At 46.2% G+C, this 72,089-nt stretch overlaps 1 protein-coding gene and 1 long non-coding RNA gene across 2 annotated transcripts; both read right to left on the reverse strand.

Moving 5' to 3' along the window:
- Nucleotides 1–4,932: 4,932 nt before the first annotated feature.
- Nucleotides 4,933–10,140, reverse strand: LOC134403540 (uncharacterized). Its single transcript, XR_010025816.1, has 4 exons — nt 10,086–10,140; nt 7,537–7,590; nt 5,779–5,841; nt 4,933–4,987 (listed from the first exon to the last, which is right to left on the reverse strand). It is a non-coding gene; the product is annotated as an uncharacterized LOC134403540 (long non-coding RNA).
- Nucleotides 10,141–15,105: 4,965 nt separating this feature from the next.
- Nucleotides 15,106–59,869, reverse strand: LOC134403961 (collagen alpha-1(VII) chain-like). The gene is made up of 11 exons (XM_063134506.1): nt 59,863–59,869; nt 55,302–55,373; nt 53,648–53,683; nt 52,562–52,621; nt 40,395–40,439; nt 38,598–38,633; nt 35,432–35,467; nt 28,764–28,820; nt 26,120–26,191; nt 22,332–22,403; nt 15,106–15,153 (listed from the first exon to the last, which is right to left on the reverse strand). Exons 3-11 carry the CDS (start codon nt 53,678–53,680, stop codon nt 15,106–15,108), a joined length of 459 nt encoding a protein of 152 aa, XP_062990576.1. The 5' UTR covers nt 53,681–53,683; nt 55,302–55,373; nt 59,863–59,869.
- Nucleotides 59,870–72,089: the final 12,220 nt, after the last annotated feature.

Raw genomic sequence — 72,089 nt, forward strand, 5'->3', positions numbered from 1 at the left:
TGTGTGGTTTTATCCTGGTCATGCTTTTTATATTGTATTTTGTATTTGTGTTATTATTATTATTATTATTATTATTATTAATAATAATTTATATAGCACCATCAATGTACATGGTGCTGTACAGAGTAAAACAGTAAATAGCAAGACCCTGCTGCATAGGCTTACATTCTAATAAAATCATAATAAAACAATAAGGAGGGGAAGAGAATGCACCAAACAGGCACAGGGGAGAGTAAAACTAGCAGTATAAAGTCAGAACAAAATCAAGTTTTAAAAGCTTTAGGAAAAAGAAAAGTTTTTAGCTGAGCTTTAAAAGCTGCGATTGAACTTGTAGTTCTCAAATGTTCTGGAAGAGCGTTCCAGGCGTAAGGGGCAGCGGAAGAAAATGGACGAAGCCGAGCAAGGGAAGTAGAGACCCTTGGGCAGGCGAGAAACATGGCATCAGAGGAGCGAAGAGCACGAGCGGGGCAATAGTGTGAGATGAGAGAGGAAAGATAGGAAGGAGCTAGACAGTGAAAAGCTTTGTAGGTCAAGAGAAGTTTATATTGGATTCTGGAGTGAATTGGAAGCCAGTGAAGAGATTTCAGAAGTGGAGTAACATGGTCAGAGCGGCGAGCCAAGAAGATGATCTTAGTAGGGTGACCATATGAAAAGGAGGACAGGGCTCCTGTATCTTTAAGAGGAATGTAGAAAAAGGAATTGCAGCAGGTGTCAATTGAAGAAGGTGAAATTCTCTCTTCATCACAACAGTTAAAGCTGCAGAAGCCCTGCCCTCTCTTGTATCTGGCCACTCTACTATAGCTAGTGTAGCTTTAACTGTTGTGATGAAGAGGGAAGTTCACCCTCTTCAATTGACACCAGCTGAAATTCCCTTTTCTACATTCCTGTTAAAGATACAGGAGCCCTGTCCTCCTTTTCATATGGTCACCATAATCTTAGCAGCAGAGTGGTGAACAGAAACCAACGGACTGATGTGAGAAGAAGGAAGGCCAGTGAGAAGAAGGTTGCAGTAGTCCAAACAATTTTTTAATTGTTAAAAAATAACCATTTTTAAATTGTTGGTTGTTTTATTATGCTCTTCATGGTTTTAATTTTTGTGAACCGCCCAGAGAGCTTCGGCTATTGGGCGGTATAGAAATGAAATAAAAATAAATAAATAAATAAATAGCTCCTGAAGCTTTAACCGTAGCGATGAAGAGGGGATTTTACCAGGTGCTGCATGCATACAAATAACGCCTGCTGAAATTCCCTTTTCTAGACAACTGTTAAAGATACAGGAGCACTGTTTATTATTTGGGGGGGGGAGTGAATGGGAGTAGATAGTGTAGATTAGTGGGTAGAGCAGGCAGTGTTACATCTGAAACTGTTCTGAATCAAAGAAGTAATTGGACAAATGAAACCACAAGCTTTGCAAACTACATAAACTTACTGTTAAATAAAAATTCTTCTGGTTCATTAACTGGATTGGATTCTTGAAGTACCTGAGGCAAGGTACAGTGTTCTATGGTGGCAGCGGTGAAGGACAAGGGGGAATAGAGAGTGCCGGGCTGGTGGCTGTGAGGCCAGAAAAGGGTCAGTGAGTCACAGAGCCAGTGGGCAGCATTCTGACGACTTGTTCCCTGGTTGGGATCCTTTGAATATTGGAAGGGATAAAGGAAGCTCAAAAGGGGTCGTCACACTGGCCTTTTTGAAGGAGGACAAAATGGCTGATGGAAAAGCTTTTGGTAGCTCAGTAATGGTGGCCAGCGGCCTCATCACGTCCTGAGACAACTTTGGACACTTGGGAAAAGTTGACCTCCATTCTCCAGAGTTCTGTTTGCCTACAGTTCTGTTTGCTTTCCTCAACCTGGTGCCCTCCAGATGTTTTGGTCTACAACTCCTAGCATTCCTGACCATTAGCCATGTTGGCTGGGGATGATGGGAATTAATGTCCAAAATATCTGGTGGGCACCAGGTTGGGGAAGGCTGGAAGAAAGGGAGTCCTGAGTACATTCCGTTTCCCCTTTGTTGGTAAAAACGGATTCTGGAGCCATATCTTTCAGGTGTTTCTAAATATATGATAAAATACAAGGGAGAAATCTCGTAATGGATATGATTTTCGTAGCCTCTGAAGGCAAAGCAAAAGGGTCGACTTGTTCCACTCCTCTGTATTATTTCATGCAATGGCGGGCAACATGTCGCCATCCAGATGTTTTGGCCATTTGACGCCCGTCAGCCCTAACCAGCATAGGCAATTGTAGACCCACACATCTGGAGGGTCAAAAATCACCCACCCGTGATTTAATGGCAGAAGTTACTGAGTCCCTACAGCAAAACAGTTTGCGTTGCATTCTGAAATTTCCGCATTTTCTGGGATCAACGTCCAGCTGGAACAATAACCGGGGGCAGCTCAAAAACCTCACGGCTGGCTCCACTTCTCTTCTTGCACGACACAGTTAAATGGAAACTCCCTTTTTTCATTTTGCTGGTGGAAGGACCCATTTCCTGAGGACTCCACGGCCTATTTAGGCAGGGGAGCTGTTGCGAGCACAGCAGCTATTACGTTCAAAGCGGGCAGGTTCGGTGAGCACAGGCCCTGGTGGAAAATGTCCTTCCCACACAGGGCAACTAGAAGGGAGACAGTGAGAGAGGAAGGAAAGAGGGCCAAAGCACAGGAGAAGGTCCAGGCGGTCCGGGAGTCTCTCCCGATTTTTTATTTGAAGTCGGCTGTGCGGAGGGCAGAGCTCTGAAAGCACTCAGAGCAGGGGGGCTGGATACGGGTTATAACCCTCCCCTGCAGAATTTCCTGAACGCATGTTACCCCTGAAGAAGCGGCCTATGGAAAGGAGGACAGGGCTCCTGTAGCTTTAACACTCGCATAGAAAAGGGAATTTCAGCAGGTGTCCTTTTTAAGCCTGCATCACCTGGTGAAATCCCCTCTTCATCCCAACAGTTAAAGCTGCAGGTGCCCTGCCCTCTTTTGTATCTGCTCAATCTAGCTATATTAGAGCTATATGAGAGTGACCAAATGCAAACAAGGGCAGGGCTCCTGCAGCTTTAACTGTTGGGATGAAGAGGGGATTTCACCAGGTGCTGCAGGCATACAATGACACCTGCTGAAATTCCCTTTTCTACGCAACTGTTAAAGATACAGGGGCCCAGTCCTCCTTTATAGATGGCCACCCTAGCTATCACTGGCATGCTAATTCCTGGGCTCCATTAGGTTACAAGCACTAGCCTTTAATTGTAGCATACACTGAGGGTCAAACTACACGTTAAATCAATTACGTAGTCTGTAGCTTCCCTCTTTGATTTTTACTCCGCTGTAAGTGCACATGGCCCTGATTGGATTGGGAACAAAATGCACCAAGAGGGAAGGATTAAACTTTTACCTTCATTTTTCCTCTCCCCAATTCCCCCAGGGGGGCTAAAAGAAGGGGCATTTATGAATCCTTCCCCCCACCTTTAAACTGCCATGGGGTGGATTCTGTGAAGCGAATGTTGGGTGGGGGAGGTGGAATCCTGCCCCCACCCCCACCCCCAGTACACTGTGCTTCCAATCCTACCCCGGAGTGCACACACTTGCAGTAGATTAAAAAAATACAGAGTGTGTGCAGCTCCCTGTTATGGAATTAATGTAACGTGTAATTTGAGCGTGAATGAATGGTTTCCGTAGGACCTGTTGCAGAGATCCCTCTTCCGTTTCCTTTCCAGCCACACGCAGTAAACTTACTTTCCGTAGGCCCTGCAGAGTGAAAACTGCGTACAGGTGACAAAAGGTAGAAATTGTGCCATTTTACTTTCTCTTGCTATTTGGCATTTAAATTACCCTAACCTTATGTCTCCGCACACGGCACTTCAGAAATTGGGTTGGGTTCTTTCTGCCGGCTGCATAATACACAAGTAGCAAATATGATTTCATTTCATTTCATCTCCGCGGCGGTGAGTAATGCCATTATTTTTTATAAATGACCAATCTCTCTTTCGTCCGATTTGCAGAGTCGCTATTTCGTTCTGCAAAGCTGTGATGGAAGCACCTTTCAGGGCCTGACGAGACGTGATGTGATTCACTTCGTTTGGCCTTGCCGTGCAGTCGGTGTTAGGAACCACGAACCAGTAAGGGGGTGGATGGGTGGGTTAAGCTGGATTGGGACCATGGTGTGAGTAGAGGGAGCTTTAACTAGGGTGACCCTATGAAAAGGAGGACCGGGCTCCTGTATCTTTAACAGTTGCATAGAAAAGGGAATTTCAGCAGGTGTCAATTGTACATATGGAGAACCTGGTGAAATTTCCTCTTCATCACCCCAGTTAAAGCTGCCCTCTTTTAAATCTGGTCAAAGTACAGCTGCAGTATAGCTCCTGCAGCTTTAACTGTTGTGATGAAGAGGAAATTTCACCAGGTGCTGCGTGCATACAAATGACACCTGCTGAAATTCCCTTTTCTATGCAACTGTTATAAAGATACAGGAGCCCGGTCCTCCTTTTCATAGGGTCACCCTAGCTTTAACCCTTTGCTCCACTTGGAACTGGGCCTCCTTGGACCTGCTATTTGAAATGGGAGAAAAGATCCTATTGTGGCCAGTCGTAGCTTCCCACCCAAACATGAGGCACAGGAATCCAATGTGTCCTTTTATTTCCCCATAAAATGCTAAAGTTAACACTAGGGTGACCATATGGAAAATCTCTCTCTTATTTTCATGAGGTTTTTTGATTCCTTAGGGAAGGAGAGCAGGGTGGGGTGGGGTGGCTTCCAACACAAGCGAGGATTAAACCTATTATTGCAGAACAAAGCCCAAATGAGAGGGCCCTCAAAAGGAGGAAGATGACATTTCGCATGCGAAAAGGATACCTGTATTTCAGCCTTGGTTCATAATATTGTTAACTGCGACTGATTGATGTTGGAGCACTAAATAACCTTTCACAACATGATTTTGAGCGCACTAACCTTTTCTCCTTTCTGCCCCCAAATTCCCTTGAGCCCATCAGTGCCGGAGTCTCCACGTTCACCCTGATCGAAGCCCAAAGATCACAGTCAGCTTTATGAAATAAACTCAAGTAAACAAACTAACACAGTAACAACGGTGCAATAACTTCAGGTTACATATCAATATTCTGGGGCTGTGCACTGCTTCGGGCACGAACCCCGAATCTGAGCCGAGGCGGGCTGATTCGGTCTGCCTCAGCCCGAATCCAGATTGGGACCAGAACGAGCTGAAGCTGTCTGAAGCACTTTTCAGAAATGGCTCTTTACAGGTACCGTATTTTGAGACAGACCTAGGAAACACCAGAGCTGTTTCTCAAATTCCCAAGTGTGCCCAGAGGTCCCAAAAGTTTGAGGACCCCTGGAGTAGATGACCTTTGAGGTCCTTTCCAACTCTATGTTTCCATGAGCAACCTGGGATGTCAATATATAAAGTATAAGCTCTGAATCATAATTAAGAGCATCGCTTCTGATTAAAGTTTCCCCCAGGAGATGCACAACACAAATTCAAGTGCAGTATCGTAAATGGTGCGGGCACATTTAAAGGGCCACATTTCTCTGCAATGAATGCTAGATGGGGAAGTAGAAAAACAATTTTTCCTGATTGCTGATTCTATGTTTTGCATAGGAGAAATTCGGTGAGCTAAAAGTACATGCACAATTCACAACGGATTGTGCCGCATATGTATTCCAGGGCCATTTAAAACACGAGCACATTTTTGTATCGAGGTTAAAAAAGCAATCGGGCCAAAGACTGAGAAACTAGTGTGCATAAACACTATTTATGGCTGGAAAATGGAAAGAGCTTTGAACCTCACCTTTGGACCTAGAAGCCCATCTGCCCCAGCTGTTCCTGGTCTTCCAGTACCGCCAATCTCCCCCTGTACGTGGAATGGGTTGCAGAAAAACAGTCAGTCTCTTAGCACACAGGATGGTACTTGCCTCAGCATAAATTTGGACTCCATGCTGTTTAAACGTTTTTGCTTTGGCTCAATCTTTTCTTCAGTTTTGCTTTATATGTCAATGTTTGGGCAGCCAAAATATACTGAAATCTGAAAATGTTTTAGTTGCCATTTGGTAACTGTATTAGGGTGACCCTATGGAAAGGAGGACAGGGCTCCTGTATCTTTAACAGTTGCATAGAAAAGGGAATTTCAGCAGGTGTCCTTTGTATAGATGGAGAACCTGGTGAAATTCCGTCTTCATCACAACAGTCAAAGCTGCAGGAGCCCTGCCCTCTTTTGTATCTGGTCACCCTAAGCTGTATCCTCTTTCTGGAGCCATTGTTAGTTTGAGGCTGGAAGAGGTTGGTAAGGAAACATGGTAAAGATATCTCCATTTGATTATAGATGCTAAAATATGTTATCCACATTTCAAAGCCAAGTGAAATGATCACACTTTCCCTGACTAATGTGCGGATCAGAATAGAGTTTATTTTTCTGATTTCACACTCCTACGAACTTTGCAAAGTGGTTCCCAGATTTAAAAAAAAAACATACGCAAATGCAGAGGAGAAATGTGCATTTTGGGATAAAACTTTGAGAGAAAATACATTTAGAAATGAGTATTTAAATACATATTTAGATATGAATTTTCAAGTGGTTTTAAAATTACAAATTAATGCAGAAACAGGATGGATCAGAATTATAAATGAACACATGCAAAACCTATGGACTGGAAATCAACTGAGCAAATGTCAGGGATATAATAGGATATGTGTTTGAACAGATAAATAGGTCCATAAACTCTCTGCTCATCCATTGGGAAGGAAATTGAGCTTTTCGTTTAAGAGCTATTTACATACGTACATTTTTTTCATGGATGCAAAACTCATTATTATTATCTCTATTTTCTTGCTCGTGGCAGTTTTACTAAATGGACCTGACAGGCTTTGCCAAGTCATGGTGTCTTTTACAGATTCAGGAATTTCTGGATAATTGAGCATGTTTTAAGTGCTTTTTGGATCTTGGTGTGGATGTATTTTGGTAGGCCCAGTTTCTGAAGGTTTTGGTAGGCCCAGTTTCTGAAGGTTTTCTGTATAGTTTTTTTGATGTGATGCTGGTGACTGACGTGACTAACGGAATAGAATCATAGAATCGTAGAGTTGGAAGGGGCCTATAAGGCCATCGAGTCCAACCCCCTGCTCAATGCAGGAATCCACCCTAAAGCATACCTGACAGATGGTTGTCCAGCTGCCTCTTGAATTCGACCTTAATTGTGACCTTTTCCTGTTGCCATAGTTCTTTAACTTCCATGGCCAGTGGTGCATATTTTTCTCTTCTTTTGTACAACCTTTGCCATTAGGTATTGCTATGTCAATGAGGTAAGTGTGTTTTCTTTTTTGCCTATAACTATTATGTCTGGTTGGTTGCAAGGTATTGTCTTGCCCATATGAATTGTTCTGTCCCAGTATATTTTATGATCTGTTGTTGCAGCTGTATTATTATTATCATCATCATCATCATCATCATCATCATTATTATTATTATTATTATTATTATTATTATTTTCACATCTATACCGCCCAATAGCTGAAGCTCTTTTTAAATCAGGAGTGGCAAACTCATCTTACTTACCTTGATCCCACCTGTACCCAGAGGGCCTGTCCTCCCTGGCAAACCACGTAAACCCTGAAAACAAATTGCAACCAGACAGCAAAGATGAGAACAAATCCCTGCTCCCTATCTTTCAGTCTCTAGCCGACCTTACAAGATCGTCATGAGCATGCAATGAGGGACGGTGGAACCATATACTGTCGAGGAAATTAAGCTGGGTGGTTCTTTTACTTAATGCCCACAGGTATAAGAAAATAGATCTATAACACACTAGCTCTATACATCATAAAGTTCATAGTTTCCTGCTTAATTAAAACCTATTTTTAATGTTGCACTTGCTGTCACAATTCAGCTGATGCTGAAACCACATGTCACAAAACAGTTAGACAGTTAAACAGATAGTAAGACGTATTTTTTAAGGCAAGCTAACCACAACTAGGAAACAGATGGAGATGTATTTCTTGTAACTATTGCAATACCCATTATTGTATTCTAGTCAGAGAAGTACTTGAACTCTGTATATGCCTAAATGCTTTGCTTCTCATTAGTTATTGTATTGCAGAGCTGTATTATGATTGGTGAGAAAGTTCTGCTATTGTATCTGAGGAGACCTGACCCTATAAATATGTTAACCTTTCCTGAAATTGTTGGGTAGTTCTTCAGGTTTTCTGAGTTCTGTCACCCTGCAGCGCTGCTTGTAATAAACCTTCTAAAGAGAAAAATTGTGTCTTGAGAGTCTGTGACCACCACTCAATGAACCACAGAGACCCGTGGTTTCGGGTTCCACCACAATTTGGCGACGAGGACCTGCCCCATAGCTCTTTGGGAAGAATGGGCTAAACAAGAATGAAAACAAACAAACAGGTCACCAAATGAGATCTGATGTTGGACCACTGGTGGTGCTAAGCCTGCATTCCTATGTCCACTCACTTCTGAGTAAGCATGTACAGGACCAGGTGGTGCAATAGCAGCAATACAGGAAGCTGCCTCAGACTGAGTCGGACCCTTGGTTCATCTAGTCCAGTATTGTCGACACTGACTGGCAGCTATGGCTCTGCAGGGTTTCAGGAGGATTTTTTTCCAGCCCTACCTGGAGATGCCAGGGATTGAAACTGGGACCTTCTGCAGGGGGTTGCCATGGTTTTGGTGGTGGTGGTGAGTTGCCATGAATCGTTGGATTGTCTGAACCCAGGCAGCAGGGATTGTTTGAGGGTTAAATAACTCTACAGCAGACCATGGGTTATTTGAGGGTTGTTTAATCTTCAATCAATCTCTGCCACCTGGGTTTCGACAAGCCGTGGCTGTGGCTTGAATAGGCAATTGGTGCCTGCATGTGCTGGACCTCATCATGGCTTAAGAACATAAGAACTTAAGAAGAGCCCAGATGCTGGATCAGACCAAAGGTCATAGAATCATAGAATCATAGAATAACAGAGTTGGAAGGGGCCTACAAGGCCATCGAGTCCAACCCCCTGCTCAATGCAGGAATCCACCCTAAAGCATCCCAGACAGATGGTTGTCCAGCTGCCTCTTGAAGGCCTCTAGTGTGGGAGAGCCCACAACCTCCCTCGGTAACTGATTCCATTGTCGTACTGCTCTAACAGTCAGGAAGTTTTTCCTGATGTCCAGCTGGAATCTGGCTTCCTTTAACTTGAGCCCGTTATTCCATGTCCTGCACTCTGGGAGGATCGAGAAGAGATCCTGGCCCTCCTCTGTGTGACGACCTTTTAAGTATCTGAAGAGTGCTATCATGTCTCCCCTCAATCTAGTCCAGCTAGTCCAGCATTCTGTTCGCACAGTTGCCAGCCAGCTGTCAACAGGAGGCGCACAAGCAGGACACGAGAGCAACAGCCCATGTTCCCCAGCAAGTGAGGCATATATACTAGGCTTACTGCCTCCGATACTGGATAAATAAGCCAGGGCGGGCTGTGGTGATTGTGCAAAACAGGTCTGCATGTGGCAGCTGGCAAAACCGTAAGGGCAGACCCTGGAGATGGAGAAGAGGAAGAGGGAATCTACACGTCGTACTGAAGGTGCTTGCGTGCGCCTCCAGTGCGCCGTGTAGACGGAGAAAGAAGAGACGGAGGAAGAGGCGGCGGCGGCGGCGGCTGGGGAATCGGCCGCGTCCTTGCCGCTGCCGCCGCCGCCGCCGCCTCCCCGCCGGCCTCCTGCTGCCGGGGTAAGAGTCACCCGGGTCGGAGAGCTCGGCGGAAGCCGAGCTCTCCGACCCGGGTGGCTCTTACCCTGGCAGCAGGAGGCCGGCGGGGAGGCGGCGGCGGCAGCAAGGACGCGGCCGGTTCCCCAGCCTCCTCCTCCTCCGCCTCTTCCTCCGCCTCTTCTTTCTCCGTCTACACCATCGTTTTGACGGCGCACTGGAGGCGCATGCAAGCGCCTTCAGTACGACGTGTAGATTCCCTCGAAGAAGTAACAGGGTTTGACAATGAGGAGAGGACAGGGATACGTGATAAATGACTGCACAGCTGCAAATAGGGCTAGTTAGGGTGACAAGCTGAGCCCCCAAAGGCCACTGTGCTGAGCATGATCCTTTTCTAGAGGCCTTCTCACAGTACCTTTGAACCTTTCCGTCCGATGTCACCAGTCACACCAGGATCGCCTTTCCCCCCCTGAAGGGAAAGCATAAACATAGTTTGTACATCCCGTAGACAATGCAGTGCAGCATTGAAAGGCAAATCTCCGAATGTGACAGCTTTAGGATTCGAACGCAGCCTCCGCCCCGTGCAAAGGAGCCGACGTTTACGTCTGTGCGTGCGGACGGGGATGAACTTTTCTGCTACCGCCCAAACGCTGTCACTGCCGGGACCGAAAAAGGAGCGCCACAAAAGAATTTCCACATTATAGATCTGCTTCATCCAGATGCAAAACGGGCTGGCAACCAGTTTGATTGGTAACTGGCAAATAGAGGGAGAAAACGTGGAGGCAGTGACAGACTTTGTATTTCTGGGCGCAAAGATTACTGCAGACGCTGACTGCAGCCAGGAAATCAGAAGACGTTGACTTCTTGGGAGGAGAGCAATGACAAATCTTGATCAAATAGTTAAGAGCAGAGACACCACACTGACAACAAAGGTCCGCATAGTTAAAGCAATGGTATTCCCCGTAGTAACCTATGGCTGCGAGAGCTGGACCATAAGGAAGGCTGAGCGAAGGAAGATAGATGCTTTTGAACTGTGGTGTTGGAGGAAAATTCTGAGAGTGCCTTGGACTGCAAGAAGATCCAACCAGTCCATACTCCAGGAAATAAAGCCAGACTGCTCACTTGAGGGAATGATACTAAAGGCAAAACTGAAGTACTTTGGCCACATAATGAGAAGACAGGACACCCTGGAGAAGAGGCTGATGCTAGGGAAAGTGGAAGGCAAAAGGAAGAGGGGCCGACCAAGGGCAAGATGGATGGATGATATTCTGGAGGTGACAGACTTGACCTTGAGGGAGCTAGGGGTGGCGACGGCCGACAGAAAGCTCTGGCATGGGCTGGTCCATGAAGTCACGAAGAGTCGGAAACGACTGAACGAATAAACAACAAAACACACATTTCAAACTGTCCGTCATCCAGCCAGGATGGTCCATGCTTAAAAAAATACTCACCGGTTCCCCTTTCTGGCCCTGCAAGCCCCTGTCTCCTTTTGCTCCTTTCATGCCATTCCTTCCATCAAGACCTGCTGTTCCCTGTAACGAAAGAATTCAGTTCCTTCCTGCTGTGCATCTGAAGAAGTATGAATGGCTCTTAAGCCAAGACGGAGATCCCAAATCATTCTTGCAACATTCTGTCACACCCTCGACCAGGGGGCACAAATCTTCAGGCCACCATCCCAGCTGGGTTCCATAACCGGCCCTTCGGGGGTTCCTCAGATGCCAATGCCCCGTTTCCCTGGCTTCTCCTCCTTTCCCATGCCTGTTTGGTGACTTCTCAGCTCTTGCATGGTTGAAAGGCATCACCCAAGGCTTAGTTCCTGGCAGCTAGAGCTTTAAGGCACAATAGGGTGGGGCAGTCTGGACTTCTGTCCTCACCTGCTTGGCCTTCAGCCCTGCCAAACATCCAAGAGCCACTCCAAAACTGAATTCTGCACTCAGGCTGAAAGCGTTTTACACCCCTGCCCTGGACCGACCAGCATAAGGACATCAGAAGAGCCCAGATGGATCAGAGCAAAGGTCCATCTAGTCCAGGATTCTGTACACCTAGGGGCCAACCAGAAGCCCATGGGAAATGCACAAGCAGGACACGAGCAGGGCAACAGTCTCCCACCCATGTTCCCCAGCAACTGGAGCGCATAGGCACAAGGCCTCTGACACTGGAGGTAGCGTATAGCCGTTGTTAGCCTTCTCCTCCAGGAATTTATGCAACCCCCCCCCTCTTTTAAAGCCACTCAAATGAGTGCTCATCACTACATCTTGCGGTAGCAAATTCCATGGATCAGCTGAGGAGCGGGTTCAACCTTCATCTCCATCCGTTCAGTATGAATAATAGGGGATGAATATTGTGCCAAGGAGGGTGTGTGTCTTGGGAGTGGGCCATGGCCCAGACTGGGCAGCTCCGCAGGCCGCAGGTTCCCCGTCCTTGCTTTACAACGTCCAAATAACACAATGAGTACATCAGGTCAGGCTGATAGTTATAGCCAAACTAGATATGACACTGGAGACATGTGAATTATCTCGAGGTGGATATCTGATATTTTACACTGGAACGGGGACAGCGGGGTGTGGGTGGGGGCTCTGACATTGCTAGTAGGGTGACCCTATGGAAAGGAGGACTGGGCTCCTGTATCTTTAACAGTTTATTTATTTAAGCATTTTTATGCCGCCCTTCAGCCAAAAAAGGCTCTCACGGCGGCTTACAAAAGTATTTCTTGACAGTCCCTGCCCACAGGCTTACAATCTAAAAGACATGACACAAAAGGAAAGGGGATTGAGGGGGAGGAAAGGAAAGCAAATTCAGGCACTACAATCTTAGTAGCAAAGTTTCAAAACAGTTGTATTGAAAAGCAAATTTCAGCAAGTATCATTTTTAGGCATGTAGCATCTGGTGAGATTCCCTCTTCATTTAACGCTGTCTAGTGTGACCAGATACAAAAGAGGGCAAGGCTCTTGCAGATTTAACTGTCATGGTGAAGAGGGAATTTCACCAAGTGCTGCATGCATAAAAATGACACCTGCTGAAATTTGCTTTTCAATACAACTGTTAAAGATACAGAAGCCCTGTCCCTCTTTCCATATGGTCACCCTACTTTTGGGTGGGGGGCTTCCTAGTAAGTGATCGTGTTCAGACAACGTACTAAGCCATGGTGGTTAAGCCTTTCAAGCTTAGTGTGGCCCTGTTCAAAAGACACCTTAAACCACAGCATTAACCATGGTTTTCACCGTGGTTAAAGCCATAGTTTAAGTAGGGTGACCATATGAAAAGGAGGACCGGGCTCCTGTATCTTTAACAGTTGTATTGAAAAGCAAATTTCAGCAGGTGTCATTTGTATATATGGGGAACCTGGTGAAATTTCCTCTTCATCACACCAGTTAAAGCTGCCCTCTTTTAAATCTGGTCACTCTAGTATAGCTCCTGCAGCTTTAACTCTTGTGATGAAAGAGGGAATTTCACCAGGTTCTCCATATCTACAAATGAAACCTGCTGAAATCCCCTTTTCTAAGCAACTGTTAAAGATACAGGAGCCCTGCCCTCCTTTTCATATGGTCACCCTAGTTTAAGGTGTCTTTCGAGCAGGGCCTGTGCCATGTGAACCATTCCTAACTACGGTGGCTACATAACCACGGTTTAAACATGCTCGCTAACCATTTGCTGCCAAAGGGTTGGCAGCCTAACCCTGGCTTAGCGTGTCGTCTGAACGGGCCCGACGCTGCTTCACGATTTTGGCTGAATATGTATCTGGTGGAGAGTGTAGGGTTTGAAGGGGGCAGATGTCTATAAGTCAAGGGCTGAATTCAATTTGGGAGAAGCTCCCCGGGCCTGCATCCTAGCAGCAGGCAAGGCTGAAGACAGAAGGGGCAGAGAAAGCAAGGGCTGGGCCCCAAATACCCCAAACACCAGCATCTTTTACGAGAGGCCTTTCAACCTTTCAGGATGGGTTGAGATTGCTCAATGTCCAGCAAATCACCCAAAGATCAATGGCTGTGGAGGTTACAGAGTAGAGTGACCATATGAAAAGGAGGACCAGGCTCCTGTACCTTTAAATTTGCATAGAAAAGGGAATTTCAGCAGGTGTCATTTTGTATATGTAGAGAACCTGGTGAAGTCCTCTCTTCATCACAACAGTGAAAAGACTAGAGTGACCACATTCAAAAGAGGGCAGGGCTCCTGCAGCTTGAACTGTTGTGATGAAGAGGGAATTTCACCAGGCGGTAAAGCAGCAGTTTCTGCAGCCGAAACTCTCCCCATGGCCTGAGTTCGATCCCAGCGGAAGCTGGTTTTAGGCAGCCGGCTCGGGTCGACTCAGCCTTCCATCCTTCTGAGGTCGGTAAAATGAGTACCCAGTTAGCTGGGGGGAAGGTAATCACGGCCGGGGAAGGCAACGGCAAACCACCCCACTATAAGGCTTGCCAAGAAAACTTCAGCGAAAGCTGGCGTCCCTCCAAGAGTCAGTAATGACTCAGTGCTTGCACGAGAGTTTCCTTTCCTTTTCCTTTCTTTCTCCACATATACAGAAATTTTCTCCCCCGCATGAAAGTTTTTTGAGGATGAGTATCCTATAATTGACGGTTTAACCTGATATGGGTGAGTGATTTTTAGGCTGAATTAGAAATGAGTGCTTGGATTTTATAATTATAGAGATATTTAGACTAAATGTGATGATTATATAAATAATATTATCTTATCTCTGTAGCGTTTGTTCCGAGGACGCTTGAGCAGCGAAAACGGGAAGTTTTTTGCAAAATCCTGTCAACAACTTACAACGCTGGAAAGAATAAAATATAATAAGAACAAACCTTATTTATAATATATCCGTGAACATATGTTTATGTACTGATGTATTGCCAAATGTGTTTAATAGACTAAAGCGTGTTAGTGTGTCTTTGTTGGGCTATATTATAGACTTGTATTGTCTTATAGTAGGAATAGCATTCCAATTAATGGTTTATTGTATTATAGTACCCAACACCACTATTGTCTAACGACTATGGGATACATCAGCTTTTTTGTAATTTTTGTATAATAATAAATGGGTTTCTTGTTAATCATCCTTCTCCACTAGTGGTTCGAGTAGTTGTGTGTGTTCTAGCACCTTATATATATATATATTACTCCTTTTCATATGGTCACCCTAAACTAGAGGAAAGGGGACATGGTTCCCTGGGGGCACCACAGGTCCTGGATTATAGAAGCTCCGAAAAATACACGTACAGATCCATTAATAGGGTATCGACCCTGGCATTGGAGGAACCTATCGGATTCCCCATTCCAAACTGACCCCCGCCCCCTGCCCACAATAATGGGAGTCGCTGAAGTGAATGTCAAGATAATAGGGCTGGAATTTGGTGATGCTGAAATCCGACCAAGGACACAGTTCTTACATCTAAAAATCCCCTTTCCCCATTTGCCTTCCTTCTTCAGCATTAACAGTTCTATTACATCTGCTGCGTGGCCTGGCCTTGCATCTGCTTCGGAGGTAATGACTGAAAAAGATTTTTACGCAGAAAGAATGAGGTGGCAGGTGCATGAGTTGTTCCGTTGAAGGGAGATTGCGCCATGAATCAACAACACTTAATGGCTCACATCAATTTTCAGCTATTTGTTGAATGAGGATGTATAAGTCATGGTATTCGTTATTTTTTCCCCTCCAAACCAAGTAGCATATTTTTATTTCAAATCTGGATCACAAGTATCAGTTCAAGAACAGAGCAATCTTGCAGGTCAGCCTCTCCCAACTCTGGGATCCCTAGATCTGCTGGATTGCCACGCTTTGCCACTGTTCAGATGACCCGCGAAGCCATGGTGGTGAAGCGTATTGAGCGAAACATTATGGCTCAGCAATACTACAAACAAGAAGGACCTTGGAATTGTTGTAGATCACAAGCTGAATATTTATTTATTTATTTATTTATTTATTTATTTCACTTATATACAGCCGGGGCTCTCTGGGCGGTTTACAGAAATTCTAAAATTAAGATAAAAACGAGTATATAAAATTTAAAATTCTAAAACACAGAACATACACACATAAAGCATTAAAAACCGTTAAAAAAACCTAAACATGTGGGTGATTAATATGAGCCAACAGTGTGATGTGGCTGCGAAAACCGCCCAGAGAGTAAATCTGTAAACAGCCCAGAGAGACCTGGCTATGGGAGCGGTATATAAGTGTAATAAATAAATACATAAATAAATAAAGCAAATGCTATTTTGGGTTGCATTAATAGAAGTATAGCTTCCAAATCACGTAAGGTACTGGTTCCTCTCTATTCAGCCCTGGTTAGGCCTCATCTAGAGTATTGCGTCCAGTTCTGGGCTCCACGATTCAAGAAGGACGCAGACAAGCTGGAGCGTGTTCAGAGGAGGGCAACCAGGATGATCAGGTGTCTGGAAACAAAGCCCTATGAAGAGAGACTGAAAGAACTGGGCCTGTTTAGCCTGGAGAAGAGAAGGCTGAGTGGGAGACATGATAGCACTCTTCAAATACTTAAAAAGTTGTCACAAAGAGGAGGGCCAGGATCTCTTCTCGATCCTCCCAGAGTGTAGGACACGGAATAACGGGCTCAAGTTACAGAAGCCAGATTCCAGCTGGACATCAGGAAAAACGTCCTGACTGTTAGAGCAGTATGACAATGGAACCAGTTACCCAGGGAGGTTGTGGGCTCTCCCTCACTAGGGGCCTTCAAGAGGCAGCTGGACAACCATCTGTCAGGTATGCTTTAGGGTGGATTCCTGCATTGAGCGGGGGGTTGGACTCAATGTCCTTATAGGCCTCTTCCAACTCTACTATTCTATGCCATGTGAACCATGGCTTAGCATGTCGCGTGAACCATTCCTAGCCATGGTGACTACATAACCACAGTTTAAACATGTTCACTAACCACTCGCTGCAAAACCATGTCTTAGCGGATTGTCTGAACAGGCCCCTTGTTTTACAATGGAGTTTTCCAATTAAAAAAAATGTATATAGAAATGCAGATATTGGTGATGGTGGTGGAATAATCCTCAAAAATATATTATAATAGGAAAATTGCTTACATAAAATGTGTACGTCAGGCAAAGATGCAGAGAAAAATATACATATCAGGGAAAATGTGCACCAAAATGCGGATTAATTTTCATGGCCACTTTAATAAAGACATCAAACTGAATCGAAGGTAAGACTGGAGAAATTCTCAAAGTTTGAGGCAAACTGAACGTAAGATTGGAAAAATGGCAATGGGAGACAAAACGAATTGGGGAGATTCATCGATCCCTTGTCTGAGGTGGGTGGCGGGGAGGGGGGGTTCATCGCTTGCTGTCTTTTAACTGGAGGTGATTTATTAGCCAATTATAGCTACTTTAACTACACTCTATAACTACACTCTATAAGAACTGGGAGCTTTTTGAAATCTTTTCAAGAAATTGAGAGCATTATCTGACGGCTTGAATACGTGAAAATGATACGGTGGTAAGCCTTGAGAGGCTTTAGTATATTTTTGTATAATCAACTTAGGTTTTTTGATAGTTTATAATTATAATTACAAGTTTAACTATTTCTTCTTTAGATAAACCTTGGAGGGCTCCACTCTAAATGTATAGCCGCGGCTCCTTTTGTGAACCAGTTGGTAAGGCCAATATACTCTGTTTTTTGGCACTGTGTGTAGTAAATGACAACGAATTTGATTGATTACAAATGTTGAGTAAGGTGTTTTTGTATCATTCTACAGCGTCCTACTGACGAAGAATTCTCGAAACAGAACTTGTACCGGACTACTGTTTATTAGACGCTTTATGAAATTATTTATTAGATGCATATTTATGAGATCATTGATTCTTGTCACGAATGTTTAATGGATGCCAACTTTTTTTAGGCTTCATTATGAATGTTTGATGAACATCTTGTAAATGTTATCTATATGCCTGTCTTTTGTACATTTGGGATATCTTTTGAATTATTTGTCTATAAAACTTTCTTAGTACCTTTGTGGTTGAGTGTTATCACTCCTATTGTACTATTTTAACTGGAGATGCCATGGGTTGAAACTGGAATTTCTGCATACAAAGCAGCTGCTCTGCTCTTGAACTAGGACACGCGTGCACACTCAGCACAACCCAGTTCTATTTTATATATTTTATTGCTATAAGCCGTCATGGGAGGGCTTCTACTTTGAAAGGCAGCCAAGAAATGTTTTAAATAAGTAAACAAATTTGGTTTGCTGTTCTGCACACTAGTGACAGCCTAGAACAGCAACCTCCCAACTTGGCATCCTCCAGATATTGAGAGCTGTTATCCAAATACATCTGGAGGGTACCAGGTTTGGCTAAGCTTAGAGCTCTCCTCTCTCGCACTATGCAAGCCTTACACTGGGGCAGTGGAGGCTGGTGGCTCCAATGCCAAAGGGGCGGTACAACTTCTAAATGAGTTATTCAAGGTGCTGAATCCAGTTTGGAGCAAGGTTTCAGCACCTTGGAGAGCTCCTTTAGAGGTCCGACTGGTTCTGACTGAAGTCTGTTGCGGGTTCATTGCCCCACTGACTTTGGAGCCACCAGCCTCCACTGGCGTGGCTACCTGGAGAATGCCAAAGGCCTGCTGCTCAATAGCCCTGCTCTAAGCCTAACCTATCTCATTGGGTCACTGTGAGGATAAGCAAGGTAAGCTCCAAACAACATTACAGACATTGGGAGGTATTTTTTAAAAATAAGGCGGTGACTAATGAGTGCGGCAATTTGTAAGTACTATCAGCATGGCACATTATGATTTGCTCTTAGTCCCACTGCTGGAGACAGGGTACTGGGTTTAGAGTTAGACAGACCATTAGTTCGATCCATTCATGGTCAAAAGATGATGGGGCTGTATTCCAACTCACCGCGAATCCAGGCAATCCAGGTTCTCCAAGTTCCCCCTGCCAGAAAAGCAAACATAAATCAATCATCTGGAGAAGAGAGGGTCACAACCTGCTTGCCTGAGGGAACTGGATCCCATCCTTCAATGTGGGAGGAATCCAGTTTGGGAGGAATCTGGTTTGTCACCAGCTCGGCCCCCTCTAGATGCCCGCTCATGGACCCCTGGGCTTGCCCGACTGGGCATGAACCAACCCTGCTTGTCTGCGAGCTGCCATTTTACACAAAATCGCAAGTAAGCCTTTGATGGAAATCACCAGTTTGTGCAAAATGGCGGACATAAATAGCGTGATTTCGTGCAAAATCGCAGGCGTAAATGGTCTAATTAGAAGGCCGCCATTTTGTGCAAAATGGTGATTTCGGTAAAAGAGTTACCTGCGATTTTGTGTAAAATGGTGGCTGGTGGGAAAGCAAGACATTCATGGACTGTCCGGCATCTTGTACCGTGTGCCTGCCAGGGACGGAAAAGCAGCGCACGAGGCCGGCATGAGGGACTTTGCCCATCCTTATTTTCAACTGGGTGCTTTTTGACCCATTTCTAGAGATACATTTGGGGCAGGATCTTGCTTGGGCGGTTCTGGGCAGTTCTTATTCTTATTATAGTTATATTCCGCCTTTTCCCCAGTACTGGGACTCAAGGCAGTTTACAAGTTTAAAACATGTACAATTAAAACATATAAATATAAATTACAAAAGTTAAAACCTTCAGTAAAATTAAAAACATGTTAATTTTTTAAAAAATTGTAACAGGTTAAAAAGGGGGCGGGGCAGGAGGCCCAATACGTTAACACAGGTCCAGTATAATTCCAAAAGCCTGCCAGAACAAAAAAGGTTTTGCCTGCCTCCAAAACTGTAGCACAGAGGGAGCCAGCCTACCCTCCCTGGGAAGGGAGTTCCAGAGCCTTGGAGCAGCCACCGAGAAGGCCCTGTCCTGCGTACCCATCAGGCATGCCTGGGTTGTTCATGGGATTGAGAGAAAGTCCTCTCCAGAAGATGTCAGAGCACGGGCAGGCTCATATGGGAGAATACGGTCTGGACCCAAGCCGTAGAGGGCTTTATAGATGATAACCAGCACTTTGAATTGTGCCCGGAAACAGACTGGAAGCCAGTGGAGCTGTTTTCACAGGGGAGTTGTCTGCTCCCTGTAACCAGCCCCGGTCAACACTCTGGCTGCAGCTCTTTGAACCAGCTGCAGCTTCTGAACACTCTTCAAAGGCAGCCCCACGTAGAGCCCGTTACAGTAATCCAATCAGGATGTAACTAAGGCATGTGTTCTTGCATGAGTCCCAGTGATGACTGACACCTGCTCCATCCAATATGGAAGCGAGTACTGAATCTGCCCTGCCCTCAGGAAGCTTTTAATGACTAAATGCAAGCAGGGCAGGAAGAGGAGATAGCTATTTATTAGGATGGAGGTACTTCTTATTGAGATCCAGTTACATGGACTCGCATCAGATTGTTGGCTTCTCAGCTACTTGGAAGTGATGGAAGAAGGCACTTGGACAATATCAGGCAGGCAAGCAGGCAAAGAAATTTCTACCATCACTTGCCTTGTGGGATGGATCGTTATGAGTGCTTATTTTTAAATGTCGTTCATAGTGGGTTCTATTAGTGTGTTGTTGTCTTACTCATAAGCTGCCTTGGAAGGATTTTTTATCTTGAAAGGCAGGGTATACATAAATGTAATAAATAAATAAATGAGTTGGATGTTTTAGTTGCAATTAAGAACATAAGAAGAGCTATGCTGGTTGAGACCAAGGGTCCATCTAGTCCAGCACTCTGATCACACAGTGGTCAACCATGAGAGCCAGCGTGGTGTAGTGGCTAGAGTGTTGGACTGGGAGTCGGGAGATCCGGGTTCTAGTCCCCACTTGGCCACGGAAGCTCACTGGGTGACTTCGGGCCAGTAACAGACTCTCAGCCCAACCCACCTCACAGGGTTGTTGTTGTGAGGATAAAATGGAGAGGAGGAGGATTATGTACACCGCCTTGGGTTCCTTGGAGGAAAAAAGGCGGGATATAAATGTAATAAATAAATAAATAAAATAAAATAAACCAGCACTTGACCAGGAACCTACAAGCAGGACCTGTGTGCAACAGCACCCTCCCACCCATGTTCCCCTACCAACTGGTGCACACAGGCTTACTGTCTCTGATACTGGAGGTAGCACACAGCCATGGATAGCTTTCTCGTCTAGGAATTTATCCAACCCTCCTTTAAAGCCATCCAAATTGGTAGCCATCACTACATCTTGTGGTAGCAAATTCCGTAGTTTAACTATGCACCACATAAAGAAAGGCTTCCTTTTATCTGTCCTGGATCTCCCACCAATCAGCTTAATGGGATGACCCCCCCCAGGCTCTAGTATTATGAAGAGGAAGAAAAATGTCTCCCTGTCCACATTCTCCACATCATGCATAATTTTGTACACCTCTACCCTGTTTCCCCTCAGTCTCGTTTTTTCCAAGCTAAACAGTCCGAGCTGTTGTAACCTTCCCTCCTAGGAGAGATGCTCCAGCCCCTGAATCATTTTAGTTGCCCTTTTGGGGACCAGTTTTAATTTAGAGGGAACCATGTATATCAGACTATGTCTAAAATAGAAGGAAGGATAGAAGGCAGGGAGAGAGGCAGGTGTGGTGGTTCTTCGTCACAGAGAGAAACAGTTATTTGGGAGCAGAGAACTTCCTTCAGTTTCTTTGTTATTAATTCCTTGGGTTGCCTCAGTGAAAAGCCATACAGTAGGGTGACCATATGGAAAGGAGGACAGGGCTCCTGTATCTTTAACAGTTGCATAGAAAAGGGAATTTCAGCAGGTGCCGTTTGTATATATGGAGAACCTGGTGAAATTCCCTCTTCATCACCACAGTTACAGCTGCAGGAGCTATACTAGAGTGACCAGATTTCAAAGAGGGCAGGGCTCCTGCAGCTTTACCTGTTGTGATGAAGAGGAAATTTCACCAGGTTCTCCATATATACAAATGACACCTGCTGAAATTCCCTTTTCAATACAACTGTTAAATATACACTGACAGGCAGTGTGGTGTAGTGGCTAAGGTGTTGGACTGGGAGTCGGGAGATCCAGGTTCTAACCCCACTTGGCCATGGAAACCCACTGGGTGACTTTGGGCCAGTCACAGACTCTCAGCCCATGTTGAAGAGCCATGCTGGTTGAGACCAAGGGTCCATCTAGTCCAGCACTCTGATCACACAGTGGTCAACCATGAGAGCCAGCGTGGTGTAGTGGCTAGAGTGTTGGACTGGGAGTCGGGAGATCCGAGTTCTAGTCCCCACTTGGCCACGGAAGCTCACTGGGTGACTTCGGGCCAGTCACAGACTCTCAGCCCAACCCACCCCACCTCACAGGGTTGTTGTTGTGAGGATAAAATGGAGAGGAGGAGGATTATGTACGCTGCCTTGGGTTCCTTGGAGGACAAAAGCCGGGATATAAATGTAATAAATAAATAAAGATAAATAAAGATACAGGAGCCCTGTCCTCCTTTCCATATGGTCACCCTAATACAGGAGCCCTGTCCTCCTTTCCATATGGTCACCCTAATACAGGAGCCCTGTCCTCCTTTCCATATGGTCACCCTAATACAGGAGCCCTGTCCTCTTTTCCATACGGTCACCCTAATACAGGAGCCCTGTCCTCCTTTCCATATGGTCATCCTACATACAGCATCTCTGGGGAAATGTGTGAGACCGGAGCTGAGTTAGCATAATGGTTCACCCAGCTCAATCCAGCATATGTGTGAACAGTGGAACTCTTTTCCTGACCTTCTGCCCCACTGGTCCTCTGGTCCCAAACAGGCCCATGATTCCTTTTGCTCCTGCTTCTCCTTTCACCCCCTGAAGGAAAACACACACAAACAAAGAGGCAACACACAGAAGAACACAATTGTCAGAATTTTATCCGCCAGGTAACTCTCGGAGCTGAGGCAAATTTCCCTAGGTTTTCATTTTCGTATCAGTTTTCTTCCTCCCTTCCTCCCATTTATTTATTAGATTTCTAGACTGCCCCCATAGCCGAAGCTCTCTGAGGGGGAACCTTTTTCGACCAGGGAAAGAAACTGCATGAAAATCGAAAGCATCTCTCTGCATTTTGCCTAAGTCAGAGGCCTTAGCTAGACCTAGTGGTCTAGCGGGATGGAGGGATGAAGTTCGCGTAATTTTTTTATCGCGAGATCCCCTCTGTGCACACGTGGTGTGCGACGACCTCAGACGGAGAGGCGTCACGCCCGCCATTTTTTTTTTGTTAAAGGGTAAGATGAGCATAAAGGCTCGTGCGCAGGAGGTAGGGTTTTTTTTTAAAACTTATTTTCCCCACTCCCCCCCACCCCACCCCCCATGGGCATAGTGCTCCTGAGGAGTTCTACGCCCTGTGCGCGGGTCCCGGTTCCTCGTGAGGAACCTTGAGGAGCTGGGACAAACCACGGTGCCCAGCCACACGTTCCACAGTCTCGGGCTCAGAGGGAATTGCCCCGGGATTTCGCCCCGGGAATTGCCCCGGGATTTCAGACCTGAAGCCCACAAAGATGGGATTGATGCTATCTGTGAGCTATTGAGCTAAACAGCACAGGTCAGGGATGCACCTGAACCTTGGGAGCAAGGTAGCGGTGCAATCCTCGACCTCACATCACAGAGCTCAGGAAAGCTCCCCAGCCTGCCTGAGCAAAAGTTTAGGCAGAGCCAGTGGAGGCTGGTGGCTCTGATGTCAATGGGGCAGTGAATCCGCTCCAGGTTTTGGTCAGAACCAGCTAGAACTCTAGAACACCTATCCAAGGTATTCTGGTTCTGACTGAAACCCGGAGCGGATTCTCCACCCCAGTGTCATTGGATCCACCAGCCCCCACTGGGCAGAGTCTAATAATAATAATAATAATAATAATAATAATAATAATAATAATAATAATTTATGTATTTATTATTATTATGTATTATTATTATGATGATGTATTATTTATTATTATTATTATTATTATTATTATTATTATTATTATTATTTATTAAAGGAAGCCAGATTCCAGCTGGACATCAGGAAAAACTTCCTGACTGTTAGAGCAGTACGACAATGGAACCAGTTACCTAGGGAGGTTGTGGGCTCTCCCACCCTAGAGGCCTTCAAGAGGCAGCTGGACAGACATCTGTCAGGGATGCTTTAGGGTGGATTCCTGCATTGAGCAGGGGGTTGGACTCGATGGCCTTGTAGGCCCCTTCCAACTCTGCTATTCTCTGATTCTATGTTACCCACCTCTCCCTCTGGATCGAGGCGGGGCACAACACAAATGCAACATTATACAACTAATTAAAACATTTAAAACCAATACATCACTAAAAGCAGCACATCATTAAAAGGCAAATTTAAAATTCAACTGGGTAGGCCTGCCGGAAGAGATCAGTCTTTATGGCTTTCTTAAATTCCAGAAGACTGTTAAGTTGACAAATCTCTCCTGGCAAGCCATTCCACAAACTGAGAGCAGCAGAAGAAAAGGTCTTCTGGGTAATAGTTGTCTGCCTTGTTTTTGTTGGCTGGAGTAAATTCTTCCCAGAGGACCTGAGTGGGGGGGGGGCAGATTGTACGGGAGAAGGCAATCCCGCAGGGAGCCTGGACCCAAACCATGTAGGGCTTTAGAGGCAACAGCCAGACAGCCCTCCCACCAGCCCAAGTGACTATAGGCAGCGTCTGGGGCTTGGCCTAGGGCAGGGGCATCAAATCTTTTTGAGGGCTGAGTTTAGTTTTGGAGAAGCTTCCAAGGACACCATTCCAGTGGTGAGTGGGGAAGTGGGTGGGACCACAATATAAATTACCAGCATAGCTCTTACTGCCAGTAACTAAGCCTAAGGAGAGGCACTTCCACCTGACAGAATGGGGGTGGGGGGAGTATGCAAATGCCAGGTAACTAGCAAATGATTGGCAGTTGGAGGAAAGGGGTGGGGCCAGACGTTTGGGACCCTGGGCCTGCCAGAGGTTCAACATCCCTAGTCTAGGATGAGGCTGTTACCAGGTTTTATCCTGGTTGTGCTTTTTATACTGTATTTGTGTTTTTTAACCTGTTGGTTGTTTTATGATGGTTTTAATTTTTGTGAACCGCCCAGAGAGCTTTGGCTATTGGGCGGTATAAAAATATAATAAATAAATAAATAAATAAATAAAACTTTGACTATAAACCCCTTGGCAGAAGGAGCTGTCTTTTGAGCTTATGTTACTCTGTAAACAGAGGAAATACATATATACAAATTTGTGTAGTAGTAGTAGTAGTAGTAGTAGTAGTAGTAGGAACAATAAGCTTTTCATCTGACCAGATGACTATGCTATCCTTCCCCACACCTCCAATTTTAAAACTGTATCTCAACCATAGGCGTGCACAAGGGGTGTGCCGGGTGGGCCCGGGCACACCCTAATGTCTCAAGCAATAAGCATGGAATGGAGGGGGCCATTGAATAGGGATCCCGAGGGGGGTCCAGATGCAGTGGGAACGGTCCTTCAGCTGCCCTCCAGCAGCTTCACTGCCACCGCCACCAACAGCACGCTGTTGCTTCCAGCAGCAGGAGCAAAAAGGAATATTCATTTATTGCATTTCCATACCGCCCGATAGCCGAAGCTCGCTGGGAGCCTCTCTGCTGGGAGAGGCCCTTTGAAGAGGCCAGGAGGAGGAGCCTTGAGGGCTCATAAGCCCCTCCTCTAGCCAGTGCCACCACAAAGCCCCACCCATGCTGGGGCTTAAGGATCATCTCCTCATTACTAACAGGGACTGGCTGGCGAGACCACATCACGCCAGTCCTTTTACAACTTCATTGGCTGCCAGTCCAGGTCTGGGCCTGATTCAAAGTGCTGGTATTGACATTCAAAGCCCTAAACGGTTTGGGGCCAGGTTATCTGAAGGAACGCTTCCTCCCATATGTACCTGCCTGGACCTTAAGATCATCCACAGGGGTCCTTCTCCGTGAGCCCCTGCCAAAGGAAGTGAGGCAGGTGGCTACTAGGAGCAGGGCCTTCTCCGCTGTGGCACCCCGGTTGTGGAATGAGCTCCCTAAGGAGGTCCGCCCGGCACCTACACTGTACTCCTTTCGTCGCCAGCTGAAGACCTTTTTATTCTCTCAGTATTTTAACACTTAATTTTACCTTAAATTTAAATTTTACTGTTTTAACTCTGTATTTTAATCTTATATCAATTTTGCTGCGTGGTTTTATCCTGGTTGTGCTTTTGATACTGTATTTTGTATTTGTGATTTTAACCCGTTGGTTGTTTTATTATGGTTTTAATTTTCATGAACCGCCCAGAGAGCTTCGGCTATTGGGCGGTATAAAAACGTAATAAATAAATAAATAAATAAATAAATAAATTCCCTCCCCCCTCCCCTGTAATGGCCCTCCAGCACTCAGGCAACTGAATGTAGAATAGGGCTTCAGTGTCTACCGTGTTTAATAAATAAATGAATTAAAAATATGTCCTTAATGATTGAGCAAACGATTGCCTTTAAAAAAAGTAAAATAAAATCCCCTGTGCGCACCCCCTAATGAAAAGCGCTGCTCACACCTATGATCTCGACAAAATGCTGGGTACCTTTTCTCCGGCGGGTCCATCTTCCCCTTTCTCGCCTTTGTCGCCATCAAACCCCGGAGGGCCCCTTTCACCCTGAAGAGCAACAGAGATTATTCAAGAATCATGCAGAGGCCCATCTCTGATAGAACATCCCTATTTGCAAAGGAAAACACCTTTCTGTTGAGAAAGGAAAATATGAGCTTTGCTGCAGCCCATGGTTTGCATTAATCATGACTAAGGGCATGTCTAGACCATACTTTATCGCGGGGATTACCCTGGGATCATCCCTGTGCGTCCACATGATGCACAGGGTAGGGTGACCATAGGAAAAGGAGGACAGGGCTCCTGTATCTTTAACAGTTGCATAGAAAAGGGAATTTCAGCAGGTGTCATTTGTATGCATGCAGCACCTGCTGAAATTCCCTTTTCTATGCAACTGTTAAAGATACAGGTGCCCTGTCCTCCTTTTCATATGGTCACCCTAGCACAGGGGATCCTGGGGGCGAGGAGGGAACAACCCCCCATTTCCCCAGGATGACTGGGACAGCTTTTAGCCTGATTTTTCCCGCGGTTTCAGGACCGTCCCGAGACCGCAGGAGGTAACGGGCGGCCGTCCCAGTTTCACCTCGGCTCCTCGTGAGTAAACGTGAGGAGCCAGGCACGGAGCTCTTTAGGTTCTCCGTGCCCATTGGGGGTGGGATGTGGGGGGAGTGGGATCATTTTTTAAAAAACAACAAGCTGACCTAATCGTTAGAGCGCTCGTGCGCTCGTCTTCAGTAAAATGAAAACAAAAATGGCGGCTGCGACGTCCTCCTGCTTCCCTGGACGTCGCACGGCGTGTGTGGACAAAGGGGAGGATCTCACGATCAGCATATTGTGAGATCCTGCCCTCTTCCCTCCTCAGTGTAGACATGCCCTAAGAGTTTTATTCACGCAGGGAGCAATTTTAAATCAACAACGTTAATTTGGTCAACATAAGAATAAGCCTGCTGAATAAGGCCAGAGGCCCATTGAGTCCCAGCAGTGGCCAATTGGATGCCCCTGGGATCACAAGCAAGACATTCAAGGCCATGGGCCTCTTCTGCTGTCTTTCCCTAGCAACCAGGGGTGTAGCAAAGTCCTGACTCCTGCGCCCATACATCCCTGGCTCACAGGGATGCGGCCCTGGTACTTTTTTATTCGCAGGGATGCTGATGTTATTTCCTCCTCAGAATCCCCTGTTCCCTCTGAGCTTAGCTGCTGTCCTCACAGCAGCTATTGAGGTGGGGGGAGAATGAATATTGTTCCCTATTGTAATGCCATTATTTGGGTGTGGCTTGTCCTTAAATGGCGATTAAGGGCCATTAGCTTTACTGGGGATGAAAATTGCTGGAGGTGGTTTGTTGATACAGATCAACAGGGAGAATTTTTGGACTCTCCTTGTGCTCTGGGGGCCATCCTGCTGAGTGCCTGACTTCAGAATTCATCACTACCCCACCGGTATTCCGAGGCATGGAACTGGTTTATTAACATTCCCACCACCATCACGCAGAGCAACGTCTGATAGATGGCAGGATTCACGCTGCCGTAGCCAGCCGGTGGGACTGTAATAGATCAGACATCAGAACCAGTGAGGGCCACTGTCCAAAGAGCCACCCATCTCTGCCAGCTATGGAGAAGGCAAAACATCTGGCTCCAAGGGCCTTGCTAGACCTACCTGATAATCCGTCTGGGAGGCGGGGCGACGGCGCGCTACAGCTAGCGCATGCCGTCGCCCTTTTCCAGACGTCAGCACGCGAAGGGGCAAGAGAAAGCCCCGTCGCCACTCCGTGTTTCCCCCCTTAAAGGGCCATGTGCGCAGGAGCGCACTGCCGAAAAGGTAAGTACTTTTTTAAAAAAATTAAGGGTCCCCACTCCCCCTGCCCCTGATTCCCCCTCACAATGCCTGATGCCCCCTGCCTGCTCGCTCGCCCGTCCTCCCCCCTCCCCGATGCCCTGTCCCCCGTCCTTCTTTCCCCCCTCCCCGATGCCCACTCGCTCGCCCGTCCTTCTTTCCCCCTATCCCCGATGCCCACTCACTCGCCCGTCCTTCTTTCCCCCATCCCCGATGCCCGATGCCCTGTCCCCCGTCCTTCTTTCCCCCCCTCCCCGATGCCCACTCGCTCGCCTGTCCTTCTTTCCCCCGTCCCCAATGCCCACTCACTCGCCCGTCCTTATTTCCCCCATCCCCCATCCCCGATGCCCGATGCCCTGACCCCCATCCTTCTTCCCCCCCCTCCCCGATGCCCACTCGCTCGCCCGTCCTTCTTTCCCCCCGTTCCTGATGCCCGTGCCCGTCCTTCTTCCTCCCCCCTCTCTCCTGCCGGGTCCGGCCTTTCCCCCGGCCCATATCTCCCCCCCCCGTGATTCCCCCCCCTGGCCCAACGGGCACAGCTCTCTTATGAGCGCTGTGCCCAGTCTGTGGCTTCTCCCAGCTACTCGCGAGTAAGTGAGCAGCCAGGAAAAGTCACGGACCCTGCTAGACCTTCCGAATCCAGTTATGCCGGTTCAAGCGAGGTCTTAGCCTGGCCTGACCCCGGAATCCTCTGTGCATCATCTGGATGCACAGGAGGGAGACCGGGCCTCACACCGCGCTAACGCCTCGTCTAGCAACAGCCCAAGTGAATAGTAAGAAGACACAACTTACTGGATCTCCTTTATTGCCTTTATAGCCTTGAGGTCCAAATATCGTCATGGGGTCTCCCTGTGATACAAGCACATGACAGGTACAAGAACGTGACCTGGCTGGTTGTAATCTGCTCTGGGAGTCTCTTGACTAAATGCTTTGAATTAATAAATAAATGGAAAGGACCCTGAGAGCAGCCCATGTTTCCTATAGAACCAGAAATGACGATGGGCATGCATCATATATAAACATCCAAGGTTTTGAACCGCTTTCAGCCTGAGGACCAAATCCCATTTCAGAGAAGCTCTCAGGTGGCTGCATTTGGGGATGACGGAGGAATCCGGCTAGGGGGTGGAACTCGACACGCTTTCAGTGGCTTGGATCCTTGGTAGTTGGTAGGGATGTGCTCTGCTTCTCCTCGGACTGGAGAAGCAAGAGCAGATCGGGGGCTTCGCCTCTGCTTAAGGTGGAGGCGAAGAGGATCGGGGGAGCCGCTGCGTTGCGGAGCAGATCGAGGTGAAGGCGGATCCTTCGCCTCGATCTGGAGCTCCGCAAAAAAGGTAAGGGGGTTAACTTGGCCCTGCCGCTGTCGCTGCTGCCCATGCGGCGACGGTGGCAGAGCCAGATAAGGGGGAGGGGGGTCTTACTTCCATCCGTCCGCGGTCCCGCAGCTGCTTCAACTGAGCCCGAGGACTCACACAGGAAGACCAGGCCGCAACTGGTCTTCCTGGTTGAGGCTTCGGGCTCCGTTGAAGCAGCCGCGAGTCCGTGGACGGATGGAGGTAAGGGAGAGGAGGGAGGGGGGTTACCTGGCCCTGCCGCCGCCCGTGCGGTGACGGTAGCAGACCCAGGTAAGGGGGAGGGGGTCTTACCTGCGTCCATTGCAGCCTGTCGCCCCCTTCACTAGAGCCCGTGGCTCAACCAGGAAGTGTAGGCCGCAGTTCCTGGTTGAGCTGCGGGCTCTAGTGGAGCTGGGATGGGCTGGGACGGATACAGGTAAGGGGGAGGAGGGAGGGGGCCTTACCTGGTGCCACTCCCCGCCACTGTGGAGCTCCGATTCGGAGCCGGAGCTCCGCAGGGGAGCGACCCCTAGGCGGATCGAGGCGGGGTGGGGCTGGCCCAATCCGCAATTTGCGGATCGGGAGCGAAGAGGATCGGGGGGTCTGTGCACATCCCTAGTAGTTGGCCAAGCTTGGTCTGCAGCTAGCGGATTTTCTGTGTTTAGTTTTAATTTGCAGGAGTAGACATTTGCACAAATTGTGATTTGTGCCATTTGTGCAAATTGCGGCTGAAATTTGCCCAAATTACACGAATTGCGGCTGAAATTTGCATAAAGCGCAGAAATTGTGCCCGTGGTTCGCGCAAATGTCTGTTTGCATGCACAATACAGAAAAAGTCCACTGATTTTGGGGAGAAACATGTGGCTTGGCTTGCAAACGCCAGTCGAGTCAAGTGGCCACAAAACGCCTCCCCAAAGGGCCAGATTTCCTGGCAACGGACATCCCTAGCTGCATTCCAGAGGTGGGCTGGGCTGAAGGGGTAGGGCTGAAATGCAACCAACCAACCAACAACAAGCCTATTTTAGCTTAGCACATGTACTGCCAGTAATTTAAGGTGATCCTATGAAAAGGAGGACCGGGCTGCTGTATTTTTAACAGTTGTATTGAAAAGGAAATTTCAGCAGGTGTCATTTGTATATATGGGGAACCTGGTGAAATTCCCTCTTCATCACAACAGTTAAAGCTGCAGGTGCCCTGCCCTCTTTTAAAATGGTCACTCTAGTATAGCTCCTGCAGCTTTTATTGTTGTGATGAAGAGGGAATTTCACCAGGTGCTGCATGCATACAAATGACACCTGCTGAAATTCCCTTTTCTATGCAACTGTTAAAGATACAGGAGCCCGGTCCTCCTTTTCATATGGTCACCCTAAGTAATTGAGCCTAAGGAGAGGGATCTCAACCTTTTAGAACTGGGGGAAAAAACTGTACGAAAGCCAGGAAACCACCAAACAACTGGAGTTTGAGGGGAAAGTAGTGGCACCTGGGGAAGGAGGCATCGCTATCTGGGGGACCCCAGCAGGCTGGATTGGGCTTTCATTGCTGAGGTTCACCACCACTGAAACACACAAAACAGTTATGCTTCACAATCTCCCCTCCCTTTCTGAGCTGGATCACGTCTATTCCTACTTAACCAATAGAAAACCAAGGCCAAGAGTGACACACAGAGGAGGGCCAGGATCTCTTCTCGATCCTCCCAGAGTGCGGACCACGGAATAACGGGCTCAAGTTACAGGAAGCCAGATTCCGGCTGGACACCAGGAAAAACTTCCTGACTGTTAGAGTGGTACGGCAATGGAACCAATTGCCTAGGGAGGTCGTGGGCTCTCCCACATTCAAGAGGCAGCTGGACAGGGATGCTTTAAGGTGGATTCCTCTCCCCGCTGCTGCTACCTCCCCCTCCCACAAAGACTGAGTTTCCAGGGGCAGGGAGGGTGATCTCTGAGCCAGGGCCCCCTGTTTGATAAGCTCCTGGGAAGATTCCTCCTTGACTACTGGAGGGTTTTGGAGAATCATAAAATCATAGAAAAGTAGAGTGGAAGGGGGCTATAAGGCCATCGAGTCCAACCCTCTGCTCAATGCAGGAATCCACCTTAAAGCATCCCTGACAGGTGGTTGTCCAGCTGCCTGTTGAATGAACTGTTAGAGCAGTACGACAATGGAATCAGTTCCCTAGGGAGGTTGTGGGCTCTCCCACACTAGAGGCCTTCAAGAGGCAGCTGGACAACTATCTGCCAGGGATGCTTTAGGGTGGATTCCTGCACTGAGCAGGGGGTTGGACTCGATGGCCTTGGAGGCCCCTTCCAACTCTGCTATTGTATGATTCTATGATTCAAGTCCTCCCAGTGAGTCCTTGGTGCCAAAGACATTTGAACTCAGCCCCCTGTCCCAAATCCAACTCTCTGTTCAAACCAGCTCTTCCGACGTTCACCCCATGTCTACAAATTCAGGACACAAGGACAACTCGTAGTGAACTCCCCCCCACCCCCAACAAATCATCTACCTCCGTTTTTATTAAAAGTTTCTGGTCCCTAATGTTGTGCAGCAAAGGTCAGTGAAAAACATGCGAGTGTAGGATGAAAGTTCAGAAGTGACTGAACCACTAGAATGTAGATTTATTGGCCAAAAGGTGCTGGTTCAGTTCAGTCAACACATTTCTCAATTGTGGTTTTAGAACTCCACGGTGGTGTTTTTACACCACCGTTGAGAAATGTGTTGTCTGGAGGGAAAACTCCATGCAAAGGTGGAGGGTTTTTTTTTTTTTTTGAAAAACACTCCACACAGAATATCCACGCTGTGCAGAGGAGAGTTCCTGCACAACCGTTGTGTGGTGAGCTCTGTGGAGTTTTCCGTTGTGTTGAGTTGACTTTTCCCACTGGCTACAGAGTTCCCTGGCAAGAGCGGCAAAAGGAGGGAGTGCCGCTCTAGGAGAGCAGCCAGGATTGTTTTATCACAGCAGTGGATGATGGGATACCATCAGGAGGACTGGGGAAGGAGAGAAGGTGGAGGAACTGCCAATCAAACATCACGATGGATTTTACTGAACTCCATGGTAGCCCACAGTCACACAACGGTGGTGTTAGAACATATTGTGTGGGGCGTATCTCCTAAAAAGTCAAGCGTTGAGTGGAGTTTTCACACTGCATTGACTAATGTGTTGTCTGAACTGAGTCACTGCCTTTCTGCCCTGCACAATTATTCCTCCATGAGCTGAGACGGGGCGTGGGGGCAGCAAATATTTCCTTATTTGCTTCTCCAAAAAGGGCTTTTTTAAAAAAATGGAGTTGTGTGCTGCCCATCTCTCCATCCCTGTATCATAGCCAATTGATCGACTAGCCATTTACCCTTCATTTTTCATCCCCCAATTCTTCCCTCTCCCTCCTACCCCTCCTTAAAAAACCACCCCTACCGCCCCCTAAAATTTTGCACTACAAGTTGCTCTGTCTATATCAGGAACAGCTGGGCCCAAGATAGGGAGGGGCTGCCGTGTCAACAGGCAAGAACCGTTCTTGACAGAGGGCTCATCTACACCAAGCAGGATATTCCACTGTGGAAGCGGTATATAAAAGGCAGGAGCCACACTACTGCTTTAGAGCGGTATTGAATTGCACTGCAGGATCTACACTACTGCCTTACAGTGGTAATGAAGTGCACTGACAACTGTTGGGGCCCATGACACATCTACACCAAGCAGGATATAGCACTACGAAAGTGGTATGAAAGTGGTCTATGGTCTGTGTCAATGGGCCCCAACTGTTGTCAGTGCACTTCAATACCGCTATAAAGCCGTAGTGTGGCTCCTGCCTTTTATATACCACTTTCATACCACTTTCATAGTGCAATATCCTGCTTGGTGTAGATGAGGCCTTACATAATAATTCAACAGAAAACACTGGCAACTGTTGCCTGCAATATAGGCCTTGTGTACCGAAGCACAAAAGGCTAGAATGGATGAAGGGCATATTTGCCAAAAAAGAAAAAGGTTAGAAATTCCTGCAGTAGAACATCCTCAGGATAATTATCTCTCCCATGCTGTTTAATCCGCCTCCTTACGCCTAATGTTTTATTCACCCTCTCTTTGGAGAGGGCATTACCCATTCCTTTGTGATGGGAAAAGGCTGCTCCCGCAGTCAGGCAGAATCAGAATACATTTGCCGCCAGCTCAGGCCCTCTTTGAAAGCTCCCTTCCTCAGAGGAGGAGGGCTCTTCGTCCCCAAACCTCCATTTCTGTCAAGCTGTTTCGGGTGGGAAGCCGGCTCAGCAGGGCTTTGATCCTGTATGAATGGAAGCAACGGGTGGGCGGGGAGGTTCTCTTGATATGTCTTTAAAACTGGGTCAACGTGACACTGCAAAGCCCCGCCCCCCACTGAAACCAAATCAGGACAGAGGCTAAACTCAGTGCTTAGGCCGTGGCTGTGCTGGCCGCTGGAGGCTTGTGGCTCCAGTGTCATGGGGTGGGGCATCTGCTCCGGGTTTCATTTAGAAAAATGCCAGTACTCTACAGAAGCTATTCAATAGGGCTGTGCACGGACCCCCCCGATCCGCTTCAGAGCCCGATCTAGACCTTCCGAATCGGGCCCGAGCCACCTCGGACCGATTCGGACCTCCCCGAATCCGCCTCGGACCCAGATCTGAGGCGAGATTCGGACCTTTGGTGCACAGTCCTACTATTCAAAGTGCTGAACCTATTTGGGGCAATTGGTTTCAGCCCCTTGAATAGGTGCTGAAGCCAATGTGAGCACATCCAGGCAGGCTGTAAATCAGTGGTTCCCAAACTTTTTCAGGTCACCGCCCCCTTGGTTCCACAAACTCATGCCCAGCGCCCCCTACCCTGCCCTATAAAAATCATTATTCAGAATAGCGGTTTTCAACGACCCACTAAGGAAGATAATAACAATAAAATTAAAAACAGTAACAATTAATTGAATATTTATTCAAAATCCAATTGCATTTTTTTGTTTATTCAATTAAACATAACTGATGAACTTGTTCCAGTGATATCATCTTTTCAAAATCTGATAGTCACTTAGCAAGAATATTAGATATCACATTTAGTAACTAGGGTAGAGTACCTCACTATTCTGTAAATTCTTAATGGGATGGATGGGCTTGATGAAGTGATACCAGTTTCCCAATGTCTGGTTTAAAGTCATTTAAGATGAGTCTTAAATCAACATGTTTAGTAATCTGGAGTCGATTCCTTTGCTTGGAGAGAAGTAGGCAGACCACACTAAAACCACGTTCCACCAAATATGATGTTGGAAATGCAACCGGGGGGATTCCACACGTCGTACTGAGGCCGCTCCCATGCGCCCCCAGTGCGCCCCCAAAGCGATCGTGTAGTTTGTTCTGACCCTATATTGTCAGCTTCACCCTACCCGGTGCCTGTATACACTTCCCTGTGCCTGTTTGCATTCTCTTTCCCTCCTTATTGTTTACTACAACTTTATTAGATTGTAAGCCTATGCGGCAGGGTCTTGCTATTTACTGTGTAATCTGTACAGCACCATGTACATTGATGGTGCTATATAAATAAATAATAATAATAATAATAAGAAGAAGAAGAGACGAGGAAGAGGTGTCCTTGCTGCTGCCGCCGCCACTCACCTACCTCCTTGCCGGCTGGGTTGGCGAGGAGGTAGGTGGGTGGCGGCGGTGGCAAGGACGCCTCTTCCTCGTCTCTTCTCCGGGCAAGCTACACAATTGCTTTGGGGGCGCACTGGGGGCGCATGGAAGCGCCCTCAGTACGACGTGTGGAATCCCCCCAGGAGCTTCTGAACCATTCTCCATAGTGCAGGATAGCGATCAGAAAGTTCCTTCTGTAACCAAAACTCCTGGTATGGAAAAGACCACCTCAAGTGCCCCCCTGCCGCCCCCTTGCCTCTTAACGCCCCCCTATGCAATCCCACCGCCCACTTTGGGAACCACTGCTGTAAATGCTGGAATAGGCGAAACTGAACATCGCTACCCATTTCACTTCTCCCTCCCTTTTCATTTCCTTCTCTGCATTGTTACCCAGGCGAAAGCCACCTCTTGGGTGAGCATCTCGGAGAGATGCCAACTGTTGGAGAGAAGTCAGTTACGATGGTCCATTTTACCTCTTCCACGTTAACCCCTTCACTTATCCCTTACCCTTTCTCCTTTGGGCCCAGGAAATCCAACATCACCCTAAAAAATACAAATGAAGTATAAGTGTAAAAGCAGGAATAGCTTAATACTGTCACATCATCACCTGAGGCCTTGGCTGAGTCGTAAACATAGACCTGACTCAGTGTTGGGAATCCCCTATGGTCATCCTGAGGGAGGACGGGCGGCCAACGGTTGAGGAAAGTTCTAAGGCAAGCGTCCTTCATCTCTACAAGCCAAGAACCCTGTAGTTGTCCTGTAGTAATGGGGATAGAGTCTCAGCCATAGCAGCCATGCCAGAAAGAGACATGGCAGGAAGGAATGGGCCTGTCACTGAGGTGATGGGGACACTGTCTCCTGCAGGCAAGGCCCCTGCTGCCTCACAGGAGATGGATGGTAGACAAGGTCCTTGCTGGAGTTGCAAGAAGGTATTTAAAAGCCCGGTGAGCAAAAGTCTGAGAGGGATCCCCATCTATTCTTGTGGCACCCAGGGAGATGGAGGAGGAGGAGGAGGAGGAGGAGGAGGAGGAGGAGGAAGAGGAGGAGGAGGAGGAGGAGGAGGACAATGGGTGAAGAAACCCCCTCTCTTCTCTGCCTGAGTCCTAGGGAGATGTGACAATGCTGAGCAGAGGAGGTTAAGGCCATTGACCTGCCACACTTAGTTGGTTTTGGCTTGAGTGGCCTTTGTAGGCTGAAGTTCACAAAGGAAATTGTAATTAGACTAGTGTCACTTTATTTATTTATTACATGTCTATACCGCCCAATACCATCTTTTGATAAAAGAAACTGAGTTTATTTTCAAATTCTGGCTTCAGCTATCACTTAGAATTGTACACTAAAAACATGGAAGAAGCAGTGGTGGGGCATAGGAAGAAATCTATGGTGTGGCCACACTTGGAATACTGTACATGGTTCAAACATAGAATCATAGAATAGCAGAGTTGGAAGGGGCCTACAAGGCCATCGAGTCCAACCCCCTGCTCAATGCAGGAATCCACCTTCAGGCATCCCTAACAGATGGTTGTCCAGCTGCCTCTTGAAGGCCTCTTGAAATGTGGGAGAGCTCACAGCCTCCCTAGGTCATGGGATCCAGTCAGGAAGTTTTTCCTGATGTCCAGCTGGAATCCAGCGTCCTGTAACTTAAGCCTATTATTCCGTGTCAAACAGGATACAGTAGATCTGAAAAATGTGCAGAAACTGAACTGGTCAAGGGGTTGTCGCCTGTGACACCTCCCCCAACAAGGAAAAAGGCCAAAGTAATTTGGGACTTTTCTGTTGTTTAAGGGGGAAAGTCAAGTGAGGAGAGATATGATAGAGACTGGTGAAGTTATGGAGGGGGCTTTGGGGGAAAAGTACAAAGGAATACTTTGTCCCTCACTAATGTGATTAGAACTCAGAGGCCACAGCTAGACCTAAGGTTTATCCTGGGATCATCCAGGGTTCGCCCCTGCCTGAGACTGGTGTGTCACCTAGATGAACAGGTTTGACCCCTGGATGATCCAGGGACAAACCTTAGGTCTAGCTATGGCCAGAGTCACCTAATGAAATTGATCTTTTCAGTATGTTCAGGCAGACAAAAGAAGATACTTCTTAACATTATTGTCATTCACTTATGGCATTTGCTGCCCCAAAATGTGATGATGTCCTCTGTGTGTGTGTGTGTGTGTGTGTGTGTGTGTGTGTACACACACACACACACACATATGAACAAGACAAAACCCATGTGGACTAGGATATTCAGAGGCAGTACACTGCAGGGTTTGAGGGCTCCCCGAAAGCAACTAGTTGTCTGAGTTAGGAAATTAGATAAGACCATGCTAGATCACACCAAGGTCCACCTAGACCAGCACTCTGTTCACACAGAGGCCAACCAGCTGTCGACCAGGGACCCAAAAGCAGGACATGGCTGCAACACCCATGTTGCAGCCACCCATGTTCCCCAGCAACCCACCCATGTTCCCCAGCAACTGGGGTACATAGGCATACTGTCTCAGATTCTGGAGGTAGATGATGGGCTCGAGAGCTTCGGCTATTGGGCGGTATAAAAATGTAATAAATAAATAAATAAATAAATAAATATTGTGGGGCTTGTTGCTTGGTTTGGTCGGAAGGGACATTTTTGCAATAACTTAAGCCCATTGATCTGGGCACATTTAGAACTGGGCATGTTCAGCCTGGAGAAGAGAAGATTGAGGGGAGACATGATAGCACTCTTCAAATACTTGGAAAGTTGTCATGCAGAGGAGGGCCAGGATCGCTTCTCGATCCTCCCAGAGTGCAGGGCATGGAATAATGGGCTCAAGTTACAGGAAGCTAGGTTCCGGCTGGACATCAGGAAAAACTTCCTGACTGTCAGAGTGGTATGACAGTGGAACTCATGAACTAGGGAGGTGGTGAGCTCTCCCACACTAGAGGCCTTCAAGATGCAGGTGGACAGCCATCTGTCAGGGATGCTTTAAGGCGGATTCCTGCATTGAGCAGGGGGCTAGTCTTGATGGCCTTATAGGCCCCTTCCTACTATTCTATGATGCTATGTGTGTATACATAGGGATGCTTTAGGGTGGATTCCTGCATTGAGCAGGGGGTTGGACTCGATGGCCTTGTAGGCCCCTTCCAACTCTGCTATTCTATGATTCTATGATACTGCAGGGATCAGATTTGGTAGACGAGGCGTGCACGACCCTTTTCAGCCCAAAGGCCAAATTCCATTCCAGAGAAGCTCTCAGGGGCCAAATTCCCGGGGCCAGTGGGGCCAAAGGTGAAAGGGGCACAGCCATCCATCCCCCCAAAAGCTCAGCATATTTTAGCTTAAAACTCTTACTACCAGTAGTTAAGACTTAGGAGGCGCATTTCAATCTTTCAGAATGGGGACTACACAAGAGCCAGAAACCATCAAATGGTTGGTGGTTTGGAGAAAAGGGCATGGCCTTCTGGGAAATCCAAAAGGCCAGATTTTGTTCCTAGGCTGGAGGTTCAACCCCCCCACCCCTGTGCTAGATAAGCCTCATAAAACATGATATGTAGGCGACAGTCCAAAAGGAGTAGCGAAACCGTTGGGATTTGTATGGCTGCCCTGCTGACAACATCTCAAGCTTTATGCAATGGTGGTGGTGGTGGGGAATGATTTCTCGACCTGGGATGCTCAGGATACAACATTTCGGTACTTTCTTACCTTTTCGCCTTTCAGCCCTGCAAGGCCATTCTGTCCCTGAAAACATACAAGGAAGAAAGAGAATTCCCAAGAGCGAACACGTCACAATATTGCCGCACTTGTGTGTCTGGGGCAGGGCTAAGCCTCAGCGAAGGCTGAAAGTAGGGAACACATCTTTGCGACTTCATTGTATTAATTACTGAATGAAGAAGTCCGACGAGTGCTGCTCGGCTGGCCCTGTTCTGGGAGCTTCTCCGGCTGAACGCTCAGTGATGCGCATTTTCCGGGGCCTCCAGAAAGTGTGCTTCCCTTCCCTCCCTGTGTGCCAATCGTGGCCTTAAAGGCCCTCTTAATCCAAGATTGAGGGGAGACATGATAGCACTCTTCAAATACTTGAAAGGTTGTCACACAGAGGAGGGCCAGGATCTCTGCTCGATCCTCCCAGAGTGCAGAACACAGAATAACGGGCTCAAGTTACAGGAAGCCAGATTCCAGCTGGACATCAGGAAAAACTTCCTGACTGTTAGAGCAGTACGACAATGGAACCAATGACCTAAGGAGGTTGTGGGCTCTCCCACACTAGAGGCCTTCAAGAGGCAGCTGGACAACCCTCTGTCAGGGATGCTTTCCGGTGGATTCCTGCATTGAGCAGGGGGTTGGACTTGATGGCCTTATAGCCCGCTTCCAACTCTACTATTCTATGATTCCAAGGCCATGATTGGTGTGTGTGTGTGTGTGGGAGAGAAATGTGATTTCCCCAAGGCTGGTGAAATCGCGTGTTTTCCCCTCCCACTCTAATGGCCACCACCGCCATAAGAATGGAGGGGGGAAATATGTGATTTCCCCAGCCTTGGGGAAATTGTGTCCTGTCCACCCCGCTGCTGATGGGGGCCTTAAAGGCCCTGTTAAGAGGGCCTTTAAGGTCCACATTGGCGGAGGGTGGGGAAATGCAATTGCATATTTTCCCCCTGCTCCAGTAATGGTGGCCACCATGACCACAGTATGGGAAAGGACAAAGGGCACGTGCAGGTCTGGGCGGAAGTAGGTTCCGCCCATACCTGCGCCCCCTTTGTCCTGTAGGCAGCGATGGGGCGAAAATCTGCCAGGAGTGTCTGTCGGGGCCCTGGGCTGGACCTGGGGGCATCCGCCACCCTCGCGGGCCCAGGTGGATTTTCGACCCATCACTAGTAGAAATGGAAGAGACTCTCAAGGAGCGTTCCGCCATGGTGATAGGGCACAGTTTTCCTAGAAAATCTCACCTAAATCCCTGCTGAGTTACTCATGTTAGTAGAGGAGTTGGCTTACAAAATTAAAACTGTAAGAATACACAAGGCACAATCGTGATGGGGGAAAAAAAAGATTACAGCACAGCAGGAAAAGATACCAGCACGACATTCTTACAGATTAAAAGACCAGATCTACACCTTGTGTCAAATCTCCCCCTGGCGCATTTATACCTCACAGGACATGCGATGACATTTGTTGCGGTGTTTTGGATAATGTGGAATAAAAACCAGGAAATAACACTATGAAAGCGGTATATAGAATATGTAAAGTGCCCCAACAGTTATCAGTGCACTTCACAACCACTAGAAAGCAGTAGCATACATCTGGCCCTAGAAAAATAAAAAGGTTTTCACCAAATGCTGAAAACAGAACCAGAACCAGACAAACCACTAGGACATACATTTAACTTAAGCATCATTTCACATCAAATTCAGCAGCAAGAGATACTTAAGGGGAATTATTTGAAATTAAAAAAAGTCAGTAACCAATAACAGGGCATCAGATTCGTTGCCACATTTAACTTGCTCTTACCACCATCCCAACAGGGCCACGAAGTCCCACAATTCCTTCTTCACCCTGTTAAAAAGAGGTCATGTTTACATCACTGCTTCTATAGAAACAGCAGTTCAGTTAACGCCAATGAACTTTTAAATGACAAAACTTTGGACAAGATGAATAACGGAAGCAAGAAGCATACCTTCTTTGATTTTAGATGATTATTTAAAAAATTATATTATATTTATTATAACACTTATATGCTCCCTTTTTTTTCTCTTACAAAGAACCCAAGGTGGCTTACGTGGTCCTCCTCTTCTCGATGTTCCTAGTTGGTTCTACATGGACCTATGGTCCGATTGGAGTCCATCAGAAGAAGAGCCTTCATTGTGGTGGCCCCCTTCACTATGGAATTCCCTACCATTGGAGCTCAGGCAGGCACCAACGTTGTGTTGTTTCCTGCACCTCCTGAAAATGTTGTTGCAATAAAAATCTGATGCCCAATTAGTCACAGGTACCCTTGAGCAGAGATGGGGGAGAAGTGAGTTCAGTTCCCATTTTAATGTGTACTTACTGAGTTCACACTTTCCAAACCACTATGCAGACTGAAACACTGTTATAGGCCTTAGCTAGACCTAAGGATTATCCCAGGCAAATGGAGGGGTCGTCCCTGCCTGCTCCTGGGATCCTCTGTGTGTCATTTGCATGCACAGGGATGATCCTGGGATATAGGCCTGGTCTGGTCTAGCCATGACCATACTTAAATATTATTTGTACTTTTCTGGTGCAATTTTCCAATCAAAATATGTGGACATAATTGAAAGGAACATACAAATTGAGAAGAAAAACTGGTTGGAAAAAATGTGTGTATTAAGCAAAATTGCATATATTAAGAGAAATGCACGTACACATCTTCGTGCAGACTTTATTTTTTAACGCACATTGGTGGAAAAATACAGGGAGGAAAAGAACTTGAAAACATGAGAAACTGAGCAAATTCAAATGGACCTACTCTTTACTTAGGGATGAGTAAGGTTCTTATTTTTTTTTCAACACTAGGTCGTCTGTTCCGATTCACCGTCAGTATGTTGTTGTTTTTAAATAGTCTGAATGGGAATGTATTCTTGTTCTCATTTTTAAAAAGTGTGCATTTTTTTACACATTTTCCAAACGTATGCAATTTAAAATGTTTTTGTGAACTGCATTCTTCGTGAACATCATAAACGTACAGATTTCAACATCGATCTGCATTCGACTTCACTTTTAAGTTCAGGAAATACAAAGCTGGTAATTTCACATTAAATGCTGAACCGACTTTCTCACCCATGGCTACCTTTACTAAAATCAGTTTTAGTTTTAAAATCAATTACTCTGACAGTTGAATCAATCAAAAGATTTTATATCTAGCTCTCTAGATACAGAGTGATAATATTTCCCATCTTACCTTTACATGGCAATACTAGGGTGACCATATTTTGGAAACCAAAAAGGAGGACAAAATGGCCGCCCTCAGGAGGCGTGGCCACCCCAACATGCCCACCCCCAAGGCGGAGCCAACTCAACATGTCCGGCCCCCAAGGGGGTGTGGCCTCGGTCACATTTATTTATTTATTACATTTTTATATGCATTATTATTATCATGTGCATTAATTAGTTCAATGCTCTCCCACAGACACCCACCCACCTGCCATTCCTCTCCTTTTAAAAATTAATTAGATTAGTGCAATGCTCTCCCAGACACCCACCCACCTGCCCTTCCCCTCCTTTTAAAAATTAATTAGATTAGTGCAATGCTCTCCCACAGACCCGCACCCACCTGCCCTTCCCCTCCTTTTAAAAATTAATTAGATTAGTGCAATGCTCTCCCACAGACCCACACCCACCTGCCCTTCCCCTCCTTAAAAAAATTAATTAGATTAGTGCAATGCTCTCCCCCAGACCCACACCCACCTGCCCTTCCCCTCCTTTTATAAAATTAATTAGATTAGTGCAATGCTCTCCCACAGACCCACACCCACCTGCCCTTCCCCTCCTTTAAAAAATTAATTAGATTAGTGCAATGTTCTCCCACAGACCCACACCCACCTGCCCTTCCTCTCCTTTAAAAAAATAATTAGATTAGTGCAGTGCTCTCCCACAGACCCACACCCACCTGCCCTTCCACTCCTTTTAAAAATTAATTAGATTAGTGCAATGCTCTCCCACAGACCCACACCCACCTGCCCTTCCCCTCCTTTAAAAAATTAATTAGATTAGTGCAATGTTCTCCCACAGACCCACACCCACCTGCCCTTCCTCTCCTTTAAAAAAATAATTAGATTAGTGCAATGCTCTCCCACAGACCCACACCCACCTGCCCTTCCTCTCCTTTAAAAAAATAATTAGATTAGTGCAATGTTCTCCCACAGACCCACACCCACCTGCCCTTCCCCTCCTTTTAAAAATTAATTAGATTAGTGCAATGCTCTCCCACAGACCCACACCCACCTGCCCTTCCTCTCCTTAAAAAAATTAATTAGATTAGTGCAATGCTCTCCCCCAGACCCACACCCACCTGCCCTTCCCCTCCTTTTATAAAATTAATTAGATTAGTGCAATGCTCTCCCACAGACCCACACCCACCTGCCCTTCCCCTCCTTTAAAAAATTAATTAGATTAGTGCAATGTTCTCCCACAGACCCACACCCACCTGCCCTTCCTCTCCTTTAAAAAAATAATTAGATTAGTGCAGTGCTCTCCCACAGACCCACACCCACCTGCCCTTCCACTCCTTTTAAAAATTAATTAGATTAGTGCAATGCTCTCCCACAGACCCACACCCACCTGCCCTTCCCCTCCTTTAAAAAATTAATTAGATTAGTGCAATGTTCTCCCACAGACCCACACCCACCTGCCCTTCCTCTCCTTTAAAAAAATAATTAGATTAGTGCAATGCTCTCCCACAGACCCACACCCACACCCACCTGCCCTTCCTCTCCTTTAAAAAAATAATTAGATTAGTGCAATGTTCTCCCACAGACCCACACCCATCTGCCCTTTCCCTCCTTTAAAAAATTAATTAGTTTAGTGCAATGTTCTCCCACAGACCCACACCCACCTGCCCTTCCTCTCCTTTAAAAATTAATTAGTTTAGTGCAATGCTCTCCCCCAGACCCACACCCACCTGCCCTTCCTCTCCTTTAAAAAATTAATTAGATTAGTGCAATGCTCTCCCACAGACCCACACCCACCTGCCCTTCCTCTCCTTTAAAAAATTAATTAGATTAGTGCAATGCTCTCCCACAGACCCACACCCACCTGCCCTTCCTCTCCTTTAAAAAAATAATTAGATTAGTGCAATGTTCTCCCACAGACCCACACCCAGCTGCCCTTCCTCTCCTTTTAAAATCCTCTCCCAAACACCCACTCACCTGCCCTTCCCCGGCGTCTCCATGGAGGAGACGCTTCAATCGACTGAAGGCCCCAGCGCCGCGTGTTTCCCAAATGCGGATACACCCGGCTTTAAGACCCGCCCACCTCGGGTCTCTCCGATGACGTCATCGGAGAGACCCGAGGTGGGCGGGTCTTAAAGCCGCGTGTTTCCGCGTTTGGGAAAAACGTGGCGCTGGGGGCCTTCTATCGATTGGAGTGTCCCCTCCATGGAGACGCCGGCGTCTCTATGGAGGGGACGCTCCAATCAATAGAAGGCCCCAGCGCCGCGTGTTTCCCAAACGCGGAAACACGCAGCTTTAAGACCCGCCCACCTCGGGTCTCTCCGATGACGTCATCGGAGAGACCCGAGGTGGGCGGGTCTTAAAGCCGGGTGTTTCCGCGTTTGGGAAACACGCGGCGCTGGGGCCTTCTACCGATTGGAGCGTCCCCTCCATAGAGACGCCGGCGTCTCCATGGAGGAGACGCTCCAATCGATAGAAGGCCCCAGTGCCGCGTGTTTCCCAAACGCGGAAACACGCAGCTTTAAGACCCGCCCACCTCGGGTCTCTCCAGGTGGGCGGGTCTTAAAGCCGGGTGTTTCCGCGTTTGGGAAACACGCGGCACTGGGGCCTTCTATCGATTGGAGTGTCTCCTCCATGGAGACGCCGGCGTCTCTATGGAGGGGACGCTCCAATCGATAGAAGGCCCCAGCGCCGCGTGTTAAGGCTCCCCCGGCTTCTGTTGGGGCCTCTCCTTGGTCGCCATGGTGACGACGACCAAGGAGAGGCCCCGATAGAAACTGGGGGAGCCTTTTTTCCCGGGCAAAAGGGGGGGGGGAGGTCATTTCCGGCCGGACGGTGTTCCCCCCCCAATTTCCTGTCATGTCCGGCCAAATCCGGACGATTGGTCACCGTAGGCAATACTATATATCAAATGTTGAACCTCTTTCAGCCCGGGGGGCTAATTCAATTTCAGAGACGCTCCTGGGCCCCACATTTCAACAGTGGGCGGGGCCAGAGGCAAAAGGGGGCGTGCCCAAAATACCAGCGTATTTTAGCTTAAATCTCTTATTGCCAATTAACTAAACCTTAAGAGAGTCATTTCAAAAATTCTGAATGGGGAAAATGTGCAAAAGCTGGAAAATCAAGAAATAATTGATGATGGGGGGAAGGAGGAACCACGTGGTAATGTGGGAAGGGGGAGTGGTCATTTGGAGATCCCCAGAGGTCTGTATTGGGGCCCCTGCTGAGCAATATTTGGCCCCAGAGATTCGGGTTCAACACCCCTGCTATATATCATATGGTGTGTCTGAACATACTAATTCAATAAAACTTCCTGACTCTTAGAGCACTACAACAATGGAACCAATGGCCTAGGGAGGTGGTGGGCATGTTTAGCCTGGAGAAGAGAAGATTGAGAGGAGACACGATAGCACTCTTCAAATACTTGAAAGGTTGTCACGCAGAGGAGGGCTAGGATCTCTTCTCGATCCTCCCAGAGTGCAGGACACAGAATGAAAGGCTCAAGTTACAGGAAGCCAGATTCTAGCTGGACATCAGGAAAAAGGTCCTGATGGTTAGAGCAGCACGACAATGGAAGCAGTTACCTAGGGAGGTGGTGGGTTCTCCCACCCTAGAGGCCTTCAAGAGGCAGCTGGACAGCCATCTGTCAGGGATGCATTGAAGTGGATTCCTGCATTGAGCAGGGGGTTGGACTTGATGGCCTTATGGGACCCTTCCAATTTTTGTATTCTAGGCTTCTATGAATCTATGATATTGGAATGACCAGGCCAGAATGAAAACCAATGAACAAAAACCCTCCAAGCCTATTAGACCGAGAGCCAACCCAAATCACATAGGTGCCCCACCTTCTGTTTCTACAATTTTACAGTCCCATAAATTTGTTCCTTAGGTGCTTTGAACCAGCCATAAACACTGCCTACAATTCACTTGGCACATCTGTGCTTTCCCCATTAGCCTTTAATGTGCCATTTATAAGTCATCGCATTTAAAGTGCCAAGTAAGGGCCAGATGTTTTGCCAGTTAATCTCAAAACACTTTCAGCTCAGCTCTGTGTTGTTTGCTTAGCAGCCAAGCCTCTACACAAAGGGGCAGGCTCTCAGCTATTCATGTATATTTCAATGGGTTTTGAATTCGGGGCTGAATTCTTATATTTAGCGCATGTATGAGTGGAAATGTGAAATCGGTTTCCACAGATTTCCTGCTTTATGCACCTCCAAGTCTATTTCTTGCTGGTTCTGCGCAGAAAAAAATTGTACATATTTTTGATTGCATTTTCAAAATTGACACATGCTTCCCTGTGCACATTTTAGAAATGTACACAGATAATTTTTGTGCATTTTCCAAACATAAGCATGTTGGTAAACATCTTTCTTTCTTTCTTTCTTTCTTTCTTTCTTTCTTTCTTTCTTTCTCAGAATGCATCACAAGCTCAGAAGCATATGGATTTCTGACCACAAATTGCGTCTCTATCCATGTTCAGTTCTGGGAGGTGCATATCGGATGAATCCATTAAAAAATAATAATCTTACCCAGCCATAATTTAGAGAGAGGTAAAACCTAACCTGGATCTTCACGGGGCTGTCTTCATGGCACTGGGTTGGTGCTGCCTCCCTCTGAAACCCTGCGCTTCCCCTCTCCCAGGGTGGTGACGGGTAATCCCAACGCCAAGGAGGAAGCGCAGGGTTTCTGGGTGGCCATCCAGGTATCGGGGCCGCCCATGCCCCATTCAACGGTCGCCTTCCACCAGGCACCACCTCCGGATTAACCCTGGAGTGGATGTCAGACGGAGGAAGTGCCATACTGACATCACTCTGATTGAACAAGTCGGGATAAATCCTCAACTTTTTCAATCCGCAGCTTCGCAGGAAAGGCCCTCAGCTGCGCCTGCATCATCTAAATGATGCAGCGCAGAGCTGCAGCCACCGTGGGGCTGTCACAGCGTATAGGCAGCCCCCCGGTGAAACACAGGCCTAATCTACATCAAGCAGGTTATGTAGGGTGACCATATGAAAAGGAGGACAGGGTTCCTGTATGTTTAACAGTTGTATAGAGAAGGGAAATTCAGCAGGTGTCATTTGTATGCATGCAGCACCTGGTGAAATTCCATCTTCATCACAGCAGTTAAAGCTTCAGGAGCCCTTCCCTCTTTTGTATCTGGTCACTCTAGTATTGCTCCTGCAGCTTTAACTGTTGTGATGAAGAGGGTATTTCACCAGGTGCTGCATGCATACAAATGACACCTGCTGAATTTCCCTTCTGTATACAACTGTTAAACATACAGGAACCCTGTCCTCCTTTTCATATGGTCACCCTAAGGATATTGCACTATGAAAGCAGTATAAAAGTGGTATATAAAAGGCAGGAGCCACACCAAGCAGTGTCATGTATAGCCCTACAGCTCCTGTTTTGGGAGTAGGTGAGGAAGTAATAAATCAGAAACAGATTCAGACTCAGAAGACGCCGAGCCAGACACCAGGCAGTTAGAGCCAAGGGGTGAGGGAGGTTCACACAGGAGATGATCCAGCTGAAAATCTTCCCCCTCCAGAGTCTATCTCTTCCAGGCCAGATTCTATGCTTTCACGGGACAGGGAGTCAACTTCCGGGGGTGAGCATTCAGAAACCTTACTTGATGCTAGGAATCGCTGGAAACTAAAATGTTCAGCGGGGTTAGTGGCAAAGAGTCGGACAGATTGCATGAGAAATTGTCCACGCATCAACCACCTTGAAGTTATGAACATTTTAAAAGCCTTTTCTTTGAACGGACAATTGTCTTACTTAGTTTGCATAGTTTTTGCCTATGGGAGTGTTTCACAGAAGGTGCCTAGTTTGTGTTACAGAAGTGTTTATTGCTTGCAATAAAGCTTTGTAATTTGCCGTGCACTTTGCCTCTTTCATCTCCCATAGAAAGCTGGAGCAGCTACAGTACACGACAAGCAGGATATAGCAGTATGAAAGCGGTCTATGGTCTGTGTCAATGGGCCCCAACAGTTGTCAGTGCTCTTCAATACCACTATAAAGCAGTAGTGTGGTTCCTGCCTTTTATATACTGGTTTCATAACACTTTCATAGTTCAATATCCAGCTTGGTGTAGATTAGGCCTTAGATAGGACATCTAAGGTTGGAGACAAACACCAGATTTTCAGATAATCACACCTAGTGTGATAGATGCATTGTTTCCCTACTCACATTTTTTGTGCCAATGTCTGATCAAGCAGATTTTGCAAGATCAACGGAAAACAATCCCTGCAAAATCTCTTTGACCAGAGACAAGAGGGTGTCAAAAGTCTCCAAGACACAGCCTTAAAAAAACTTAGTGTTGTTTTTTTTTACCAAATGCACCACACCGCACCTAAACAACATTGAAATCATGATTCTAAAATCATAAATGTATGAGAAGTTGAATAGGGAAGGTGAGAGTATGCAACCCTGCTGTACTCCTTTCCCAATCTTAAACCAGTCTGTTGTTCCGTGGTCTGTTCTTAACGAACAAGTAGCAACGGTAAGAACAGACCACGGAACAACGGACTGGTTTAAGATTGCGAAAGGAGTACAGCAGGGCTGTATACTCTCACCTTACCTATTCAACTTGTATGCAGAACACATCATGCGACGTGCTGGGCTTGACGAATCCAAGGATGGAGTTAAAATCGTGGGAAGAAACATTAACAATCTCAGATATGCAGATGACACCACTTTGATGGCTGAAAGCGAGGAGGAGCTGAAGAGCCTTATGACAAAGGTGAAAGAAGAAAGTGCAAAAGCTGGGTTGCAGTTAAACCTCAAAAAAACCAAGATTATGGCAACCAGCTTGATTGATAACTGGCAAATGGAGGGAGAAAACGTGGAGGCAGTGACAGACTTTGTATTTCTGGGCGCAAAGATTACTGCAGACGCTGACTGCAGCCAGGAAATCAGAAGACGTTGACTTCTTGGGAGGAGAGCAATGACAAATCTTGATAAAATAGTTAAGAGCAGAGACACCACACTGACAACAAAGGGCCACATAGTTAAAGCAATGGTATTCCCCGTAGTAACCTATGGCTGCGAGAGCTGGACCATAAGGAAGGCTGAGTGAAGGAAGATAGATGCTTTTGAACTGTGGTGTTGGAGGAAAATGCTGAGAGTGCCTTGGACTGCAAGAAGATCAAATCAGTCCATACTCCAGGAAATAAAGCCAGGCTTCTCACTTGAGGGAATAGTATTAAAGGCAAAACTGAAGTACTTTGGCTACATAATGAGAAGACAGGATACCCTGGAGAAGAGGCTGATGCTAGGGAAAGTGGAAGGCAAAAGGAAGAGGGGCCGACCAAGGGCAAGATGGATGGATGATATTCTGGAGGTGACAGACTTGACCTTGGGGGAGCTGGGGGTGGCGTCGGCCAACAGAAAGCTCTGGCGTGGGCTGGTCCATGAAGTCACGAAGAGTCGGAAGCGACTGAACGAATAAACAACAAATGAGAAAATACAAACTATCAACACCATCGATCAACCATTAAAAAAAACCTGTCTAAATTTCAGACAGAAAACTGACAAGCTGTTTTTTCTTCAAAATTAAAGTAGTCAGTTTAAAAAAGATGACACAATGCAAAGTGTAATTTGGCCCTTAGCTTAGTAATGTCACCAACACCAGTTCACTGCAATTACTTTTAAAACAAACGAACTCCGGACACTATACGCAAAATCAGATCTTTCTTTCAGCCTTCCTCTCCCTTGCCGTGCTCCCAAATCCCTCAAGAGAAGCTTCACCTGGCTCTGAAACAGATGTTGACACCATTTCTTCCTTAATGTTATGTCCTCAGTGTCTGCCTCACCAGTCATTCTGCCATCCAACAGGTTTGTACAAAAAGGGTACGGCATAATACACATTTATTCATAGACAGCTGACATTCTCAGGCTTACAAAGCAATCCTACGCATGTTTACTTCGACGTAAGTCCCAATATGTTCAACGGGTCTTTGGCCCAGATGTAAGTGTACATCAAATAATAATAATAATAATAATAATAATAATAATAATAATAATGAGATCACAATCTTAATGTCTTTCTAGTCGATAGGAAGAAGTGGTATTTATCTATTTATATATTTTTGTTAAACAGAGATACCAGGACTATCTCTGATCCATCATCTTAAGAACATAAGAACATCAGAAGAGCCCTGATGCTGGAACAGACCAAGGGTCCATCTAGTCCAGCACTCTGTTCACACAGTGGCCAACCAGCCATTGGCCAGGGACCAACAAGGCAGGACATGGCACAACAGCACCCTCCCACCCATGTTCCCCAGCAACTGGGACACACAGGCTTATTCCCTCAAATACTGAAGATAGCACACAACCATCAGGGCTAATAGCCATGGATAACCTTCACCTCCAGGAATTGATCCAACCCCCTTTTAAAGCCATCCAAATTGGTGGCCATCACTCCATCTTGTGGTAGTGAGTTCCATAATTTAATCTTTCTGCAGGGGGTGGAAAATGGGTGTTCTGTTGTGGGTTGGGGGGGAATTGCTTTTCTAATTTTCCTTTTCGTTTCCTTTTCTTCTTCTTTAAGGTAAGCAATCTAGCACTAGAGAAGGGAATGCACAACCTACAGCTACATTTTTAAACAAGGTAAGGGATTAAAATAAATAAATAAATAAATAAATCACAAATTGGTGAATGCCATGGAGGGAGGGGATAATCTCACTGTTGTTGTTCAGACCCAATCCCCTTCTTTAAAAATGTTTTCCTCCTGTCTCCCAAAACAATAGGAAGCATTCAGCCTTTAAACCTGACCGAAAATGTGTACAAAATTAAAATATTCTTTCAATAATTCCCACCCCAGATTTTGGGCTACAGCTTCCGTCGTGACCTCTTAGTATAACCTCCCAGCAAGGTTGTTGTGAGAAGAATGTCAAAGAAGGACCACATTTGCCACCCTGAGCCCCTGAGAGGATGGAGATGGGCTATAAAGGAAGGAAAGGAACCTCTCATGCAAGCACTGAGTCATTACTGACTCTTGGAGGGACGCCAGCTTTCATTGACGTTTTCTTGGCAGACCTTATAGCGGGGTGGTTTGCCGTTGCCTTCCCCGGCCGTTATTACCTTTCCCCCAGCTAACTGGGCTATAAACATAAGCAATATTATTGCATATAATATCTTTGCTAACATATGTAAGATGTCAGTATGGAGGAGATTTTTGAAGAGCTCATCTCGACCTGGTTACAAAAGGGGCCGTGGGCAGTTAAGAACGTAAGAAGAGCCCTGCTGGATCAGACCAAGGGTCCATCTAGTCCAGCACTCTGTTCACACAGTGACTGACCAGCTGTTGACCAGGAACCCACAAGCAGGACATGGTGCAACAGCACCCTCCCGCCCATGGTCCCCAGCAAATGGCGCACACAGGCTTACTGCCTCGAATACTGGAGATCGTATCCTCTGATGGGCAGAGGATAATAATGCCCAGAGCATGCAATCTGAAGAGGATATAGCACTTTCATAGTGCTATATCCTGCTTAGTATAGATCTCAGTCGTTCCCCCTCCTCTTCCTTGTAACATCAAAGGAAACATATGATGAGACACTTGTTGCCCAGCCTCTTGTAGGGTGGGGCTGGGACTCAGCGCTTGAGCAGAAGCTTAGTATACAGAAAGTCCTAATTCAATCCCTTAACATAAGAAGAGCTATCTAGTCCAGCACACTGTTCACACAGTGGCCAACCGGCTGTTGACCAGGAACAGCACTCTCCCACTCATGTTCCCCAGCGACTGGTGTATATAGGTTTACTGCCTTGGATACTGGAGGTAACGCTTAACCATCAGGACTAGTAGCCATTGATAGCCTCCTCCTCCTCCTCCTCCTCCTCCTCCTCCTCCTCCTCCTCCTCCTCCATGAACTGATCCAACCCCCTTTTAAAGCCCTCCAAACTGGTGGCCATCACTACATCTTGTGGAAGTGAATTCCATAGTTTAACCATGTGTTATGTAACGAAGTAAATATATGGGCACAAACTTTGACTATGAGACCATCTATACATGGCCAAAGCCCTGCAGTGGCTGTGGATCTGGGCTGTGTCAGTCATATGACGCAGCCGCGGATTTGCAGCAACTGTGGGCTTTCCTGCGAAGCTGCACGGAAAAAAAGTTGGGGACCTACCCTGACATTTTCAGTGGGGCGAGGTTAGTACAGCTCTTCTGCCATCTGACCTCACTCCGTGGCTGATTGAGAGGATGGTCCTGCTGGAAGGCGACTGGTGATTGGTTGCAGGAAACCAGGAAGAGGGCCGGGGGGGGGGGGCAGCTCTGGTAACCAGATGACTGCCGGAAACCCCCCACTCCCTCCTTGACATCGCGATTACCGTATGCCGCCCTGGGTAAGTAAAACCACAGGGTTTGGGGGAAGGCAGTGTTAATGTGCCCCCTCCTCCTCCCTCCCAATCCCATTTCCTACAGTGTAATGTTTTTTAGATTGTAAGCCTGTGAGCAGGGACTGTCAAGAAATATTTTTGTAAGCCACTGCGAAAGCCTTTTTTGGCTGAAGGGCAGGATAAAAATGCTCAAATAAATAAATAAATAAATAAATAAATAAATAAAATAAACTTGGTGCCGCGAAGATAACACCCGAAGTATTCTGTGTAACTTCGGTAGCTGTTGAGGAATCTTTGGTCTTAACCAGAGAATTCTTCCTGAATCTACTGTTCCGGACTGTAACTAATGCACTTAAAACCATGATAATTCTTTAGGATGTTAAAAGCGGAAGCTGACATGAAAAGGGCATTAGTGGGGCATCCTACCCGGGGTCCAGGGAGGCCACGTGGTCCTCTGGGACCCAATCTGCCAAGACCAGACTCGCCCTGAAAAACAAAAACCATGATGTTACCCAGCGACATCTTTTATTTGTTTCTGAACATTTTTGTTACCCATCTTGAGACTTTTGATGTTGGCTTAAAATTCAAACTATCAAAATCAAGTAGGAGACAGAAAGCTCTGTAAACACAGAGAGGAGGGCCAGGATCTCTTCTCGATCATCCCAGAGTGCAGGACATGGAATAATGGGCTCAAGTTACAGGAAGCCAGATTCTGGCTGGTCATCAGGAAAAACTTCCTGACGGTTAGAGCAGTATGACAATGAAACCAGTGACCTACGGAGGTGGTGGCCTCTCCCACACTAGAGGCCTTCAAGAGGCAGCTAGACAACCACCTGTCAGGGATGCTTTAGGGTGGATTCCTGCATTGAGCAGGGGGTTGGACTCGATGGCCTTGTAGGCCCCTTCCAACTCTACTATTCTATGATTCCATACCTCTCTCTCATCCTAGATTGCTTCCCCACTACCACTTTTCTCTTGAATTTATATCCTTTGTTCACTCACTTTTTACAGAACATCCAGATGGCACTGCTGTCAAATCGTTACAGTCCAGTGTTTTCTGTGTCAACCATCTAAGTTTTTTCCAGGATAGGTTTTAGACTTAGGAGGTGAGAGGACACATTAACCAGTCCAGAGTGGACATGCAAAGCTTTTCAGGCATTTCAGCACTCCTGTGCCTTTAATTAAAGTTTTCTGTTTTCAGGTCCTGCCCAATTCATTGCTTCCTGTTAATTGCGCCTTAATTGCCCCTTGAACAGCCACAATGTCGGTTTCTGTTTCTACAGGGATTAGGCTTTAATTACTTATTTCCCATTTTCTTTTAAGATTTCTTTTGAGCAAAACAGCCCTAAGAATTTGTCTAATCTTTTTTTTAAAAAGCCATCCAAGTTAGTGGCCATCACCCATGGCGGTGCAGTTCAGACAGTGAATTGTATTGGGCATCCTTCCTTCTGTCTATCCTGAACTTTACTGCCTGTCAACTTGATGGGTGTCCTATACTGAGACATGACTCACCTTGCTGCCCTTGATCCCAGGGCCACCCGGCATCCCCTGAGGAGGAAAAGCAGAGACGACAAAACGTTGATTCAGACTCAGACAAGGCGATTGCTAGTTCAAATTTGAAATCTGTCAGGACTTAACTAGACATTACAAGAGACAGAGATATACAGTTGCTGATGCTACTTCATATCTCGGGCCAGATGTACACCAAGCATGATATAGCACTATGAAAGTGGTATGAAAGCAGTAAATATGTATTTTATTCTATTCTATTCTATTCTATTCTATTCTATTCTATTCTATTCTATTTATTTATTTATTTATTTATTTATTACACTTATATACTGCTCCCATAGCCAGGGCTCTCTGGGAGGTTTACAGAAATTCTAAAATTGAGATAAAAACAAGTATACAAAATTTAAAATTCTAAAACACAGAACATACACACATAAAGCATTAAAAACTGTTAAAAAACTAAACATGTGGGTGATTAAGATGTGCCGCCATACGCCTGGGCAAAGAGGATAGTCTTAACCTGGTGCCGGAAAGATAGCAGAGTTGGCGCCAGGCGAGCCTCATCAGGGAGATAATTCCATAGTCTGGGGGCCACCACCGAAAAGGCCCTGTCCCTCGTTGCCACACTCTGAGCCTCTCTCGGAGTACGCACCCGGAGGAGGACCTTAGATGTTGAACGTAGTGACCGGCTATATTCACGTCGGGAGAGGCGTTCCGTCAGGTATTGTGGTCCCAAGCCGTGTAAGGCTTTATAGGTCAAAGCCAGCACCTTGAATTGGGCTCGGAAACATACAGGCAGCCAGTGCAAGCCAAGAGGCAGGATCCACACTACTGCTTTATAGCGGTACTGAAGTGCACTGACAACTGTTGGGGCCCATCGACACAGACCATATACTGCTTTCATACCGCTATATCCTGCTTGGTGTGGCTCCTTCCTCTTATATACCACTTTCCTACCACTTTCATAGTGCTATATCCTGCTTGGTATAGATCTGGCCTCAGTCTTTCCCCCTCCTCTTCCTTGTAACATCAAAGGAAACATACGATGAGACACTTGTTGCCCAGCCTCTTGTAGGGTGGGGCTGGGACTCAGTACTTGAGCACAAGTTTAGTATACGGAAAGTCCTTATTCTATCCCTTAAGAACGTAAGAAGAGCTATCAAGTCCAAGACTCTGTTCACACAGTGGCCAACCAGCTGTTGACCAGGAACAGCACTCTCCCACCCATGTTCCCCAGCAACTGGTGTATATAGACTTAGCCATCAGGACTAGTAGTCATTGATAGCCGTCTCCTCCAGGAATTTATCCAACACCCTTTTAAAGACATCGAAATTGGTGGCCATCACTATATTTTGTGGTATCGAATTCCATAGTTTAACGATGCGCTGGGTGAAGAAGTCCTTCCTTTTATCTACCACCAATCAGCTTCATGGGATGACCCCACTGGGTCCTAGTATTATGAGAGAGGGAGAAAAAGGCCTCTCTATCCACATTCTCCACACCTCTATCATGCCTCCCCTGGTAAAACGCCTGCCTGAAACCTTGGTGAGAGATTGCTGCCAGTCAGTGTCGACAATATTGGGCTATCTGGACCAAGGGGGAGGGGGTCTGACTCAGCCTAAGGCAGCTTCCTAGGTTCCTATATTTTGAGCACCTCTTGTCCAGGCAGTCCAGGGGGGCCTGCTGGTCCAGCTGATCCATGGCGTCCTCTCTTGCCACGTTCCCCCTAAAGAGAGATGTATATTCAGAGAAAACGCAACTATTAGTGGAGGAAAACTCCTAGCTGCCTACCATGGCATTGGGGTAGCAGCACCGGAGTGGGGGAGGGTATCTATCCTCCTAAAACACGCCCCATAAAGGAGACGAAATGCATTGGGGAGGAGGAACAGTACATTTTGTATTTGTGTTTTAAATTTGTTGGTTGTTTTTATGCTCTTCGTGGTTTTAATTGTTGTGAACTGCCCAGAGAGCTTCGGCTATTGGGCGGTATAAAAATGTAATAAATAAATAAATAAATAAATAAATAAATAAATAAATAATAAAAAAAAATCCTCCAACAGGTACAGTGTTATTCACCTGGGGCAGCACTGACCTTTTGGTATACACACTGGGGTAAATCCAGAATCTGTTTAAATTGCACTAATAACTTAGAACAAAGGTTTGAAGAGGACCCCATCTCACAACTACCCGAGAGATTCGCCCAGAGGGCTTTGAGTGCCTTCAGTTTTAAATGTCCGGCTTTGAATCCCCACAGGTTCAAGCACGTTTGTCGTGTTAAAAGAGGTTCAATGCCCCATTTTTGTTCTGAAAGTCTCTTCAACTTTAACAGCTACATGGCAGGCAGCTACAGCATGGTCCTTTCCGTGCTGAGAGTTGTAGCTATACCTATCAAATTTGGCCGGTGAATCATAGAATCATAGAATAGCAGAGTTGGAAGGGGCCTACAAGGCCATCGAGCCCAACCCCCTGCTCAATGCTGGAATCCACCCTAAAGCATCCCTGACAGATGGTTGTCCAGCTGCCTCTTGAAGGCCTCTAGTGTGGGAGAGCCCACAACCACAAGATGGTGAGATTTTTTAGATTTATTTACTTATTACATTTCTATAATGCCCCATAGCTGAAGCTCTCTGGGCGGTTTACAAAGATAAAAAAGTGAACATTAAAAACAAATATACAAAATTTAAAACCATAAAAAGCATAAAAACAGGCAATATCCCTTTAAAACAACCAGTCTGGGGTCAGTTAAGAAAAAAACTCAGCATATGTTGTTAAATGCCTGGGAGACGAGAAAATTCTTGACCTGGTGCTGAAAAGATAACAAAGTTGGCTTCAGGTGAGCCTCGTTGGGGAGATCGTTCCAAAACTGGGGGGCCACCACTGAAAAGGCCCTCTCCCTTGTTGCCATCCTCTGAGCTCTGAGCGATTAGGGATGGGTGAACAAGCTATGTTTGATTTCGTCAGGATTTCCTGAACATCATTTCATGGCTTGTCCCATTCCCGATTCCTGTTCAGGATTGCTGCTTGCTCTACGCGAATGTGAAACTTCTGCAAACTGAGCAGGGCTCGAATGGGAGATTCACGCAACTCTCCCCCAATTTGTGCAGATTTCTGCCGTACCCCAAAGTGGGGCCGATTCATCATGCTGAGGAAAAATTTGCACAAATGAAGAAATCTGCGCAAATCGAATTGGGAATTGGGAACGAGATGAATGCGAGCACACAGCTGACAAATTGCGAATATTTTTGATGGACACATGCTCACGCTTGCATCTGGAGCTTTGAACGGGGGCATGCCTATATGGTTCATGAGGAAAACCAAAATTCCCATACATCCCTAGTGAGAATTTCATTTGGTTCATTGTTAGATAAAAATTTATCAAAATACACAGATTTCTTCATAATCAGGAAAAATGAACTTGAGATATAAACAATTTGAATGGAGAGAAAGTTGAACCCAGCTGTGGCGTGACCCACATTTCTATTCCCTTAGATATGTCTGAGTGAGTATGTCTAGAGAGTGCGGAATGTTGGACTGAGTGGCTGTGGCTGGTGATGCTGTGGAAAGGGGGAGGAGTCTATATATGGGGGAGCTGAATGGTCCAAGGGGTTCGGTTGGTGATGGGGTTTGGAGGGTAGATGTGTTTAGCTGAGGGATTTCTTGTCAAGAGTTATGTGAGGAGTGAGTGAAAATAAGATCCTCTCAGAATGCAGGACACGGAATAACGGGCTCAAGTTAAAGGAAGCCAGATTCCAGCTGGACATCAGGAAAAACTTCCTGACTGTTAGAGCAGTACAACAATGGAACCAGTTCCCTAGGGAGGTGGTGGGCTCTCCCACACTAGAGGCCTTCAAGAGGCAGCTGGACAGCCATCTGTCAGGGATGCTTTAGGGTGGATTCCTGCATTGAGCAGGGGGTTGGACTCGATGGCCTTGTAGGCCCCTTCCAACTCTGCTATTCTATGATTCTATAAGATCACAGGGACTAAGGATTGTTATTATTAGATTGGTTACTACCAGTATTCTTAAGAATAGGCAGGATTGGAATATAATTTGAAGGAACTAAGAACTGTAAACAACAATGAACATTTTCTTTATTTTGCTACCATAAAACCATGTGTCAGTTTGGCTGTGTCTCCTGCTCTATTGGTTCATAAATAAACACATTACATTAAACCTTCAGCCTGCTATATTCACAGAAAAGCCTTTTCCAAATCGCCCTACCTTTTCCCTCTGCTATAAAGGAAAGGTTATACTTTTCTTTTTACCCCTTCCTCAGGTATTTAAGTGGTGGTGCTTAGCCTGAGGGAGGTGTGCGCGTCAAAGCCTTGTGTGTGAGGTGGGGGCGTTGCACCATCCTATGCACACTTAATTTTTGGAAGAGTGCATGCAACTCAACAGGCCTCAAAGGGAAAAAAAAGGGGTGGATAGAGAGAAGACCTCCCAGCTACCTAGACTGTCCTCCGATCTGGGCTGACCTTCCTTCTATTGCTAGACTGATACTCTTAGGGTTGCTGACCTCGCTTCCTACCTCTTTCTTCATGCTCCTGCCTCTCCAACATACATTTCCTGCAATAAAATGCAAGCTTTCTTATTCCTTTGACAAGTCTCCAGTGTGATTTCTCCAGAGTAAAGTCTGCTCCTTCAGCCAGGATTTCACACAGCTCAGCCTCGTCAGGTCCTAGCTGTTCTGCGAACACTTGCTTGAGAGTCTCACAGGGCGTCACTTCTAAGGGGACACGCCACAACAGCTATCCCTACTGGAAACTATCAATGCATTCCTCTTGTTCCTTCTGTGCCTGTCATTTCTCCCTCCCTCCGCCCTACTCCAAAATCCAGCCAAGACTTTTTTTTCCTTTAAAACTCAGGTGCAGACTTCTGCAGTCCTTCTCACAAATTTTCGTGTCACTGCGACCCGGACTGAATGTCCAGAGTGTCTAGAGGACAACTCTAGTGAGAGGAACCGTGTAATGGGGCTGTTTCAGAATGAAGAAGATAATCACCGGCCCATTTTCAAACTTCACCTGCGAGGTTGCTTTGTCCTTTTCCTCTTCTACTGCTGTTCCCAGATAATCTAAGAGCAGTTTCCAACCATTCTGTGTGTTTGTGTTTGCTTCAATGGCATGGTTAGGGGCTCAAAGGATGCATTTATGTTGTGTTGGTGTTGTGAGATGCTGCGTGCTACTGTTTTTTCCCCCTATCTTTCTTTCCTATCCAGAGAGTGCTTTCCGGTGGTGCTGGAGTCATTTATTAGCTCTGAAACATTCTCCTTAGAACATTCTGGCATAAAAAGTAAAGGCTTGGCTTGGGGGTGAGGGAAGGAGGAGGTAACCAGTTTTTTTAATCGTTGTTTTGTGGTTCTGGAGGCAGGAAATGCACTCTTATCCATTTTGGTTTTTTTAAAAAAAATTAGGGCACAATCCTATGCATGTTTAAATAGAAACAAGTCCTACAATTCATAGCATTCTACAATGCTGGGAGTTGTAGGACTTGTTTCTGTCTAAACATGCCTAGGATTGCACCTTTAAACTAAAGTTTCTAGTGGTGGACCAAAAGCATTGCCCTCGCTCTGATTTGGCTTCACATTGATGCCAGGAGATAATGACATAAGCCAAATGAGAGTGAGGGCAGTGCTTCCTGCCCCCTCTCTGGAGTCTTACAAGTAAACAAGCATAGGATTGTGCCCTTACATGCAAGACTCCAGGTGGTGGACGGAAAGCATTGCCCTCACTCCAATTTGGCTTCACAGTGATGTCAGATGACAATGACATGTCAAGCCAAATCAGAGTGTGGGCACTGCTTCCTGCCCTCTCTCTGGAGACTTACAGGCAAGCAAAATGACACCCATTAACATCCTGTTGCATAATTACCACTGGTAGTAAGTACCCCTGCTGCATGCACCTCTTCGCCCCCCCCCCCCAAAAAATGCTCCCCACCCTAATATTACAGCCTGTAAACAAGATGGCAAAATTATCCAGGGTCAGTAAGGGAGAGCGAGGACTTTTCATGTACTTTCAGATCAAGTAAAATAGGAAATCCAAGTTGAGAAAATAAGGACCTGTCCCTCAGTTCCTAGCAATTAAATTGAAATTTTCAGGCCCTTTTGTGGCACACGTGTATGCAATTTATCCAGAAAAGGGCCCAGTTCCCCATCTGGGATTATTTGATTCCCTGAATCGCTGGGCCATCAGCCTATTCCCCTCCCAAAATCTCACCCACCTTTTGTCCTGGAATTCCATGTAGCCCTGGAGCGCCTCTCTCCCCCTGAGATCCTGGAATCCCAGGGTTGCCACGGATACCCTGGATACCCTGAGCCCCTGGAGGTCCTGGTTCCCCGGGTTCACCCTGGTGGAAAGAATCCATAGTTTTCAGTCACAATGTGAGCAAACATTTTTTAGAGTGAGATACAGCTCCCTCTCTTTATATCCTTCCTCTTCCTCTTATCTACCTTAACTGGAACTAATAATTCACCTTGGACGTTGCCTACAGACACCACCCCCTCCAGACAAAGCAGCCCTCTACTGGAGGTTAGTCTGTATGTTCTACTTAAAGAGTTAGCAGGCAAAGCCTAGAATTACATTAGAATACAATAGAACAGTGGTCTTCAACTAATCCAGACCCACCTTAGACACCCAACCTGCAACATGGGACCCACTTTCACAATTTTCTCCATGCTCAACATGGTGGCAACAGCTTTGCCACGACCCATCTTGACTGATCTCGTGAAGACCACTGCAAAAGAAGGATCTAGAAAGATGGTCACTGCACTGACCTTATGCCCAGGAGGGCCAGCTTGGCCTGCAGGGCCCCGGAAGCCAATGCCTGGCTCTCCCTTTAGATAGAAGAAAAGACAGGTAGATCCCTAGCCCACGACATCACACACAGGTTCCTGTCACGCCAAGAATCAGTGGCAACCAGCATCCCCACCCCACCCCCAAATTTAGTATGATGCAAAGAATGTGCCACAGCCATCCTGCCTATGACCCTATTATATAACTTGACCATCAGAAGCCATCAAGGCATGAGTAGAAAACGTTGGAAGGCTGTTTTCACCCCACTGATCACCCCATAGGCCACACTCCATGGGGTGGATCCAAGTAGTGATCCACAAAGCACCACGCTTCAAGAAGGATGCAGACAAGCTGGAGCGTGTTCAGAGGAGGGCAAAGAAGATGACCAGGGGTCTGGAAACAAAGCCCTGTGAGGAGAGACTGGAAGAACTGGGCATGTTTAGTCTGAAGAAGAGAAGATGGAGGGGAGACATGAGAGCACTTCAAATCCTTAAAAGGTTGTCACACAGAGGAGGGCCAGGATCTCTTCTTGATCCTCCCAGTGTACAGGACACGGAATAACGGGCTCAAGTTACAGGAAGTCAGATTTTGGCTGGACATCAGGAAAAACTTCCTAACTGTAAGAGCAGTGCAACAATGGATCCAGTTACCTAGGGAGGTGGTGGGCTCTCTCACACTAGAGGTCTTCAAGAGGCAGCTGGACAACCATCTGTCAGGGATGCTTTAAGGTGGATTCCTGCAATGAGCAGGGGGGTTGGACTCGATGGCCTTATAGGCCCCTTCCAACTCTACTCTTCTATGATTCTATGGAAGCAATTGGATTTTGCTTTAAGACTGACCTATAAAGGAAATGATTTCTGACCCCAAACTTTTTAACAACAGCAACAATTCGCTTCCCCAACACTGTTAAAATTTTGTTCCCATACTCATAGAAAAACCAGGAGTGGATTTTTGCGTGAAAGGTCTTCTGAGCTTGGTTCTGGTACCCCTCACAAATTCCTGGGCTGAGAATGTACTCAGAAACACCCTGTTCCTTAATCCTTAGCATATTCTGCCTCACTAAGGCACCATTTTGCACCTGGCTCTGGTTGGTGAACCGCAGATTCCTAGTAAAAAACAAATAAGTTCATGGAAGCCTGAAGGTTGCTCATTCCTGCGCTAAGACAGTCCCATCACACATAGAGAAAAAAACTGCAATTCCTTCAGGTAGCACTTGCCATAAGTTAAAATTCTATGAAAATGTTCCCAGGTCTAATCTACACCAAGCAAGATATTGCACTATGAAAGCGGTATGAAAGCAGTATATAAAAGGAAGGCGCTTCACCAAGCAGGATATAGCAGTATGAAAGCAGTATATGGTATGCGTCAATGGGCCCCAAGGTTTGTCAGTGCACTTCAATATTGCTATAAAGCAGCCTTTCTCCGCTGTGGCACCCCGGTTGTGGAATGAGCTCCCCAGAGAGGTCCGCCTGGCGCCTACACTGTACTCCTTTCGTCGCCAGCTGAAGACCTTTTTATTCACTCAGTATTTTAACACTTAATTTTAACTTAAATTTAAATTATACTGTTTTAACTCTGTATTTTAACCTTATATCAATTTTGCTGCGTGGTTTTATCCTGGTTGTGCTTTTTATATTGTATTTTGTATTTGTATTTTTAACTTGTTGGTTGTTTTATGATGGTTTTAATTTTTGTGAACCGCCCAGAGAGCTTCGGCTATTGGGCGGTATAAAAATGTAATAAATAAATAAATAAATAAATAAATTTTATACATCGCTTTCATACCGCTTTCACAGTGCAATATCCTGCTTGGTGTAGATTAAGCCATAGTCCCTGCTATACTCATTATTATAATGACTCCTCCACAAAATAGAGTTAAGACCTTCTCTTATAAAAATTGGCCATGTTATCACATTAGTCCTGGGCCCTCGTTCTGCCAATTATTTGCTGAAATATTTTTTGCTCTCCTACCATGTTTTACTCTCCCAGCCAATTATTTGCTGGGGAATAAGGATTAAAGAATTCTTTTTTTAAAAAAAACACCATCGCCCTTTATTTATTTGTATTTCAAATAGCTACTTTTCTAGCAATTAAGCAGTCAAAGTAAATCTATCACAATAAGACACAGTTACGCAGACTAAAACCATACAGACCAGCATCAACATAAACTCAACTGTGAATTTCAACAGACTCCAGAGAATGTAGATAGTTGAATCTGAAGTCATTTTCCTATCATCCGGAGCTGTGTATAGTGAAATGTTGGAGGACACTGGGCATGTGCTTGCTGTCCCCATCATGCACTCATTGGCTCTGCACATGTCTTTGTGCGTATAAAGGCTCCTTTTGCATGATTGGTGAGCGCTGCTTTTCAAAAGGTCCCAGTTTGGGTGTAAAGGCCTATGCACATATGATGACCTGGATCCAGCATCTTTGTACCACCAGTGGAATGATACCACTTGTGGAATAGGGAGGATTAAAGAATTCTTGAGATGTAATGGGATGGAACCCCACCTAGGAATGAATTTGCCTTTTGCTTGTAACCTTTCAGAATGGAGCAGTACTGATTTAAACATTTATTAAGGTCCCCAAAGGGCTCTGAATTAATGGAAGATAAAAGCCGTGTTTCACATCCCCATCACATGCGGGGTGAGAAAAGGGCGACTCATCACCTGGACACCTTCGCTTCCACATCCTGGACAGGGGTGGACTAAAGTGAGGAGCATGTTCTGTGTGTAGACACCCCATGTGATTTGGAGCCCAGAATCCTAAATCACATAGGGAAGCTTTCCACTTCAGACCTCGTCCATCCAGCGTGTTCATCATATCCCCTGATTCAGAGGCTCCACAGTCCTAGGATCATGATTCGGATTCAAATGGGTCATAGGTCACCCCACTTCAGGGGGATTCCGTCAGCACCCCTTCTGTATAGTCCCAGCCTGACTCTGAGGATAATTGCTCTGCCTCTTCTCCTGTCCTCAGCTATGCGGAAACAGACACGGGCCCTTTAAGAACCACAGTCAGCATCCAGCAGGGGTGGAGCCACTGAACGACCAGGTTCCATCACTAGTTGAGTGCAGTCCTTTGCTGGGACAACTATTCTCCTTAGAAGAGAATAGTCCAGCTAGTGTGTCCTGCACTGAGCTATCCAAGGTCCTGACATGACCCGAACCAGACAGTGAGCATCGTGTTATAGGTTCATGCCATTTCAAGGCAGTGTGGACGGTGGTGGAGCTGAGCAGCAAGGACATGAAAAGAAGGTGTGGAGTCAGTGAGTTCATCTCCCTCTCCCAATCCTGTGAGAATGACAGAATAGGGCCAAAGCTTCCTATCACTTGGCTCTCTATACCAGCCTCCCCCAACCTGATGTCCTCCAGATCTTTTGGGTTACAATTCCCAGAATTCCAGACCATTGGTCATGCCGGCCGAGGATGATGGGAGTTGAGGAGAGACTGAAATAACTGGGCATATTTAGTCAGGAGAAGAGAAGATTGAGGGAAGACATGAGAGCACTCTTCAAATACTTGAAAGGTTGTCACACAGAGGAGGGCCAGGATCTCTTCTCAATTCTCCCAGAGTGCAGGACACAGAATAAGGGGCTCAAGTTACAGGAAGCCAGATTCCAGCTGGACATCAAGAAAAACTTCCTGAGTGTTAGAGTAGTATAACAATGGAACCAATGACCTAGGGAGGTGGTGGGCTCTCCCACCCTAGAGGCCTTCAAGAGGCAGCTGGACAACAATCTGTCAGGGATGCTTTAGGGTGGATTCCTGCATTGATCAGGGGGTTGGACTCAATGGCCTTACAGACCCCTTCCAACTCTACTATTCTATGATTCTATGAGGCCCAAAACTCCTGGAGGGCAACTGGTTAGGGAAGGCTACAGGATACAAATCAAATACGTCCAACAATGGAGAATCAGTTCCGGGTGGCCTCTCAAGTTGACCAAAGCAAAGCCATTCCTTTACCTTTTGACCCATTTCACCATCATCACCTCTGCTGCCCTGAAAGAAATAAAAACAGGAGTTACACCTTTAGTCCGGAATAGTTGTTTTAAATGGATATTGTTGTTTTTATGCTTTTGATGGTTTAAAACTTTTGTATATTTGTTTTTAATGTTCACTGTTTTAAACCTTTATAAACCACCCAGAAAGCTTTGGCTATGGGGCGGTATATAAATGTAATAAATAAATAAATAAATAAATAAATAAATAAATAAATAAATAATCTTCTTGATTCTAGGAAAACGGTCTGAAAAAGAAGTGCAAGTTGTAGTTTGTTGGCTTGGCTGACATGGCAAATTACGAGTAGCCGTGTACCAAGATCAAAGGGTGCAAAGAAAGGAGTAGACAATTAAGAGACCCCTGTCTATGCATTGTGTAATATCAAACCATCATTTGGCTTTATGGGCAACTGCATTTGGAACACTGTGTACAGTTCTGGTCACTGCATCTCGTAAATGGTATTGTAGAGCTGGAAAAGGTGCAGGAGAAGGCAACCAAGGTTATCCGGGGACTGGTGGACTTTCCCTATAAGGAGAAGTTAACACATATGTGGGTTTTAGCTTAGAAAAAAAGGCAAATAAGGGGTAACATGGTAGAGGCACCTAAAATTATACACGGGATGGAGAAAGTTGACGTTCGCCTTCCTCTGTCATCACCTAGAACCCAGTGGGGTCATCGAACGAATCTGAACAGTTAGAAGGTTCAGGACAGACAAATCGGAGGACTTCTTCACAAAGTGCATAGTTAAGCAACGGAATTTTCTGTCTCCGTTTGTGGTGACTGTCAGGTATTTGATTTAAAAGTGTTCATCAGAATTTTTTTCTGAAACTGCTGAACAAAGTAACAACCTCTGAGACAGCCATCTCAAGGACTTCGGGAACAGCCAGGAAGTGCAGCTGGGTGGCTCTCTGACCAAGGTCGTTTGCCCATGTTTTTTCTTGAGGCATAGCAACACAATCCCGGTGATGCAATCCGGTGTTCATATTGCATATGGACACTATGATTGGCTCACAAGGCTATTAATATGTGACATGTGATTGAAGAGTGTGGGGAGTTTTTGGTCAGTTGGTTTTCTCTACGTGAACGTTCCTTAGTTATGTTATATTAGCTTTTTTGTAAATACGTGTACAGTAAACTTAGTTTAGTAGTTCAAAAAAGCTACTGTGTCTGAGTATTCCTTTGCTTCGTGAACATCCGCTTGCTGCCAGTGACCTCTGTCTCTGCTGACGTGTGCTTGCACTCTGTGCATGCTCTGAGGGAGTGCAATACATCAGTGTTGTGTCTAACGAAACTGTACATGAAAATTATTATTATTATTATTATTATTATTATTATTATTATTATTATTTGCATTTTTATACCGCCCAATAGCCGAAGTTCCCTGGGCGGTTCACAAAAACTAAAACAATTCAAAGTGTAAAACAAACAGTATAAAAACATGATATAAAATACACATTAAAATGAATTAAAACATACCATACATGATTAAAACATCCTGAAAACATCCTGAAAACATTCTAAAATTTCACTAGATAGGCCTGCCGGAATAGATCAGTCTTTATTGCTTTTTTCAATTCTAAAAGACTGTCAAGTTGACGAATCTCCTCCGGCAGGCCATTCCACAGTCTGGGAGCAGCAGAAGAGAAGGTCCTCTGGGTAACAGTTGTTAATCTAGTTTTTGCTAGCTGAAGTGGATTCTTCCCAGAGGACCTGAGTGTGTGGGGTGGATTATATGGGAGAAGGCGATCCTAATTACTCCTAATACAATCATCTCCACATTTTTATAATTCTCAGTATTTTTATTTTCTCGGTATTTTAACACCTAATTTAACTTAAATTTAAACGTTGCTGTTTTAATTCCATATTTTAACCTATATCAATTTCTGCTGTGTGGTTTAATCCTGGTTGTGCTTTTTATATTATATTTTGCATTTGTGTTTTTAGATTGTTGGTTGTTTTATTATGCTCTTCATAGTTTTAACTTTTGTGAACCGCCCAGAGAGCTTCGGCTATTGGGCGGTATAAAAATGTAATAAATAAATAAATAAATAAATAAATAAATAAAGAAAGAAAGAAAGAAAGAAAGAAAGAAAGAAAGTTTTCTAATGCATGACATACATAAGTCGAAACCACAGTCACAGTTTATAGTTCGATACAGTGCTGGTGATGACATCAGTATAGTAACCTTGTAAACTATGTTTATAATACAAAGTTATGTTTATTGTTTTCCTTTTCTTATCAGCGTTGTAAACTTTATAACAGGCCCCGGTTTGTTTGTCCTGTTTGCGTGGTAGCTTCTTCGGAAAAAGCGCAACGACGAATCGGCTGAAACCCGTAGATTATTGTGGGGTTGACACCTCCAAAATGAAAAACAGGCGGTATGCCTTGAGCTTGGAGAAACGCAAATAGAATCATAGAATCATAGAATAGCAGAGTTGGAAGGGGCCTACAAGGCCATCGAGTCCAACCCCCTGCTCAATGCAGGAATCCACCCTAAAGCATCCCTGACAGATGCTTGTCCAGCTGCCTCTTGAATGCCTCTAGTGTGGGAGAGCCCACAACCTCCCTAGGTAGCTGATTCCACTGTCGCACTGCTCTAACAGTCAGGAAGTTTTTCCTGATGTCCAGCCGGAATCTGGCTTCCTTTAACTTGAGCCCGTTATTCCGTGTCCTGCACTCTGGGAGAATCGAGAAGAGATCCTGGCCCTCCTCTGTGTGACAACCTTTTAAGTATTTGAAGAGTGCTATCATGTCTCCCCTCAATCTTCTCTTCTCCAGGCTAAACATGCCCAGTTCTTTCAGTCTCTCTTCATAGGGCTTTGTTTCTAGACCTCTGATCATCCTCGTTGCCCTCTTCTGAACACGCTCCAGCTTGTCTGCGTCCTTCTTGAATTGTGGAGCCCAGAACTGGACGCAATACTCTAGATGAGGCCTAACCAGGGCCGAATAGAGAGGAACCAGTACCTCACGTGATTTGGAAGCTATACTTCTATTAATGCAGCCCAAAATAGCATTTGCCTTTCTTGCAGCCATATCGCACTGTTGGCTCATATTCAGCTTGTGATCTACAACAATTCCAAGATCTTTCTCATTTGTAGTATTGCTGAGCCAAGTGTCCCCCATCTTGTAACTGTGCATTTGGTTTCTATTCCCTAAATGTAGAACTTGGCATTTATCCCTATTAAATTTCATTCTGTTGTTTTCAGCCCAGCACTCCAGCCTATCAAGATCACTTTGAAGTTTGTTTCTGTCTTCCAGGGTATTAGCTATCCCACCCAATAGCCGCTGAGCCTCTGATGTCATCGCCAGCACTGTACTGAACTAATAAACTGTGCCTGTGGTTTCGATTTACGTACATCACGCATTAGAAAATATTCATTATAAAAACGTGGAGATGATTGTATTAGGAGTAATTTTCGTGTGCAGTTTTGTTAGACAACCAGCAGTTTGCCATTGATGAACGTGTCATTGCGCCATGCAGGGGATTATCACTGTCCGTCCTTGAATGTATATCTTGTAGTTGTGTGCTTTGGGCACTCTGTATATGTTAGAGCATTCAACTACTGCCTTCCTTGTTTTGAATCTTATGCACGCTTATGGCATCCTTTCTCAACCTGGTGCCCTCCCTGCTGCTTTGGATTATCAACTCCCAGCATGCCATTGGCCACGCTGACAGGGGATGATGGGAGCTGTAGCCCAGAACACCTGGAGAGCAGCGAGTTGGGGAAGGACGACTTAGGGCATGTGAATTTGCCTTCGTCAGGCCTCCCGAAGTCAAGTTGACCAGGAAAAGTTACATGCCGCTCTCTGTAAAACCGATTTTTGGCCTCCAACTAGGGCACCCATCGCTATTGTGATGGCTGCGCAGGCCTGGGAGCGCAGTCAACGCCTTCCTTTCGCTGCTCACCTTCTCGCCAGAGTCTCCTAGCTCTCCTGGTCCCCCCTGCAAGAAAAAGAAGAAAAGACTGAGAATCTCACGCTAACTGCTTCTCAACAAATTGCAAAAATGTGTACCTGCTATTAGACAATTCAATTCCGTGTAATCGCAACACACAAACGCAGAGGTCACAGCACAATGATCTTAGATTCCTTCCTCCTCTCTGCTCCCTTTATCTGATTTGTCTCCAAGTCAGAGCAGTTCTCCTTGTCCAACACTGACCCTGTTCAGACAACACTTTGGGGGATGTGGTTATGCTAACCACGTCTCACTGTGGTTACCACTAACCACACCCAGTGCTGCCGCCACATGAACGTGGAACCATGGCCCGTTGCATGATTTGCTTAACTCTACTCTAAGCATATACCTCTCCGCTGATCTCTTCAATCCTCCGACAGGTTGGTTTCGCATCCCAGCATCCCTTGCAGCATGCATGGCCTTGGGCAGCCACTTCCTGGATGAGGTTGGTGGCCAAGTTGAGGCTGTGGTGGAGCATGCAGCAACATGCTCCTGGTGGTTCCACCTAGACCCATCCTCCGATTGGTGACCACCAGGGGAAGAGCCTTCAGCGTGGTGGCCCCCCTCCTATGGAATACCCTGCCTCTGGAGATCAGGCAGGTGCCAACTTTGTATTCCTCTCAGAGCTTCCTGAAAATGTCATTATTCCAGGAAGCCTTTTCCTTAATGACTAGCCACGGTTCACTGTACATTTTGCTTCTTTTAAAATCTATTTCATAGAATCATAGAATAGCAGAGTTGGAAGGGGCCTACAAGGCCATCAAGTCCAACCCCCTGCTCAATGCAGGAATCCACCCTAAAGCATCCCTGACAGATGGTTGTCCAGCTGCCTCTTGAATGCCTTTAGTGTGGGAGAGCCCACAACCTCCCTAGGTAACTGGTTCCATTGTTGTACTGCTCTAACAGTCAGGAAGTTTTTCCTGATGTCCAGCTGGAATCTGGCTTCCTTTTACTTGAGCCCGTTATTCCGTGTCCTGCACTCTGGGAGGATCGAGAAGAGATCCTGGCCCTCCTCTTAACACATTTAACACATTTAACACATTTTAAAGTGTTTTATTCTATTTTTGTTTTGTTTTATCTTGTACACCACTCCGAAATTTTGAATGGGGAGCGGTATATAAATATTGTAAATAAATAAATAAATGTAGCAACCATGGTTAGGGAAAACGCCTTACACACGACAAACTAACCCTTTGTGGTTAGTCCAAAATGGTTAAGCAGCATGGCTTAACATGTCATCTGAACAGGGTCATTGTGAAAGCCAGCCCTATTCTTTTCTTTCCCCATTGCTCAACTCTGGTCCACAACTGGTCATCTCCTTCCATGACAACTGTATCCTTCTTCTTCCAGGTTTCCCCTTCTAACATCTCGGTCCTCTCACCGCAATCCAGGATGCGCCTGCCCAAACCATTCACGTCTCTGCCTGCTCAGACCTCCTCAAATCGCTGCCCTAGCTTCACCTCAAGCACAAACGCTTGCTGCCCCTTTCATTTGGGTATTACCCCTTTTCCCAGAACCCTCATGAAATTCCATCACTTTCCTGTCCTTCAGGCCTGCCAAGACACATTTTCCCATGAAACCTTTGATCACCTGCCATTTTATTGTCTTCCTGTTTGTAGAAATTTAGATCGTTAGCTCCTTGGGGATCTGTCTTATTTTTCATTTATTTATTTCTTGCATATTTATACTGCCCAACAGCCTAAGCTCTCTGGGCAGTTTGCAACTAAAACCATAATATAATAACCCAGATTAAAACTTAAAACTTTAAAAATCACATAAAACCAGAAAAAGTTACAGTTCAGGGAAGCCTTGCCTAAAAAGATATGTTTTTAGGAGGCGTTTAAAAGATATTATAGAGCCTCGTGTGGCGCAGAGTGGTAAAGCAGCAGTTTCTGCAGCTGAAACTCTCCCCACGGCCTGAGTTCGATCCCAGCGGAAGCTGGTTTCAGGCAGCCGGCTCGGGTCGACTCAGCCTTCCATCCTCCCGAGGTCGGTAAAATGAGTACCCAGTTAGCTGGGGGAAAGGTAATCACGGCCGGGGAAGGCAATGGCAAACCACCCCGCTATAAGGCCTGCCAAGAAAACGTCAGCAAAAGCTGGCGTCCTTCCAAGAGTCAGCAATGACTCAGTGCTTGCACGAGAGGTTCCTTTCCTTTCCCTAAAAGATATTACATTTTCTGCCTCCCGAACCACATGAGGGAGGGTTTTCCAGAGGGTGGGTGCCGCTACAGAGAAGGCCCCGCTGCTGGGGTTCTTCATGGTGACATTCTCTTCATCTCAGAATGGCCAGCAGGGCCTCCTCTGAAGATCGTAAATGTCGCCTGGGTGTATATAAGGGTAGGCGGTCTGCTAGGTTCCGGTCCTTTGGGCTTATGTTCCTCCAGCCTTCCCCAACCTGCCAGGTGTTTTGGACTGGAACTCCAACACATTTGGAGGGCAGCTGGTAGGAGAAGGTGGTCTTACTGTGTGAAAGTCATTGATGGACCCACCACCACCACCACGAAACAAACAGAATCCAGTCTGAGCTATGCGACTGGCACCAACTCTAAAATCAGTTCACTGGCTGCCAATTAGTTTCAGGACGAAATCTAAAGTGTTGGCTATTACCTTTAAAGCCCTGCATGGTTTGGGTTCAGGTTACCTGTGGGATCGCCTTCTCCCGTACAATCCGCCCTGCACACTCAGGTTCCCTGGGGAGAACTTACTTCAGTCAGCGAAAACTAGGTTGACAACTGTTACTCAGAGGACTTTCTCTTCTGCCGCTCCCAGACTGTGGAATGGCCTGCCAGGAGAGATCCGCCAACTTAATGGTCTTTTCGAATTCAAGAAGGCTATAAAGATTGATCTCTTCCGGCAGGCCTACCCAGTTGAATTTTAAGATATTTGACTGTGATTTTAATATTGTTTCAGTTTGATATGCTTTTAATCAGTTTTATGTATTTTATGGTATTTGTATCTAATGTCGTTCCCCGCCTCGATCCAGAGGGAGAGGCGGGTAAGAAATAAATGTATTATTACTATTAATTCTGCAAGCAGAATTTAAAGGTTTCTGGGTTATGTCTACTGAGTCCTGAAATACTTTTTATATATTTGCCGAAGACTGATGCAGCTTGCATAAGTAAGCTCAAAAGTACCTTTTCTCCTTTGCTGCCTTGGCTTCCGGGAAAACCCTTTTCTCCCTGCAAAGATGAAGAAAAAAGAACAACCCATCATTTCCAAGTGCAATACAGATGGCTGTAATCCTGTAACTTGCTTCTTTTCGAAAGCCCAACTGCATCAGCAGTCAAGAGATGATTGTAGCTGAATGTTAGCTTCCATAACACTGGACATCACCTGCCTAAGAAGTCTACCTTTCTCCAGGAATCAGAAGGCACGGTTTAAAATTTCAAGGCAGCACGATTTTACTTTTCCCGTTCGAAAGAAAAGGAAAACGGGTTTCAAATGAGAATAGGAGTGAGGTGGAACAACCAGGATGATCAGGGGACTGGAAACAAAGCCCTATGAAGAGAGACTGAAAGAACTGGGCATGTTTAGCCTGGAGAAGAGAAGATTGAGGGGAGACATGAGAGCACTCTTCAAATCCTTAAAAGGTTGTCACACAGAGGAGGGCCAGGATCTCTTCTCGATCCTCCCAGAGTGCAGGACACGGAATCAGGGGCTCAAGTTAAAGGAAGCCAGATTCCAGCTGGACATCAGGAA

This window comes from Elgaria multicarinata, chromosome 9 (assembly GCF_023053635.1).
Source record: "Elgaria multicarinata webbii isolate HBS135686 ecotype San Diego chromosome 9, rElgMul1.1.pri, whole genome shotgun sequence".
NCBI classification, from domain to species: Eukaryota; Metazoa; Chordata; class Lepidosauria; order Squamata; family Anguidae; genus Elgaria; species Elgaria multicarinata.

Bases quoted from the DNA above. Each gene is read 5' to 3' on its own strand.
- LOC134403961 (XM_063134506.1), bottom strand. From the start codon at position 53,680: ATGCCGGGTGGCCCTGGGATCAAGGGCAGCAAG. The intron at 28,821-35,431 runs GTAAGGGATAAG...CTTGTATCACAG, and splicing joins CTGGGCCCAAAGGAGAAAGG to GGAGACCCCATGACGATATT. The intron at 22,404-26,119 runs GTACCCAGCATT...GTTTTCCTTCAG, and splicing joins ATGGACCCGCCGGAGAAAAG to GGGGTGAAAGGAGAAGCAGG.